Genomic DNA, 72,089 nt, shown 5'->3' with positions numbered 1-72,089 from the left:
ACACGTTGGAGCCAGATGTGTTCAAAATCTTAGACTGGGCAACGTTTGTCATATTTCCCGAAATTGTGTGTTTTTCCCATGAAAACATTACCAACTATCTCAGCTACCGTGAGGATAATAAGAGCTATTTAATGTTTGTGGACGGCATAGACATCGCCGATCTAACGGCAGGGAATAAGATATTCACTTGGGGTGATGGTTATGTGCGGATAATGAACCTCTCTAGCAAGAAGTACTGGTGCCGCGACAGCGATGATTACATCCGCGCAAACTCTGAGGATCGCGATGGCAACGACAAGAACACGCTGTTCTTGCCCTTCCAATTTCAGACCCCGAAAAACACTGTGGCGCTACTCAATTTGGGAAACAAAAAGTTCTGTAAGAAGGAGTCTGGGTATCTTAGGGCGCAGGAGCCAAGCATGACCGATGAAACGAAGCTGTTGGTTTCGGAAACAGTGGTTTCGAGGAAGATTGAAGACATAGATTTCCACACGGACGATGTTAGGGTCCTTAAACAGACCAATGTTGCGGATACGTTGTATTTAGGGGCCGAAAACCGAGGCAGTACAGACGACAGTCTTGAGATTAAGATTTCTTACGAGAAGATTACATCAGCTACTTTCTCTACAAGCAATACCTTGAAGTTTGGGGGCAGTGCAACCATCGGAGTAACATTAATTCCGGAACTCATTGCGGGAACGTTTAAATACTCTGCTGAATTAACAGGTAAACTTAAGTGGGAGGATACTGAGAAATCAGCGAGGACATTCCAAACTGGAATTCCTGTTGGTGTGCCCCCAAAGAGTAGAGTAACATGCAGTGTTCCAGTACATATGGGAACCTGTGATGTTCCCTACTCTTATACTCGGGTCGATAAGCTTTACGATGGGGAAGAAAAAAGAGTGAGGATGCATGATGGAATTTACACTGGGGTTACCACCTTCCATGTTGACGCCAATTACAAAATCGAAAAAATACCTGATGAAGAATTATAACAAATACAACGACAAACTATATATATAGATATTAATCCTTCCATATTATATTGATATATATAATTTCAAAGTGTGCTACCTGTTTCCAATCAAATAATAATAAGCTCATACTAGAGTGTGCAATTCACTAACATTAATCTCTTATATATGTATATTAATTTAATTTTACTAGTGATTATAATCATGTTCTCCAAGAAATCTGCTAACAGAGTCAATCATAGTGGCACTAATGCATCGGATCCCATTAAAACTTTGTAATTAAGTGTACTTGGAGTAGTACTGAATGACTAAAATTCTCGAAACTGTTAGTGAAGTGCCTTCTTCGTAACAAGGCCAATCTCTCATAATCAATTACTAATTTCTTTCATGACAAAATCAAAGTAATTACAGTAATCCCCAATTTAATCAATAAAATTGTTTAAGCCTAACAGAATTCAATTACAAAAATCTCACTCGATCTCTTATTAGTGTCCAAGCTTGATGAGCATGAAGTCTTTGAGCCAGCCGGGTTTCATGCGAGTCCTCTTGCTACAGATTCCTCCTTGCTATGTTTCGTCCAGCTGATTCTCTTCAAATTTCGACTTGCTGGTTTACACTACAAAAAACAATTACTTTTAGTGATAACTTTTTAATCATAATATAAATTTTTTGTGACTAAATGTGACTTTTAGTCACAGCAAAAAGTTATCTGTGATTAAAACATAATATTTAGATACAAGTTCGTTACTAATATTTAGTTTTAATCACAACAACTATTATGACTATAAATAAATTTAGTCACAACAAATTCTGATTTTTGTGACTAATATTTTTAGCCACAACATAAGAATGATTATTTATAGTTAGACACATTTTTTTTTTACTTTTAGTCAGAAGATTTCATGTGACTAAAAGTAAGTTTTTTTGTAGTGTTGATCTCTAACGACTGGTGTCTTCTCTTTCAGTTGGGATACAACTTCTTCTCATCTCTTCATTTGGTCTTGGGCCTTTGATTTGCTGAGGTTAACTGGGCCTATTATTTTCTACTAATTTTGTCATACAAATACGTTTTTTTTGTACTAGTATTTATATTACATTTTCACTCAATGATTGATCAATCAACTTTTAGTAGATAAGTCTGGGGAAGTCTCAGATGAGTTGTACGTCATTGCGAATCCCTCTAATCTAGCATGGTATTGTTATCCTCGATGTATTGTTAATTAACGGTGTTACATTTGTACTTCATGAGGATCGAGATGACAATCGTAACACTCAAAACAGTGGTATTTTGGTAACTTGAGAAGGTGGTAAAAAAAATTTTCGCGTACTCAAACAAGTGTACAAGTTGACTTAAGGATTGCAGTGTTATCATTTTTAGGTGCAAGTGGTGGGAAAAAAAATGGTAACCAGATAGAAAGTGATGATTTTTTCACTAGTGTCTGTGTCGCCCGTCAATGGTACCAAAATAAATCATTGATACTTACATCTTAAGAAAATTTTATATATTACATTCTCGACCTGAAGAATGGAGTTGATTGGAAGCTTGTTAATATTCACACCCCCTGCAATGTCTGGGATTTCTCAGATGATGATGAGACCACGATTATACAAGGCAGAAACTCTCCGGGAATCCAGTTAGTCGTATAACTTCCACAACTAAACGATATCGAATATGTCTGTGATGATATTGACCCAATTAAAGTGACCAGCAGAGACCGTGAGCAGCCTGACCATCAAGATTTAGATAATACAAATAATGTAACTGATGATGAAGACACTATTCATGATAGTGATAATACAAATAATGTAACTGATGATGATGATGATGATTAAAATGATTTGTAGACTTTAAAGTATTGTAATATTTAAACCCACCGCTAATTCAATCAAATACAAGTTCCTTTTGTTAATAGGTTGATTAATTCATTATTTCTAGCATGTATGTGTAGGATGGCTGATGCAGGTGCAAGCAACAATAAGAAAAAGGGAGTTAGGAAAAAGTACAAGGGAAAAAATATTGAAGAAGAACTTGCCAAGCATCCTACGGAACAAAAGTTGAAATTTAAATTTCAGAAGGGAACTATAGGGCCTCGGACATTGACAAACCAGCCATTCAGACTATCTAAAATAGAATAGCGGTAATCTTCAAATTTTTATTGTAATAGATTAAACAAAATTATTGCATGTACAAAACCAAAATAAAATTATATATGACTTTAATACTTATTTTTTTAGACACAGTTTAAGTTCCAACTGACAATCCTATATTTGAGGACTATGGTCTTAAATCAATGTTAAAAAGGCTACATGACTGGAGAGCGTGCACGCAAAAGGTATGGAAGGAGAATATTGAGAAATATGGAGAGGAAGAAGCGACTAGGAGATCACGTCCAGATGTGGTCACACCGGAGGTGTGGGCAAAGGTTTTCAAAAATTTCAAACGTATTTTTGACAATGTAAACTATTCAAAAATTTTACTGAGATGATATTGTAAGCATAATGAACACCGCTATGAATTTTTTTTTTTTTTTTAAAAAATATTCTAACATATGTTTTCGAGCATGAAGGTTGACTAAGACATTATAATAAGAGATTGATAGTGACACTTCTCTTAATTTTAATATGAGACTATGTGAGATAGTTGCCATTTACTGTTGGCGGTTGACAGTTAATTCTTAACTGTCTAGTGTCATAGGAGTTAGTTCGCTTTCTAATTGTTGTAACTAACTACTGCCGTGTATATAAGGCATTAGTTAATCCTAGTTTTGGTTAGCTTACTCTTATGATGAAGACACTTGTATATATATGTAAATACAAACTTGATTCATTCAATAAGATTCATTACACTTTTACAAGTTATTGTTTGGTTACTCTGTTTTGGATGATTGGTTACTGACTTGGAGTTCTGTCAAAGAACTCAGGTTGCATGAGGCAACAAATCCAAGCTGCATTCCTAACAGACTATAATAAAAAAAATATTACACATATATTTATGTAATTTTATCATTAATTTAAAAAATACTACTAAAAATAAATAAGAAACAATTTATTACAACCCAAATGTATTAACTACAGTAATACACTTGTTTATTTATTACCATTAGATTTATTATCAATTGATGTAAAAACTTCCTTATCATACGGACAAAGCTAATATTCCTATCATAAATGTCCTAGCTAGCGTTGGATTTTCCAACGAAACTAAGCATTTTTTTGTCTTTATCATTCGGAAGGCTCAATCCCATACTTTGACTTCAATGATGGGAACAACTTCCGCACTCCGGTGCTCTAATGAACAACAGCTCTCCGCCTTACTTCGGGAGTTACATTATTAATAAAAATATAATAAATGATACACTTGCAGGTGTTGTACTTTTCCTAGTATTGTTAAGAGAAATGTTAAAAGACACTAGTAGTGCCAAGCACCCTCTTACGTATCAATATCGCTATATTGGTCTAATTTAGTATCGGGTCCCATATAGTTTAATATAATATCTTTTAAGGAGTATCACTTGCCAATCACAAAGCGACACGTCTTAAGGGTGCTAAGATCACTAGTGCCCAATAGCAATTCTATTGTTAATAAGGATAAGTTATCACATTATTTTTAGTGTAATAGAAAATGAGACACATTAAATATTAATGTTGTGACATCATATCAGGGTCCATTTCTTATAGTTTATAATAAGCGAAATATTGACTTAAGACATTTTTTAGATTCAATAAAGACTTCTGTTGCCCCAAGTTGAGTCTTTTTTTTTCAGAAGAAGAAGTCATTAATTAAGGTTTTCTTTTTAAGTCATTCTATATATTAAATTTTTGTTATTTTTAAGTCTTTCTAAATTAAGTTTTCTTGTTTTTTTTTTGTATTTTTCATTTAGTTAATTTTAAATTATATGTCGAAATTATTTTTTTTTCAAATATTCGTTATAGTTAGAAGTTCTTCTTACAATTTTTTAAAATTTTTTGAATAGTTTATAGTACTGAAAATAAAGTTTTTGATATTTTAATTTATCACGAGTACAATTAAAAAAATTTAAATGTATTTTCAATATCTATTGTAAACTATTCGAAATTTTTTAAAAACTTACATATAAATAATATTCTAACAAGTATTTTTGAATACGAAAATTAATTAAAAAATTATAATAAAAATTACGGTAACACTTATCTTAATTTTAATAACTGACTCTATAATAAAAAAATAATATACATTATATTCATTTACTTTTATCATTTGTATATATAACACTTATAAAAATAATAAATATATATCAGGGTCCATTTCTTATAGTTTATAACAAGCGAAATACATTGACTAAAAGACTTTTGTTGGATTCAATAAAGACTTTTGTTGCCCAAGTTGAGTCTTTTTTTTATTTAAGAAGAAGAAGTCGTCTCTACATTAATATATGTTTATTAATTAAGGTTTTCTTTTTAAGTCATTCTATATATTAAATTTTTGTTATTTTCAAGTCTTTTTATATTAATTATTTTTGCTTTTTGTTTTTTTTTTCTTTTTAAGTCTTTCTATATTGTGTTTTTATTCTTTGTAAGTTGGAACATTGCTATTTGACAGGTCTCCAACATTAGACAGTAGTATGAGTATGTAATTAAAATATGTCAGCATCAAATATATCAAAATACACATAGCAATGGATATGTGATTAATTTTTGTGATGTTTTACATCTTATAAGATACACGCATTATTTTTGATTAACCTGTCTCATAGCATTTTTTTTTCGAGATATGGTAGAAGAGACCTTAAGTAATAGAGAAATATTAATGGACACTAATGGTATCTAACTACTTAATTTGTAATGTGTAATATAGTTATTGGTGTAATTTAATATCACATCCCACTTATTTTACTTTAATTAAGACTAGAGAACTGCACATCTCTTCATGCTACAGGGTACGTAGCAATGATAAATTTCCACTTCCATGCAACTTTACAGATGAAACTAGAAAAATCATTCACCAGCCAAAAGTTCTCAATCCAAACATTTGAGAAGCTGATGGTACCTTAAAGAAAATCACTTCAGCAAAAGCGATCCTCAACGGGCAAACAGAGAATATGCTGGCCCAAAACAAGACCCTCCAACAGATAGACGAGAAATTCTCTACGGTCACCCACAAAGTTACACAGGTCAACGAAGTATTTTAAAAAGTCGACACCGTTATGACCAGACTTGTCTTCGCAAGTACACGAAGAACTACTACAGATGGTCAAATCTAAGCAAGTTCCCCCAAGAGATTTTTCTTGCAAAGGAAGCAGAGCTAAAGGGTCTAAAAAGCCAGTACGTCTCCATGCAAACTCAATCTAAGGACAGATCACCTCTCGCTCCAAGCCTAGACTCCACACTATGGATGTTCTCAACATTACCAAAATCAGCTCAACCATTAGCATCTCCACAAAAAATGGGAGAGCGAATTCTTCGTCTAAAAAGAATGCTAGATGAAGAAGACCAGCTTAAAAGAAAAAAGAAACAAGAGAATCAAGGCCAATAAAGTACTTAACTCATGGTTGGAAAGAGAGACGACATTACCGACATCATCCATCAGCACTGTCTGAATTATCTCCCACAGATCAACCTTAACGGAGAAATAGAAAACCTAGATGACGACGAACTGTCATCATCATCCAACCAATTTGATGACTGGGAAACCGATGACCAAAGTAGCAGTGATGATGAAACAATTCTGCCTCAATTCATGACCACCAACCATACAACGACAACCTTAGGAGTTGAAAGAGAACAAAATTTTGACCCAACAAAACCAATCATAGAAGAAGAAGTATCTTTAGAAGAACAGTTTAAATCCACTAAACACCAATTTAGTGGAAAACCCAACACATTTATGCTTGATGATCTTTCCCCAAATTAATGGAGATCTCGCTTCCAAGAGTTCATAGTATGGACCCTTCTAGAAACACAAAAACCGAGGGCAGAGATACAAGATATATTGCTACAATTAGTATCAAGATTTATCAAAATCCTACAAGATTGGTGGCAAAGCCTTGGAGAATATAGGCAACTTCAATTTTTACAAGCAGATTCCATTGAAGCAGCACTAAATCACTTGTACGTTGAATTTTGTAGTAAAGATTCCCAAGTAGTCGAACGTTTCAGGGCTGGACTTTTTAAAATGAAGTGTTGTTCAATGAAAAAAGAGGATTTGGAACTGCACTTTTAAAGAATGACTAAGTGATTTGATCTAATCGGTGGTGTCGACAATCCAAACCTCAAACAAGCATTCTTGGTGTCCATTCCAAAACCACTTAGAGAGGAAATATTCAGACTCTTTTTCGCAAACAACAAGACGCTGCAAAACCCAACTTTTGGAGAATTATTCCAAATGGTGATGAGAGCCTTAGAAAAGATGTTCTCTCAAAACAAGTTCTTACAAGAGTACATGGAGCAAACAAAATAACTCGACAGAGCATGCAACCAAAAAGGTTTTACAATACCAAAGACACATGCTCAAGCTCAAAGCGGAAGGGCGAAAAGAGAAAAAGCTTCAAGTACAGTTCCTCAAAAAATAAAACTCCTTGGAAATTCCTTCGAAAAAAGAAAAATTCGGGAAATCATCAAATCAATGTTTCTTGTGTGGAAAAAAGGGCCACTTTGCAAAACAATGTCTGAGAGGAAAAACTGCCAAAATGATAACACACCTAGAAGACGCCATTAGGGTGTCTCTCTCCGCTAATGACATCGAGTCAGTATTCTCAATCGAAGATGAAATATCCCCAAATACTATGTGCTCATTACAAATGTGTTCTGGTTCCGACGATGATAGATAAGGCGGACTCTTCAACATGTATACGTTCAACGCTAGTCAACCGATCTCGATTGCAAAATGCATGTCATCCCAACAAAATACTCAAGACCAATAAAAGTAGCTGCATTTTTTGACACAAGAGCATCATACATAATTATAAACTCGAACATCCTACGCCCGAACTATGGAAGAAAAAGAAGCAGTATTTCCATGTCGAAAATAATCAAGTCCTCCGCACAAAATTAATCAGCAAGCAAATAAAGTTGTAATTCTTCCCCGAATGTTCCGTTGTCCACAGAGTCATTGGATCAAAACTTCCAAGAAAGGACCTCATAGTGGGATTCGACCTTTACACAAAAAAGAAAGGGCTTAGAATACTCCCACAATGATTGGCCTACAAGAATTTCTTCACCCAATTGAGCAAATCTGGAATTATTTTCACATGGCGCAAGACGTATTCTTAGCAATCAAAGAAAAGTTGATTCAAAAGTCATGTGCAAACTCTCACTCGAAATTCTTAGCAAAATGCAATCACCCATTATGGAAAAATGAAGAATTCTACATTTATTCTCTCCCATTCAAACAAAATGAAGATGTCAATCCGACAAAAGCAAGCCACCCTAGAATAAATCCAGAACATCAGAAAATGGCGAGCGAAGAATGCTAGCGACTTCAATCACAAGGACTGATCGAAGACACTGACTCGCCATGAGCGTGCCATGCCTTTTATGTCAACAACAGGATAGAGCAAACTAGAGGAAAACAAAGTTTGGTAATCAATTATCAACCATTGAACCAGTTTTTGGCAGATGATAAATTTCCTCTACCAAACAGAAATTACCTTTTCTCTAGCATCTCTAAAGCAAACATATTTTCAAAATTTGACCTAAGAGCGGGGTTTTGGCAATTGGGCATCAAAAAAGAAGATAAACCCAAAACGAAATTTTACATTGCAAATCATCATTTTCAATGGACAATAATATTGCCCTTTGGTCTCAAAACTACGCCATCCCTGTTCCAAAAGGCAATGACTAAGATCTACAGTCAAATCCTAAACCAAGCCCTAATCTACATAGACTATATACTTTTGTTCTCACCAAATAACAAGACCCACACAATCCTCTTGGGCCAATTTACGAATATCACTTAGAAGTATGGTATAATGCTTTCTGAAAAGAAGATGTGTATTGGACGACCAAACATTGAATTTCTTGGAATGAAACTTCACAATGGAAAATACGAGGCCCAAGCACACATAGCTCAAGAGCTGTTAAAATTCACAAATGAAGGCCTCACAAAGACCCAAACCCAACAATTCCTCAGAATTATAAATTACCTAAGGGATTTTGTACCCCACTTGTCCAAGATCACAAGTCCATTATCAAAAATGCTCAAAAAAAGATCTTCACGTTGGGGACAAGAATAGACAGATGCAATCAAAAAACTAAAGGAGGTGATGCAAGGCCTAGCCCCCCCTTCAGATTCCCTTTGACGGAAAAGGAATCTTACAGACAGACACAAGCGACAAACACTGGGGAGCAGTTCTACTGGAAGAAGATGATCGTGGAAAATGCAAAATTTGCACTTACAAAAGTGGGGCTTTCAAAGATTCCAAACTGCACTACCATTCTTCACTTAAGGAAATACTAGCAGTAAAAATGGCCATCGCAAAATTCGAGTTCCACCTCATCGGACACAATTTCTTAGTGGAAACATATTTTGCCGCATTTCAAGGGATGCTCACGTTCAAACAAAACAAAGCAGTCAATGCTCAACTGCTAAGGTTAGCCACGTGGTTCTCGCGTTACATGTTCGAAATCAAACACATAAAAGGAAAACAAATGTGATTTCTGATTTCCTCTCTTGACCAAGCAAATCTATTATAAATATGATCAACTCACACACTAACAATCCAATCCCACTGATCTACATAGCCAACTTATTTCTTATCATCCCTAAATTTCCCAGTCATGCTAAAACAATTGTCAAAAGCAAAAACTCAAGGGTTAAAGCAATTCAAAGAGCCCTAGAAGTTCATTCCACGCTTGTCAGGGGATATGGAAAGATAATATCTGAAGAATTTGGCTTCTACCTAGACTACCCATTTGCCAAACTGTTACACATGAAAAATAATATATTCATGCCAAAAAGGGTGACAGCTCTCTACTGGTATTTGGCAAGTTCATACACTATTACGTATGGTCGAAATCCACACAATAGGGTTCCGCACATCAATCTGTACCTATATCAAACGCCTTCACCTCAGGCTTGCTACAAATATCCAACGGCTATAGGCTGCAGTGGTTCAAAACATTGCCTGAATGGGACGCACTCCTTACACAAGAGTGGGAAAATGTCCGCAACAAGAGACTCGTGGGACTCAATTGCCCAGCCACTGAAAACATGGCAAACCCATTGCGCTGTTTCAAAATTTTGCTACTTAGGCTACATGTCAATCCAACTTTTTCATTTACAGCAAGTGTCAAAAGACACAAGTAAAGTGAACACCCACTTGTCGTGATAGGTAGCTCAGAAGCAAGACAGGTGGAAAAACACCTGTTTGCCATTAACATGGTGATTTTAGACGCCCTCTAGCCAAAACTCAAAGATGACGCATCATGGGAATATTATCCGCCAGAGTATCTCCAACAACTAGAAGAAGATATGAATCATTATAAAAAAAACACTACGCTGAGGAAAACGAGGTTGACTATTCCAAGATTCGCAATACCTAGATACTGTTTGTAACTGCCCATACTCACTCAATGACCTTGATGAAGAAATATGTAGGGGACTGTCTATATCTCCACTTGTCAACAACAAACCTATTGCATCAACAAGTGGCAACAAAAGAGCAAGTCCTTCATCAGCCTACCAAGATGATGATAGTGACACACAGGAGTACATGAATCTCAGTCCCTCACATGAGCCCATTAACAAAAATTGGTAAAACTCCTGAACCACTGCAAAGATTGCCATATGTGTTTATGAGGTGTTTGTCGTATATCAATAATACTAGAGGGTGTAGTCATGATGTAAGAGAATGGGCTTTCTCTATGCAAAAAATCTTACTTTTAGTCACAACAAAACTTGTTACTAAAAGTGAAAATATTGTGACCAATTATAAATTATTATTCCTAGATTGTGACTAAAGGTCCGGGGCATGAGGTATTTGTCACAAAAATTACAATTTATTGTGATTAAATATGTTTTTAGTCACAATATTTATTGTGACTAAAACTAAATTAGTGACATCTTGTGTCTAAAGACTATGTTTTAGTCACAAATAATATTTTGTTGTGAATAAAAGTTACATTTAGTCACAAACAATTTATGTTGTGACTAAAAATTTATCACTAAATCTACCAGTTTTTTGTAGTGACATATGGTTATTGATAGAATTTAATATTAGATCCAACATATTTTAATTAAATAAATAATATGAATTATGGCAGCTGAAACTTCCTCCAAAGGTGCTAGATTTCCTATGGCGAGTAAACTCTAATTGTCTTCCAACGAGATTTCAGCTTTCAACCAAACATGTGCCCATCGATACTCAGTGTCCTTTGTGTAACTTGGCTCCAGAAACCTCTCTCCATGTCCTTGTGCGATGCTCCTTTGCGCAAGGTTGTTGGAGTTTGGCTCATGTTCCTACCGTGGCTACTGCTGCCATGACATTTGCAGCCTGGTTTGAAGAGGGCATTCGGGTGTGGACGACGTCCGAGAAGCTTGAGGCTTCTATGATAGTATGGGCCATTTGGAAGCATCGAAATGAGTTAGTTTGGAATTCCAACAGACCCGGGGTTAGTGAGGTTGTGACATTAGCTAAATTGAACTTTATTGATTGGTACAATGCTCATAAGAACACCGTTCCTACTCATGATGTTAATGGTTTGGATGTTGAAGTTCTAGAGCATTGGACCGCCCCTCAATTTCCTATGATTAAAGTTAATGTTGATGGTGCAATCTTCTCTAATGAGAGGCGTTTTGGTATTGGGTTGATAGCAAGGACAGCGGCTGGGGTTGTCTTACAAGCAAAGAGTCTACTCAAAGAGGGTGTGTTGAAGGCCCACGTGGTGGAAGCAATTGGCATAAAGGAGGCTCTGAGTTGGATTAAAGAGAATAGATGGACGAATGTGGTGGTGGAGTCGGATTGTTTGAGAGTCATCAGGAATTTACAAAAGTTTAAACATATGGCTTCTCCTTATGGCCATATACTTTCTGATTGTATGACTTTGTGTTCGGGTGTTGATGATGTTTCTTTTAATTTTGTTAAGCGATCTGCTAATAAGGTTGCGCATGCTATTGCGCGATCTTCTCTTGTTGAGGCTGATTGTACTTACTCTGGGGATGCATTACCCATGGATTTTGCATCTTTACTTTTGAATGATTTGATTTAATAAAATTTCATCATTATTCAAAAAAAAAATTAAATAAATAATATGAGAAACTACTAACCACTAAGAACGTGACACATCCTTTAAGGTGCGTAAAAAAGTATATTCATTTTGTTATTCATCAATTTTTACTTACAGCATGCATGGATATATTTTTGGCATCTTTTAGTGAATGCTTATCATTGGAGTGATGTCAACGAAGAATGCCTAAAGTAACAATGACATCTTTTATATCAACTCTTTCTTTCTTTCTTTTTTATTATTGTTTCATAAAATAAAAAGATTTAACATGTATATATTAAATAATAATATAATAATATTTTAATAATTATTACTTAGCATTGTAATAATTTAGAACAAAATGCACCAAAAAATAATATGGAAGACAGATAAAATAAAGGTAATGTAGAAGTTTTGTAACAAACTTATATCACTTTTAAAAAGGTTCCAATTTAAAGATTGTCAGCATTAGAGATGTTGTTACAGTAGTGATTAAATACTTGATATCAGTTTATATTATATTCAATGAATCAAGTAGAGTATTGACTAGAAAATAAGAAGAGAGAAAGAGATTACACACGTATATATCTTAAAAATGTTGACTGTATTTCCAAGTTTCGTGCATGGTTATCAAAGGCAAATGCAGCAAGTACTTAAGAAGCGCAACTAAGGAAGAGAATAACATTAGCGATCCGACGAGGGAGAATGAAACTAATCTGTATGTTAAAGCATAAGAAATTACTAATCCTACGGTGAAAGTCGAATTGATAACGGCCAAAAAGAGTCCAGATTTTGTGCATATATAATGCTGCTACATGAACAAATACTTGAAGGTCTCGAGGGCGTAAAATATCCAGGCCATAGCTAAGAAGCCTGTAGAAGATGATGAACAGTCGTGTACCATGTTGAAAATAAACAAACTTGGTAAATATTTCAAAGTTTTCCACAAATCGAGTAATTGTGTCGCCTACTTTGGGAGATCAGACAGACTTCTTTTTGGGGCAGAATACATGATGGAGCCAGATGTGTTCAAAATCTTAGACAGACAACGTTTGTCATATTTCCCAAAATTGTGTGTTTGTCGCATGAAAACATAACCAACTATCTCAGCTACCGTGAGAATAACAATAGCTATTTAATGTTTGAAAACAACATAGACATCGCGGATAGATGAGGTAGAGAGCTTTCTTATCCCTTTTTCTTGAATCTCTTAAGGCATCTGGTTGGGGTTTGGGAAAGAGCAGCATCGTCTTGCTCTTTATTGAGAAAAGGAGAAAAAGAGTTTATTTTGTATTATAAATAATACTATGTTACAAAAAGAAAGGAGAGAGAGCCTTTAATACTCAACAAAGGGCGGTTACAAAACAGAAGGAAAGAAAGACTAAACATCATTAACTAACTAACCTACTCTAACTAACTCTGACAATGTTCCTAAAGCTTCGGAAACAAGAAGCAAAATTAGAAGAGAAAGAAGGGAAACTAAGCAAAAATACAGAGTAAATAAATATAGTGCACCCTTCTATATTCTTAATACCCCCTCCTCAAGATGGAGCGTATATGTCAAAAACGGACATCTTGGAGACATGAGAGCTGAGTATAGGGGCAGTAAGAGGCTTGGTGAAAGCATCAGCTAGTTGAAGTTTGCTTGAGATGGGAATGAGCCGTATAGAAGAGTTGTTGATCTTGTCTCTGATGAAGTGGCAGTCGAGTTCTATATGTTTAGTTCTCTCATGAAAGGTTGGGTTGTTGGCAATGTGGATGGCTGAGTTGTTATCACAGAAAATAAAAGCAGGGTGTGGTTGAGCAATTTGAAAATCTTGTAGGAGATATTGTAGCCAAGTCACTTCATTAGTAGTGGCAGCCAGGGCCCGATATTCAGCCTCGGCTGAACTCTTGGAGATAGTAGGTTGTTTCTTTGTACACCATGAAATGAGACAATCTCCTAAGAAGATGAAAAAGCCTGTGGTAGATCGTCTTGTAATGGGACAAGAGGCCCAATCAGAATCCGAGAACCCGCGGAGGTGTAGTGTGGAGTTCTTCGAGTAAAGAAGTCCTTGTCCAAGAAAGCCCTTAAGATATCGAAGAAGATGATGCACTTCCTGTAAATGTGTTGTCCGAGGATTTGCCATGAATTGGCTAAGAGAGTTCATGGCAAAAGTAATATCTGGCCGAGACAGTGTTAAGTACAAAAGTTTCCCAACAAGTTGTCGATAATGAGAGGGGTTGTCCAAGGCTTCTCCGTTTTCATTATCGAGTTTCACTTTGGGGTCCATTGGCGTTTTACTAGGTTTACTGCTCAAATAACCGGAGTCTTCAAGCAATTGGATGGTATATTTTCTTTGGGAAAGAAAGAGTCCTTCTTGTGAAAGAGCCACTTCAAAACTGAGAAAATACTTCAGTTTTCCCAATGCTTTGAGCTTGAATTTCTGGTGTAATGAGCTTTGTAGATCATGTAGAATGTTGATATTAGGTCCAGTAATCAAAATATCATCTACGTATACGAGTAGGGCGATGAAGGTCTCCTCAGTACCTCTGGTGAAAAGTGTATAGTCTGTCTGAGATTGTTTATATCCCTCTTGTATAAGAGCCTCGGATAACTTCTTGTACCATTGCCTAGAAGATTGTTTGAGTCCGTGTATCGACTTGTGTAATTTTCATACCAAGTTATTTTCTCCATTTAGAGTAGAGGGGAGAGTTAGTCCTTATGGTATACACATGTAGACCTCTTCATTGAGATCTCCATTAAGGAAGGCGTTGTTAATATCTATTTGTAAAATATGCCGATTTTTGATAGTAGAGACAACTAAAAGCAATTTAAGGGTAACCAATTTAGCGACAGGAGAAAAAGTATCAAAAAAATCTAGCCCTTCTTGTTGCGTGTACCCTTGAGCAACAAGCCGAGCTTTTAACCTTTCAACACTGCCATCACTATTATATTTAATCTTGTATACCCATCGACATCCTATGGCTCTTTTGTTTGGTGGTAATGGAACTATAGTCCATGTTTTGTTGTCGGTAAGAGCCTTAAGTTCACATTGCATAGCTTTCAGCCAGCCCACAATTTGAATAGCTTCAAAGTATGATCTCGGTTCTTTGAGAGAAGACACTGCAAGGACAAAAGCAATTTGTATGTGTCAGATAAATTCGAATATGATAGAAATTTATTGATAGGATGTGGGGTTGAAGAAGTGTCCTAAATGAGTGAATAACACTCAAAATCTCTTAGGTGAGATGGTGGCCTTATTTGTCTTTGAGATCTTCTAGGTGCCTCCTGAGAAGAACTTTGTGTTGCTGCATTATTTTGGGCAGCAATGTTTCGATTTTCTGTAGATGGATCTTGAGTTGCAGCGGTCTGATTTTCTGCAGGTGTAGCAGTTGTGGGACTTGGTTGTTCCTCCAAGTTCCTTTCATTCATATCATGCATATGTGGGGTAGCTGGTATATGCTCAGTAGAATCTGTGGGATACTCACAAATAGATGTGTCATTAATTATAGAATGTGGCAGAACAATTTGAGTAAAAGGATCAAAATTGTTGTCATTAGTGTTGAGTTTATGAAATGGAAAAATATTCTCATGAAACACAACATTTCTTGAAATAAAACATTGGTTGGTATTTAAATCAAAAAGCTTATACCCTTTGACACCTTGAGGGTATCCTATAAAGACACATACTCGGGCTCTAGGAGAAAATTTGGTCCTATGAGCCATTAAAGTAGAAGCAAAAGCAAGACAACCAAAGGATCTAAGATGATGATAATCTGGTTGTTTTCCAAATAAAATTTCATATGGAGTTTTGTTTCCCAATAGATCTAGGTGTTGGTGTCCTATTTATCAAATATGCTGAACTAAGGATGCATTCGGACAAAAATTTAATTGGCATCTTTTGCTTGAAAAAAACAAAGCTCGGGCAACATTCAATAAGTGCTAATGTTTTCTCTCAGCGATGGCATTTTTTTCGGGAGTTTCAACACAAGTGAAATCATGCAAGATGCCATGCTTACAGAAAAGATCTTTGAAAACCAACTCCGGAGCATTATCAGATCTGAAAGTTTTAAAAACAACATTAAATTGAGTTTGAACATATGACAAAAATTGAGGAATGATAAAAGATACATCAGATTTATGTTGCATTAAAAAAATCCAAGTAAACCTAGATTTATCATCAACCAAAGTAAGAAAATATTTGAAATTAGTGTGTGATGTAATGTGATATGGTCCCCAAATGTCACAATGAATTAGATCAAAAATTTTGGCAGCAAACTTGACATTATTATTGAATGGGAGCTTCTTTTGTTTAGTAATAGGACATATGTAACAAGGTTCTTTTTCATGTAAAGCAGAAATATTACAATCCAAAACATTTCGAAGCAAATCTAATCTTTTAAGAGATATATGCCCAAGTCTAGAGTGCCAGGTTTCAGCAGAAACCGAGAGGACTTGAGGGACTTCAGATGCAGTGTCAAGAACATACAGGTCATTAATTGCATTCCCTCTTCCAAGCATCTTGTTGCTGGTATTGTCCTGCATAGTGAACTTGTGAGATGTGAATTTTATAGAGATGGGAGTGTTCTTGGTAAGAAAACTGACAGAATTAATATTATACTTGAATGTAGGAGCATATAATACATTGTCAAGTGTCATGTTATTACCAAGATTTACAGTCCCACTTTGATTAACCATAAGGAAATTATTGTAGGGAAGTATGAGTTTAGTTGGGGAAATCTTACATATACATTGGAAAAGTTTGATATTAGAGCAAATATGTCTTGTTGCTCCGATATCAATGATCCAAGAGTTGTGTAATGGAAGTATAGAATTATGTGATAAGATAATACCTAAATTTCCAGAGGAAGTACCAGGTTCATTGATGTTGTTACCAGTTTGATGTGAAGCGAGTAAGTTCAATAATTGCTGGTATTGAACATTGGTTAGCTGCGGAAGCATAGCATGATTTTCTGAGGCAGTAGAGTCTTCTTCTTTTCCAGATTGTACCTGATTTGCACCAGCTTCTTTGGATTTATTTTGCTTGTTGAAACCAGGGGGATAACCATGAATTTTGTAGCACTTTTTGATTGTGTGTCCAAGAATGTTACAATGGGTGCAAAAGGGATGATTTCTTTTAGAGGGATGTGACCGAGAGGCTTGAGTGTCATCCTTTTGATTCCCTTTCTTGTCATTTTGAAAGGAAAAAGCCATAGCATGGCTGGAATTGTTGGAATTAGGTGCTTAATAAGTACCTCTTTGATGCTCTTCTTAAGTAACCAGATGAAATACTCTATTGACTTTGGGTAGATGATTTATAAACAAGATGCTCCCTCTAACTTGAGAAAAAGAGTCTGAAAATCCCATTAGCAAAGACATGATGTACTCCATGTGATAATGGTCTTGAAGCTTCTTGACTCCACCACATGTACATCCATTACAAGTGCATGATGGCCTGTAATTTGTTAGTTCTTCTCAAATTGTTTTCAGTTTAGTAAAATACATGCTATTGGTTTGATTTTCTTGCTTAAGGTTCATAAGATCTTTCCTTAGATTGTATATATGTGGCCCATTTTTCTGATGAAACCTAACCTTTAAATCATTCCATATAGCAGAAGCCCATTCATCATATAGAATACTAGAAGAAATTTCCTTTGACACAGAGTTTAAAATCCAAGAAATGACAATATTATTATTCCTATACCAAGCAATATAAAGATTTTAATCAGAAGTAGAGGGTTTAGAAATAGAACCGTCAAGAAAACCGCTCTTGTTTTTCACAGAAATGGCGAGCTGCATTGCTCTGCACCAGGAGACATAATTGTCTTGCTCTGTGAGAGGTTGAGATACAAGGGAGTTTCCTGGATTATCTCCATGGTGATGAAAATATGGAATTGCTGGATCCTCGAGAGGATTCTTGACAGGAGCAACTTGAAGACCTCGATTAGACTGTCCAGGATTAATTCCAACATCAGAAATGGTGGTCTGGACTTCGGTTTGATCGCCATGGCCAGAAAGAAAAGAACAAGGAGAACGAAGAATCGAAGAAGAAGATGAAGACACAGCTTGGCCGGAGAAGAAGACGCAGCAAGCTGGAAGAGAACGGATCGGACGGGAAAACCTAAGTTTCCCTCTCTGATACTATATTGAGAAAAGGAGAAAAAGAGTTTATTTTGTATTAGAAATAATACTATGTTACAAAAAGAAAGGAGAGAGAGCCTTTAAATACTCAGCAAAGGGCGGTTACAAAACATAAGGAAAGAAAGACTAAACATCATTAACTAACTAACCTACTCTAACTAACTCTGACAATGTTCTTAAAGCTTCGGAAACAAGAAGCGGAATTAGAAGAGAAAGAAGGGAAACAGAACAAAAATACAGAGTAAATAAATATAGTGCACCCTTCTATATTCTTAATACTCTTTATGACCTTTCTCAACAATTAATAGTCGTAATTGCTCTTGGTGAGCATTGGAACTTGGAAGGAGATCATTCCCCTACTTGGATCTAATATTATATATTGGGAAATAAAAAGAGTATTGGAGAGAATGATATGGAAGAGGCTATATTTTATAACTCAACTTGTGTAATTTTTTACTTGATACAAAATGGTGGGATTACATCTCTATAAATATTTATAGGACACTATGGACTATTCTAGAAACATGATTAAATGACCACCTTCTATATTTTTCTACATAATTCTCAATACTAACACAAGTGAAAGAGAATTATAGAAAAATCAAGAGTACTCAAACAAATTAGCAAATACAAGAATGTTCTAGAAATTTTAGTAAATTAGGAATACTCTATAAACTCTAGCAACAACAAGAAAATTCTAAAAATTAACTATACTAAATCAAGTTTAATATTTTAACTTCCAATACATACTAGAACGTGTGATGTTCCGTACTCTTATACTCGATAGGGTCGATAAGCTTTACGATGGGGAAGAAAAAATAGTGAGGATGCATGATGGAATTTACACTGGGTTAGCACCTTCCATGTTGACGCCAATTACAAACTCGAAAAAATACCTAATCAACAAATCAACAGAGTATATATATATTAATCCTTCCATGTAATATTGATATATAATTTCAAAGTGTTCTACCTGTTTTCAATCAAATAATAATAAGCTCATACTAGAGTGTGCAATTCACTAACATTAATCTCTTACATATTTTAATTTATTTTTATTAGTGATTAATCACGTTGTGCATAGGCATGTCAAAAAGATTCATTTAGTTGGAGGGGGTTAGAGCCCTGATCTGACAGATCACTTTTAATTTGAAACATTCAGAAACTTATTGGATCTCGAATCAGATCACTTCTGATATGTCCCACCTAATTTAAGACTCGGACCCCGTACCCAGATCAGACCCGAACCGAGGACTAGATCAGACTTAGCACTTGAACCCAAACCTAAACTCGGAGCTAAGACCCGGACCTAGACTCGGGATCCAAACTCGAGAGCCGGACCTAGACTCGAGATATTCGGACCCACACTTGGACCTGGACCCAAGACTTGAACCTAGACCTAGGACCCAGACCCAAATGCAGACCTAGACTCAGGACTCGGACTCCGACCCGAACTCGAACGCAGACCCGAGACCCACAACCCGGACTCGGACCTAGACTCGGACCCAGACTCAGACCCAGACCCAAACTCAGACCTGGATCCAAGACTCGAGACCCGAATCTAGGCCCGGGACCTGGACCCGAGATCTGAGATCCAAACCTGAGACCAGACTTGGGACACAGATGCGAGACCCGAGCCCGAAACTAAACCCAGGACCCGGACTCGAGGCCTAAATCCGGGATTGAACCCAAACCCGAGACCTAGATCCGAACCCGAACTAGGACTTGGACCCAAACCCAAACCCAAACTCAAACCTGGTTTCGAACTCGGATCCAAAACCAGACCCGAACCCATATACCCAGACCTAGACCCAGATCTGGACCCGAACACGACCCATAGTTGATGTTGGGGTTAAGTTTATTGAAAATATATTATCTTTGCACAATCTATTAATACAAGTCCATACCAAACATAGTATAGTATTAAATAATACAAATACAAAATAAAAATAGACATAAAATTATAAGTTTAGATATAAAATTAAAATTTTAAAAAATAAAGCCATGTCGAATATGATCCGATCTGAGTATCTAATCTAGCGAGCCATGGCGGGGTGGATCCTTACATGATCTTGATCAGGTCGGATCATAGTTGGATTAGATCTGACCCGACGCATTTATACTCCTAGTTGTGCAAGCAATCTAACAAAGTGCAATTATAGTGCCACTAATGTATCAGCTCCCATTAAAACTTTATAGTGAACTGTGCTTGGGCAAGTGTAGTACTTAAATGGCTAAAATTCTTTAAAGTCCTCATCTTGCACCCTAAAAAACTCAAAAAAAAAACATTATTTAGCATCACACAAGAGTACCAGTTACACTAGATGAAAGTGAACTTAAGAACAAGTCAAGAAACTGTTAGTGAAGTGCCTTCTTCAAGACAAGACTAATCTCCCACAACAAATCAATTGCTTATTTCATTATTCATGAAAAAAATCAAAGCCATTATCCCCAATTTAATCAATAAAATTTTTCAACCCTAACAAAATTAAGTTACAAAAATCTCACTCTCTTATCATGTCCAAGCTTGAGCATGAAGTTTGAGCTAGTCGGCTTTCATGCAAGTCCTCTTGCTACACATTCCTTCTTCCTATGTTTCGTCCAACTATTTCTCTTTAAATCTCGGCTTGCTGGTTTGGCCTCCAATGGCTAGTGTCTTTTCTTTTAGTTGGGATACAACTTCTTCACATCTCTTCATTTAGTCTTGAGCCTTTGATTTGTTAAGGTTAAGTGGGCCTATCATTTAGGCCTACATAACACTACCCCCACCCCCATGAAAACGACCTTGTCCTCAAGGTTGTGCAATTCATACATTCGAATAAAGGCATCTAAATTCTCCTAAGTTACAGCTTCAAGGTTGCTCAATGATCACTGGACAAGAACTTGCTTTGTTTGTTGATAGCTTACCATTTGAATTCGAGCAAGAAGTATGGCCAAGGAAAGCAAGACGGGTTTTTTGGTGATGCTCAACTCCAAAAGAGGGAAGAAAGTTTGTGGTGGAGTACCTTGGTATGGTTTTAGCTGTGAAACATGAAAGGTCGGGCAGATAAGGATACCTGGAGGAAGTTTCAATGTCTAGGTGATTGGTCCCACTCGAGCTATAACTTTAAAAGGGTTGAAGTAACGACAACAAAGCTTGGAATTAAGCCAATGAGCCACTATGGTCTACCTATATGGCTGAAGTGTTACGAAAACCAGATCACCAAGTAATGTTGAAGTACTCGATGTCTTTTTGTTTCTTGTTTGCTTGCTAGCTCATACGTTGTTGTGCTCGCAGTAAGTTTTATTTTAATTGATGTAGAATTTCGTCTTGTGCATGTAATTCATCTTCCACTACTTGGATTGTGGTAGCCTCTCAAGCGTAGAAAGGAATAGTTGGAGGAGTGCAGCAATAAACTGCTTGGAAGGGGGTCATGTCGATGGTGTAATGGTGGCTAGTATTATAGTGATACTCGACCCAAGTTTGAAACTTGTTCCATTATTTTCGGTATTCCACGATATAAGCTCACAAATACTACTCCAAGTATCGATTAGTGACTTCGGTTTGACCACCCGTTTGAGGGTGGTAAGCGAGCTCATCTTCAATTTAGTTCCCATCAGTTCAAAAAGTTTCTGCCAAAAAGCGCTTGTATAAACTTCATATTGCGAGGGGTGGTAAGAATTGAATGTTGCAAGTACCAACGTACTCCGAGAAGAACATGTATGGACTTCATGCTGCGAGGAGGCTATTTACACATCAACTGTATAATTAACTGAGTTAATTTATTCATTTCATTCTGCATGTGTCATGCAACGAAACCTATTATTTACTACTTGAAATATGGATATATAACATATTTTTTTATATAATTTTGAGTTTAAATTTTGGTTAAGGATATGAAAATTAGTGGTTAATTAGAATGTATGAAAAGTTTGCTTTATAAGAAATTTAGAATGTATATTGAGTGTTTTATAAACTTTTAGTTTGTAATCTTAATTTAATGTTTGTTTAATTTTGAATAGAAAAGCTTGGTTAGGGATATGTAAAATAATGGTTAGAATGTTATTTTGCTTCAATTAAAAGTTTGGTTGAGATATGTATTATTTTGAAATAATTTGAATTCAAAATTTTTATTTTGGGATATGTTAATTTAGGAGAAAAGAGAATTAAGGATCGAAAATTGCATCATTTAGCAGATTCTCCGCTTTGGAAGAAAATTGACATGTATTCCAAATTAGATTCGAATCCTAGAAATTTTCGTCAATGATCAATATCTAATCAGCACAAGTATAGATATCTTTAGTTTTCGCTTTAGATTGAATTGGATTAGATTGTGCAGATTAAATATTTTATAAACACCCCTATCGGTTAGTGTAAGTTAACCATTAATTTTTTAATAAATAAAAAATAATTGACCTGTGAGAATTATATTGGTTTAATACACCAGTTTTTAATAGTGGATTTTGATTCAATTCAATGTTTCATTAAATAATATGGCATTTTTTGATTGGGTAGACAGAGTAGTAATGGAGAGGACACAGTGTTTTGATTAAAACAAAAACAGAACTAATTGAGTATATATCATTTACCCCAATTCATTGAATACACACAAAAGAAGTTCTATATATTAAAGAGGGAAAACAACATAATAGTACATATATAGGTTGAACTTATTTGATCAAGAGCCATTATAAAAAATAAATTATAGCAATTAAGCCTTATTAATTAATAGGTAACTTTTCATGGGTGACACGATAGTGGGCGCTGAACATATTAACGCCAGTGTACATCCCATCATGCATTTGCTTCACAGTGGTTTTCCCATCGTAGTAAGTGTCCCGTTTAAAGTAAGAGAAAGGAACATCACACTTTCCATTGTTCACATCAAGAAACACTTTTAATATCGTCTTACCAGGAACTTTGGCTTTGTAAGTAGTCTCCACTGTAATCTCTTTTGACGATTCATCCTTACTCTCTCTTTCGTATGTATACTGACCAGACAATTGAATCGTCCCACTAAGGATTTCCGGAATCACGGTAAGTGTCAAGGTCTGCTCGAACCCGAAGCTGAGGGAAAGGTTGGTTTGGACAGATTGAGATTTTGTTTTCTTGTAAGAAACCATGATGTCCATACTGGTTTCCTTACTTTCGTTGTTTTGACGTTTCGCTGCTAAACTGTCGTCGATTGGAATGTGAACGTTGTACACTCTACCATCCGGTATGTGGAAATCGAAGCCGTACATAGTACTTAAGATGACACTTTCCATCACCCACAACTTAGTTTCATTCATCATGGTGTCCATTTCGGCTTTGAAATACACCCCACTACCCTTTTCCTTGTTGCAGAACTTTCGGTTTCCCATATTTTTGAGGGCAACCGTCTGTTTTTCCCCGAGTTTTATCGGTAGAAAGATGGTGTTGTTGTCATCCCAGGTGACGTCGCTAGAGTTGGCCAAGATGTAGTTATCTTCGTCGCGCTTCCAAAACTTTCCAGTGGAAGCGTTCTTTATGCGGATATAACCATCACGTTTCGTGAAGATCTCATTTACTACCCTTAGATCGCCGACGCTCTGTCCCTCCACAAACTCTAGGTAAGAATCGCTATTGCGACAGCTGAGAATAGATTTGGTAGTTTCCTTCTCCTTTTTGGAGAAGGAAACTTTTTCGGGAAATATGGCAAATCTATCCCAATCCAAAACAGTGAACACAGAGCTTGTGTCACGTTTATCGATTGGGAAGGTGTTATCGGTGTAGAAAGCTTTGTCGTAAGGCGTCGTAGGATCAACCTTCAAAATAGCGTAACGACGAGTGGTGGGGTGGTGAATTCGGATATTGTGTTTATCCGATCCAGCATCAACATCAGCTGCCTCATACTTGAACATTGTACTTGATAGTCCATCATTTTCTATAGGCTTCTCAGCACTTGCTTGGATATACAAATCCTCAGTTAAGCACAAGTATTTGTTGTTGTTGCAACAACGTAAGTGCACATAACTTTTATTCTTCTTGGCTCTTTCCATTTCGAATTTCACCAAAGGACTCGTAATATCGTCTTCTTTGAAATACAGGAATGTTTGTGAAAGATTATTTTCGATACTTTCTTCCTTGCTTATCCTTCTCAAGTACTTTAAATTGGCGTATGATTTTAGAACCAAAAACCGTGGCAACGGACGCGCCTCTGAAGCCATTGATCGATCAAAAATTCCAACCGATTCTTAATTTGAATGAATATATTGCTTTGTTGGGTGAATTAAGAAGTGATATAAGGGATCAAGTATTTAAAGAAGATACACAAAAATATTATAATGAAGAACTCTGATAAAAAAAAATATATGAAAGAAAAAGAAAAAAAAAAGGTGATCAAAGCTGATGACGTTAGTCGGAACACAAAAGATGATGACTAATTATATTTTGTATATTTTAAAAGTTGTCTAAGTAAATACTAAATAACATTTCAAATTAGACCAAAACTTCTTATTTAATTATCAACAACTTTAATTAAATCATAAAATATATTTGTACAAAAATAAATTAGTTGTTACATTTAAATAATAATAAATAATTTAAAAAATAATTATTTTTAACAAAATAATAACTAAACATCATCTCCCTCGGTAGGGTACCCAAGTTGTCTAGGCACCCACATTCTTCTCCTTTGTCTTTTTTTCTCTCTCTCCCTTTCTCTTTTTATTCTCTCTCCTTGGGGCCAAGGAAGTGTTGGCGCCCCCTCCTTTCTTCTTATTTTCTCTCTCTTTGACGCCAAGGAGATGTGAGTGCCCCCTCTTCTTCTCTTCCTTTCTCTTTCTCTCTTTTTCTCTCTCATTGGCGCCCACAATGCCCAGGAGGTGTCGGCGTCACCTCCTCTCTTCTTCATTTCTCTTTCTTTTTCTCTCTTCCTCTTTCTCTTTCTTTCTCTCTCCTTGGCACCAAGGAGGTGTTGGTGCCCTCTCATCTTCTTAATTTGCTTTCTCTTCCTCTTTCTTTTTCTTTCTCTCTCTTTTGTGCTGAGGTTGTCTTGGTGCCCTTTCCTCCCATCATCTCTTCTCGTTTCTATTTTCTCATTCCATGGGACAACGAAATGTGAATCTCATGTCTTGGAGGGAACAGGCTATAGTAACTAAGGTAATTGTTATCCGTATTTCCAAATAAAGGATGCGTGGTAAAAGATGGAAGGCGATGATCCAAGTAATTACCGATTAGGTCCCCTTAATTAGAAAAGGTCGCAAAAAGACTATCTTAGCCCGAGAAAGGTCCAATTCGAGAAAGACCCAAAGATTTACCACAAGCTAAATAACCTTCTAAGACCTGGAAGCCTCATCCTCTCTCCGGGACTCGGAAGAGACCAAAGCAACCAAGCACGCAGGCGAATATCAGGTGCCATATGAAGAGTCTAAGAAGGATACCCTTCGCACCAGGAAAATTGAAAGTTTATCACAAGGTGAGAGCCAGACAACTCTTGTGACAGTTACACTTTTCTGACACAAGATCATATATCTTGTCCCTTGTGTCAGTTGCATGCTCGACACGTGCCCTGCACCAACAATGGTCCCCGCTATACGGACCCTTTGCCCTATGAGAAAGAGCCTTCTTGGGGGCCCAATAGTCAGTATTTCCTATATATTTTACCCCAGTGGGTGTGCTTTTTACAGAAAACCCTAGGCAGGTCATGGGTATGCACATACCTGCACTTTAGTCTATATAAACCCCTTTATTTCTTCACAAAGGGGGTGGAAAAAAACTACATGGCCGAAGCTCTGTCAAAATCTCTCTAAGCTTTCTTCATCATCAAGAGAAACCTAGAGAACCAGTGTTAGGGTTTTATTGTAAATACCATTTGTAATATATTTTGCAAGCCTTCAAGGCCAATATACTGACTCGTGGACTAGGGATAATTTACGCTTGAACCACGTAAAATCCTATGCCTATTTTACTTTCTGTTTTTATTATTTTTTAAAGCTTGGATTTATTTACTTTTTAAAAATCTCGATAAATATTTTGGTGCTTTTATTAAGAAATGAGGAAAGATCTAAGCTATTGTGTTACTGCAATTATGGTGGCTACGTGAAAAATAGTGATAGAGAAGACTCATCTGCTGAACCCAACGTTGTCATGGAAGATGCACCCCTACCACCTTCAATGCACGCTCCGTCGAGCAATGTGAGGGAAGGGGATATATCTGAAGCTCACGAAGAAGGGATGACCCAGATCGACGTCGCAAGCAAGTCAAAGGCGAAGACCATGACACTAAGAGGAGGAGGAGGATGGCTACATCAAAGACGGGTACTATAAAGACAAGTATCATTATGACCAAAACCAAGATCTTGTCTGAGTTTCTAACAAGCTACTTGAAACCCAATAGAAGTTTTCCTGTTAAGAAGAGTTCACTACTACAATTTACACAATTTAGTGACCCACACAAAAGTGTGGGTCACTAAATGTTTTAGTCAATTGTTAGTGACACACATTACTAGACAGTAAAAATTTCAAATATATGTTCCATAATGTGTGTTACTATATATCTGAAGGGTCACTAAAAACTTATTTATTTTAAAAAATATATAAATATATAGTGACACACAAGAAAACCCACAAGGTGGGTCACAAAAGATTCAATAAAAATAAAGAAAAAAATTAAAAAGCAAAAAAAAGTTGAAGGACATGTGCAACGGTTCCTTCTTTCTCTCTTAATATATTTATTAAAAGCAACAAAAGAAAAAGATAAAAAAAATAAAAAATAAAATAAATGGGGGTACAAAAGGGATATGTTGAAACCCTAATTAATTAATCTCATTCTTTTTGTTTGAAACAAACCCTAAATCTCATCATCTTCCCACATCCTCCCGTATCTATCTATCTTTCCCTTTGTTTACTGCGTCTGGTCTGGAGTGACCACGGCTGGACAGTCGTGCTCCGGCCATGGCTTCCTCAACCCAAGAAAATCCAAAGCCCCAATATCTCTCTCATCTATCTTTCCTATTTCCCTTGCGCGGTGATGCTGCCAGGCCTTTCTCCGAACTACGGTTGTCCAAATTGACCACATGATGCTCGCAACACCTGGAATCTCAAACGGCAGTGGTTTCCTCTTTCGTTCGCACGCCATCAACGAGGATGAGCTAATCAGAGGTGACAACTTTTCTCTCCCTCTGGTTTTGTCATGTGGCCTGAGCTCCGATCTTCTTCCTAAACGACGAACGTCCAGCATCACCGACGAGCCAAACGGAGGTCACCGCTGCTTGGGTTTTTATGGGATTTGATATTAGGCATATAAAAAATTTTGTATTTTATTGTTTAAAGATTTAAGAATCTTAATTTTATTTTAAATGTATGTTTATGCTCATTTATTTTACTGTTATGAGATTTGTTTTACTGTTCAATTGAGTTATAAATTTTGATTAAGTTTTACTAATTTTGTTTCATGATTTGTATATATTTTGTGGTATTTTGATGTATTGGTTTACATTAATTCATAATTGATATATAATTAATTAAATTATATCATTAAGTATATTCTTATCAAAATATTGTTAATTAAATTATTATAATAAATTTTACAATATATAATCTGAATAAAAAATAATATTTATTTTTTTTTAAAAAAAAAACATACAATGACACTCTGTAAGAGTATCTAATACTTTACAATCTAACAAAGTCTGACTCTAAAAACTTATAGTGACACGCGATGAGTGACTTTGAAAGAGTTTAGTGACCCACCTTGAAGTGTCACGAAATACTATCTTTCCAGTCACTCACATTAGTGACACGCAGTGAAGTGTCACTAAAACTCATTTTGGTAGTAGTGGTTTTAAAAAGAATGGAAAAGATGATGGCCCACTTTCAAGCGAGACTCGATGACCTAGAAAAAGATTCTGAAGAGGACACTTCAATACTATTAGTTGACGAAGATGATAGAGCGAGCCCTGTTGACGTTGGACCCTCTACTCCTACAAAGGACAAGGGGAAGGGGAAGGTGGGTGAGCTTCAGAACAAAATTTCTCCCTCACCTCCTAGAAAAGGCATGAATCTAACCAACCAGCCCTTGCAGATGCAGAAGGCCACCGATGACTCTGGGCTTGGACACCCTTTTGCTCCAAAAGGCCAAGTTGCGCCAAAGAGGCCTGGTACAAAAGTACCTAAGCCTAAGGGAAGAAAAAACTGCCCTAGCGATTCTGTTAATCAGGATGTTAGGATAGAAGAACAGTTCTCCAAAGATAGCTGGTCTACTGTGAACCTTCGAAGGCATCTTGACGCCAAGTATAAAAAGGCTAAAGGAGAGAAGGTGATGCCACGTGGAAACGACCTAAGGAATCACTTAAATGATAAGGTTTGCAGACGCGACCTTCCAGATAGTGACACAAAAAGATTAGAAGAGCAAATTGCTACTTTAACTAAGCATGTCCAGAACAAAGTGGGACCCTCTCAGAGTCGGAAGATGAGGACCCAAAACTTTTTGTTAGGCAGATCACAGAAGCCCCACTAGCTGAGAATTTCTAAATGCCACAAATAGAGTTGTATGATGGTCGTACGAATCCTAGGACACATCTGTCCAAATACAATAAGATGATGCAAGTGGCGAGAGGAAAAATAAATTCACGTTGTTTTAAATACCCTATATCTTAAGGACAACAAGGGTATTCGGGAAGGCCGCCCCTAAAATTTCTTGGAGAGGTGCCTTCTTGATCCATCACTCAGAAGCGTCTTCCTCACAGGACATTGCCTTTGAATATCAGGTCGAGAACCCACAAAAAATCACAGAGTAGCGAGAAACTAAGAAATAATCCAATTCAAATCCTAGGTGACTCCAAATGGATAAACTGAGATTGACCTAAACTTCACAAAAATTACCCCTACAAGGTTCCAGCTTTCGAACCAATTTATTCAAAAAATGCAACCACACTTATGGCAAGATAATCTCATTCCTAATCAGCTCTACAACTGCTAATCTCCCATACACTCTTCCTAACAGTCACATGCATAGTCAATTTAGAACACAACTTGAACATAAAATTTATACCCTAGTGCGAAAACAAAAAAGTTAAAAAGGGTTTGAAAACTTACTTGTATCATGGTTCAAAGAAGGGAGATGGGTTGTTGTGACAATCAATTATCCCGTGATCTGTAAGGAGAAATACCGAGTTAGCTGAGCAATCCCACATTGCCTGGGGAAGGTCAAGTGTGATGATTCTGAGACTGTGTAGGTATGGGACTATAGTTGAATATGACTTAAAAGGAAGGATTGGTACTACCTATATCAACAAGGTGCATCTTGTTGTCTGGTAGCCCATCACGAAAGAACTCCATAGTTAAGCGTGCTTGACTTGGAGTAATTTTAGGATGGTTGACCTCCTGGGATGTTTTCCCAGGAAGCGTGCGAGTGAGGACACGTGTAGGTTTATAGGGTATGTCGTCACTCCATGAAGCAACCAATGTGACTCATGTATAAGAGCCATAAGTTTGTCGGGGAAGGCCCAATGGAGGCTTAAAGCGGGGGCATTACAAATGGTATCAAATTCTTGACCCATCCATGTGGTCGACAAGGATGTTGGACACCCAAAGGGGGGGTGATTGTGATAGTCAGTAGTCTTGTGATCCATAAGGGGAAATACCAGGTAAGCTGTGCAATCCCACATCGCTTGAGGAAGGTCAAGTTTGATGATTCTGAGATAGTGTAGGTATGGGACTACAGTTGAAGAGGAATTAAATGGATTGATTGGTACTACCTATATCAATAAGATGCATCCTGTAATCTGGTCGCCCATCATGAAAGAACTCCACAGTTAAGCGTGCTTGATTAAGGGTAATTTAGAATGGGTGACCTCTTGGGAAGTTTTCCCAGGAAGCGTGTGAATGAGGATAAAGTACAGTGGAACACTCTTGTTGGTTTGTAGGGTCTGTCGTTACTCCATGAAACAGACAATGTGACGTACCCATGTATAAGAGCCATAAATCCGTGAGGAAAGGTCCAATGGAGGCTTAAAGTGGGGGCGTTATAAGAAGATGGTGGTGGTGATGATGGACTATTCACTCCAGCAATATGGCAAAAACTCCCAAGTCCATCTGATTCATGGTTGACGAATATTTGAGCGTAAAGGGAAAACATGGTACAACCAAACTTTCGGTAGAACGTGGATTTATAACGCCTCATACACACATCACAATAACTGGGGAAGATGTACAACAAGTTATGTTATGTGAATTTATCAGAAACCAAGGAATTCTTTTCGGATTGAGGTATATTTTCTTTAACCTAACTAACTTGAAATTCTCCAAGAGAAATTATACTGGCTATTATAACATTGAATATCTACAGGTTGGGTAATCCTATTTATCGGAGAATTTTTGCTGAAATTTAAAAAAAAACATTAACACTTAATTAATGTAGGTGCATTTGGGAAGGCTTATCTGACATGAAACATGCTTTCAAGTTTTATGACTCGGAGCTTCTCACAATATATACGGTGATAAAGTTATAGACTGACAGTTTCAGAATGCGGCTACCAGATTGGCTAGTTAGTTAGGAATGATGAAAAGCCAATACCAAATATTCTTTATTCCCTGAAATATCAAGTAAAGCCTACTATTAAGAGATATAATTTAAAATTATTTTCTTTATTATTCATTGAATTATTTTTACACTATCTTATATATATATTAGTACACATTAGATGCTCGAGGTCGATACGTGAAGAAAGATTATACATTTGGGCCCTAATTGGCCACAAACCTATCAAACAATTTGATGATATATGTTAAGGAGGTAAAAATTTAATTACTCTCTATATAAGAAATTTTTTAACTAATTTATGTTAATAGATTGACATAGTAATAAAATTTTCAAAATAAGGCATACAAGAAGAGCGGGAGGATGAATGCGTTCTTTGGACCGTATCTAGAAATAACAGAAGCAGTTTACCTAAAGTAGCCTAAAAATTAAGAATGTAGTTTTTATATCTTGAGATACACCAGTGAGATCGTCAAATCTAGAAATTCTAGTAGATTCATAAACATAAAAAAAGTAAGTTTTAATTATTAATTATTAATTATTTTATTTATTATCTTAACAAACAATCTAATATATACACTAATAAAAATATTTACTTGCTCTTTTGAAAGCTTGGACAATAGTCTCTATATGATGCAAAAAAAGACTTTACCGTTACAACGAGAGAGGCTAACAAAATTGTTTGCAGTGGTTCACAATGAGTAGAACACTTGTACAAGAATGTTTTTTCTCTTTTTCTATATTTAGATAACTCTTAAACACTTATGTGGCGTTTGGTTGGAGGTAATGAAATGGAATGAAAAGGAAAGGAAACAATCTCCATTCCATTCCTTTGTTTGGTTGCATATTAAAGTGTTAGAATGTCATTCCAATGGAATGGTCTTTCTAACATTTTGGTGGAATGACAATTCCATTTTAAAATGGAAGGAAAGACCATTCCAATGCATGATGACAAAAAATTTAATAAATTTTTTTATCAATTTTTTTATGCATTTTAAATTTTATTCCATTCCATTCCTATATATTCCTATTCCCATTCTTATGTTTTCATTCCTTCCAACCAAACGCCACCTTAGATTAATTTTAGAATATTTGTGTAATATATTTATTTAGAGTAATGTAAATATGTACATTTATTTTGATTGTCAATTTAATTTTTAGTTATACGAAATTAATATTTAATTTAAATATATTAATAAAAATAAAAATATATATGAAAAAAAAAATTATATCAAAATCATATTATTAATTAGAATTATTTTTTAAAAAAACAAAACGAAATGGGGGTGATTATTTATTAAATATCCGATGCTATAGAGATTTATAACGTCGATTTATTTAACAATAATCGTCGCTATAAGGGCGATCTAGCGCTTTGGAGAGTCTCTATGGCGTCGGTTGTATTTCATATAATAACTGATGTCATAGGGACTCCCTATGCCTTTGATTTTCTTGCGTTCTTTTAGTGAACCCTAGAACAGCGACAATCGCAAAATTCTTCAAAATCACCTTTAAAGGGCCGAAAAGATTGCCGCTAAATTTTTTTTTTATAGTAGTGAAACTAAATAAGTCATTTAAATAATGAATAATCATTTATTAAATAATGATATATTCTTATTCCATATCATTTAAGTATTTACTAATAATAGTGAGTTTATTGGTTTGTTAACAAGAGTAACATTTTTATTTACCCCGAACACTCACAATTTCGAGATTAGTTTAGCGACCTCATGCATAGGCGATCTTCTCCGTCGGCCACAGGGCACAACAATAAAGATTAACCTTGACATGTTTTGGAATGATTATGAACGATGCTAGTAATTAGCTTTTGTATTTTTGTTAAATTAAGACAATTTAATTATTAACTTGGAGAATATTTGTATTAGCTAGTTTGTGTAATGACTATTATAATTATATATTAAACTTAATTTTACTTCACATTTATATTAATTAATTTGCTTAAATTTTATTATTTAATATTTTTTTTTTTTTGCTAAATCAGCAAATTTTATTACAACAAATATCTTACAACTTAACAGCACCAATTAATAATAGCCTAAAACTTTGATCTATACTATTTAATATTTAATATTTTTATTTAAAAATATATTGATTATTAATTTATATTAAAAATTTTAAAAAAATATATATTACAAGCGGACTGGCCCGCCACTAATAATAAGGGAAATTTACATAGTATACTAACTTTTGCCATTTTTTTATAAAAATACTGTCAGGCGGTATTTTTTACTTTTTTACTATGTTTTTTTATAAGTTTCATACTGCAATATATTGTGTTAAATTTTCACTGGTGTTCTACTAGTGTTTTTTAGTTGTTCTACTGTTGTTTTGAGTTGTTCTGTTTTGTGTTCTACTGGTGTTTTAAAAAAACACAGTATTTTTGAAAACTTTTTCTTGTGACAGTATTTTTGTAAAACTTAACCCAAATTTCAGTATTTTTGTAAGTTTCCCAATAATAATTTATGAATAATCTGATACTATAATTAGCAATGGGTTATCAGTTTACTAATACATGTTATTTGCGATCAAGTATTACAGACGAATTCTTAATAGCGAGTTCCGCCGATATTAACCTTTAGCTGTGGATTTTTTTATCATTAGTGGCGGAAGGTACGCCACTAATGAGGATAAATGTTGTAGTTAATTTCCTACCTATTTATACACTAATTATTGCACCCAATTTGTATATTAATTTAATCTATTATCATATCTATATATTTATATATTTAAAGACTATAAAGACTATATATAATATTACACACCAACCAAACCAATTATAATACATTATTACTTCATATATAAAGACTATCTATCTCTAGTTAGTCTTTCTTTTTATTTTTAATTTCCTCACCAAGTGTGTATCCATCATTTGTTAATCATAAAACACATAGGAATATTTCTAGCTATAGTTAATTATAATATATATAACTATGGTGTCGTTTGGTAACACTTTTGTTTTCTAATTTCAAAAATAAAAATACGTTCTGTAACTACTCACTACAAAAAAACTACTATTTTTAGTGACAACTTTTTAGTCACAACATAATTTTTTTGTGACTAAATGTGACTTTTAGTCACAACAAAATATTACTTGTGACTAAAACATAGTATTTGGTTACAAGTTGTCACTAATAATTTAGTTTTAGTCGCAACAAGTATTGTGACTAAAAATACATTTAGTCACAACAAATTATAATTTTTGTGACTAATACTTTTAGTCACGGACTTTTTAGTCACAACATAGTAATAATAATTTATAATTAGTCACAATTTTTTCACTTTTAGTCACAAGTTTTGTTGTGACTAAAAGTAAGATCTTTTGTAAAGACTTTTGTTTTTCAATTTTAAAAACAGAAAATAAAAATGTGTTCTGTAAAGTTCATTTTTATATTCATTTTTTTATTTTATTTACGTCGAGTCTAGGTCTGGGGTCAGATTCGGGTTCAGGTCAGAGGCCGGGTTTAGTGCCAGGGTCGTGGGGGGATTTGGGTCCGAGTCTAATCGAAGTCCAAAATATTGATTAAGAAAAAAAAACTTTTTAAAAAAATATTGAAAGTGCTTTTTTTTGTTTTTAAAATTTTGATTCTCAATTAAAAAATTGAAAAGTAAAAACAGTTTTATAGAACATGTTTTTGAAAAATATTTCACTTTTTCACTTTTAAAAACAGAAAACTGATTAAAAAAGTCTTACCAAATGCCACCTATATAAATATATTTGCCAATAAATAATCTATATACATAAAGGAGAAGGGTGAGACGGTGACGTGGCGGTCTAAAATCTCTCTAAAGTTATTTTTCTTTTTTCTCCTTAATTCTCTTAATTTTTTAATATTTTATTTGAACATAAATTTACAACACATTTTATTATTATTTTAATAAATTTTCTATCAAAGTATCTATCTTAAATTAATTATTTTTTAAAAAACACATAATTATAAATATAAACTAAATTAATAATATTAAAATTAAATAATTATTCAATTATATATATGTATTCATAACTATCTATATATATGTGTGAATTCTTTTTTTTTTAATTTGCAGAATATAGGAATGGTATTTTTTTATAAAAAAATTTATTATGAATCAAACATTATGAATTGAACAAAAAAAAAGTAGGTGTGAGATTATATAGAAGAAGAAACAGGTGTGAGATTATGAATCAAATTTTTTCATAATGCATTAATATTTTTATATTCCAATCATATAAAGTTGATGTCATCATTGTAGTTCCTATTGATATCCTCAAATTTCTAAACTTAACACTCAATTTATCGTTCTGTTAATTGATCAATAAAGTGCCACATGTAAATATAGTATTGGCCAAACTAATAATTCTTTTAGAAAAAATAATTTTAAAAAATAAAAATAAATTAAAATAAATTCTTATTATTCAAAAAAGAAAAAACATTATATACATATTAAATGAAATAATAATCAATTTTTCTATCTTCTTCCAGCCATATTATCTTTACAGATTAACAATAAACTTTGATTCTCAATTCGAATGCTATTTTTCAATTCTATTTTCATATATTAAAATTCTCATTCCATAAACTTTCTACTATATTTTTCAATCAATGCAATGAAAAAGTAAACTTTAATTCCTGTATGAAAAATCAAACTCTCAATCCCAATAATTAATAGAAACAACATCAAATTTCAAGTTCTCAAAATCTATAAAAATAAATAAATAAAAAAAACAAATCTCATAAACACAAAGTCAAATATTAGAACCCCAGTAAAACACTAAACTCAAACATTAAAAACATACACAAAAAATTCGAACCCAGAACTTAACACACACATCGGAATAAAAATTAAACCATAAATGAAGATTTATGCTACTATTTTTCGAATTCCAATATTTATTAGCAACAAATTTAATATCTTAAATATTTATGTTATAAATTTTTGAATAATAAAGTTAAAATTTTAATATAATTTAACTAAGTAATTATTATTAATTAAAATACATAATTTATTTTTTTATACATAATTTAAAATATTTTATATATCAGCCGCGAAGCACAGAATGTTTACTAGTTAAATATAACTACGTACGCTAATAGCAAGTTTTTTTTTCTTTTATTAGTTTTACAATATTTTTCCATCAAATCATGGCCAACCATCAAGTTTTTTAGTGTCAATAATAAAATTCAAATATTTTTCTTATAATTGGGATGATTGTGATTATTTGTTGTATACGTGTACTTGACTAAGTTGACTTCATTTGTTTAAAGGATTTTATGTGCTATGAAAACACTACTAAAAGTTGTGCTATCTCCGCAGTACTCCAGATCTCGTTAAGATTGATTGATTTTGTTAGGTATAAATTTAAAGGATAAGTTGAGAAATACTTTTTTTATTTTATCTATTAATCAAAAATACTCTTATATTATATTTTATTAAAATATATCTATTTTTGTGAGTGGGCTACCCAATATACTCTCCCTATCCAATTAAGTCTAGCACATAATTTACATTAACCTAAGGGGTATAACGGGGGCATTATAAATGTGGGTATATCTTAAAGAATATATAAGAATAAAAGTAAAAATTAAAATGTATAAAGTAAAGTAGATTTAATGCAATTTCTTCTAAATTTATGTACCAAGATCGTGGGCCAAGTCCGGAAAGATTAGTGAGTAATTAATTAGGGAAACTTATAAAAATATTGGATTTTGACCCAATTTTTACAGAAATACTGTCACACAGCAAAAATAACTTTTATACTGCCTTGAGACTTTTTTTTTCTTTTATACTGTAAACACCGAAAATAAAAAACGAGGTCTCCATCTTCTACACCCACAGACAGAACCACCACAATAACACCAGAACAACCAAAAAAAACTATTAAATCTGGTGAGATGAAGCAGAAACATTAAAACCATTAATATTAGGGCTGTCATGATTTTTCTAATGTTATTTTTGGGTTGTTCCACTATTGTTTCGTATGTTTAACAAATGTTGGTTTTAAATTACACATGTTAAACCAACCACTAAATATTTATATGAGGTAACCAGAATGAAAGAATCATAGACAGTAATAGACTTACCTACCATTAAAGTGGTGGAATCTAGAAGACCAAAAAAAAAAAGAGGATGGAAGCTGGCTGGAAAAAAAAACAACATAACAAATGCAGTAAATGTAGGAAACTGACACAACAATAGAACATACAGGAGGAGACATCAAAAATAAAAAGAAGGAGAACAACTAAAAAACAACAGTAAAACAACAAAAGAAAACTGAACATATATTGAAGTATATGATACTGAAGAAATAACTTACATGTAATTTTCATTATTTCCCTATTGCTATTAAAGATAGAGCAGTACAATAATATTTAAAAAAATAAGATAAAAAATTGAAAGAAAACAGCAGTAAAACAACATTAAAACAATAATAAAACAATAACAAAATAAACCATAAAAGCCATCAAACGATACAAACCACTCACAAACACTACAAAATTTTTTACTTTTAGTCACAACAAAATTTGTGACTAAAGATAAAAAAGTTATGGTTTATTATAAATTATCATTATTGTGTTGTGACTAAAAGGTCCGTGGCTAAAAGTATTAGTCACAAAAATTACAATTTGTTGTGACTAAATGAATTTTTAGTCACAATATTTGTTGTGACTAAAACTAAATATTAGTGACAACTTGTAACTAAATACTATGATTTAGTCACAAGTAACTTTTTGTTGTGACTAAAAGTCACATTTAGTCAAAAAAAATTTCTGTTGTGACTAAAAAGTTGTCACTAAAAGTAGCAGTTTTTTGTAGTGAAAACCAGAGCTAACTATAACCCCAAAAAAGAAAACCAGAGATTTTTTTTACTTAGAAAGTTTGAGTTGTCTATTGTTCTTCTTCTTCCTTTGTATTGTGCTTCTTGAAGATATTCTCACGGGATAGGCTCTCTGTCTACTGGTCTCTCTCTCTCTGTCTCGCTCTCTCTCATCAAGCACATCTTGAGAACTAAAGTTTAAAGTTCAAACAATTGTATGAATTTGTAAACAAAAAAAATAAATAAATAAAGAAGAACATGAAGAAGAAGATGAACATGAGAGAGAGATGAATAACTTAAGATGATATAAAAAAAATTGAAATGATGAAATGTGAGGTAACGTGTGATTATAAAACAAATATAATATATAATTTTTTTTATTTGTCAGTGAGCTGCCATGATTTGACATGAGCATCACATCAACAACTTTTTTAAAAAATTAATTAATAAATAAAATAATGAAAGGCATGCAAAATGATGATCGAGTGGCAGTATGGACAGTATAAAAGATAGTATAAATGTAATTTCTTATCTGTTCCTCTCTCTCTCTCTATTCACCCCCTAAATGATCAGTTTCAGAGCTTATCTCTCCTCTCCTCTCCTCTCTCTCTCTTGCAATTGCAAATTTGATTGAATGATTGATTATCTTCGTGTTTGTTTGGTACACCTCCCTTCTTTAATTTTACACTCAGTTATTTGGGTTTCATTCATTTTTGGAATTTTATCTATTTTTCTATGGAATTTTCTGTTAATATACATGTATGGGAATTAATAAATCTGTAAAGATACTTTCTTTTTTGTTTTCCTTTCAGGGTGTTGGTTTGTTAGTTTTATTTGATTAATTTCTAATTTCAGTGTCTCTCTCAAATGTGCAGTATAAAAGTAATAAAATGCCAAATACAATATACCATGTAAAAATCCTATTAATTATGGGGAGCCTAGCTTGCTAAGATTAGTCTTTTTATAGTAGTGATTTTAGATACTTTTAGGTACCAATCTCGACAGGCTTAGTCACTGGAATAGATTAAAATAGGATTAGAAAAAAAATATATAAATTGTCCTTTTTTTTTTGAGGGAAATATATAAATTATCCTTAATTTTATTTATTCCGTAGCTATTATATTTATCTAAGAATATAAATATAAATATAATAGTGTAGAATCAAATTGGTGAAGACTTGGTTTGATGGAGTAGACAAAAAGACAAAAAGAAAAATAAATTCATAAATGTGGTGGGACCCACATTTTATTTAATAAACCCAATTTCCTACCAAATAATCTCTCTCTCAATTCCCACTTCTCTCTCTTTCTCTTTCTCTCTTCAAAGCTTCAAAGAAGCCATAACCACTACCACCACTTTCTGGTGACCACTCTCTGGTGACCGTCCGACCATTCTGTTGGAAATTATTTTACTAGAATCTTAGATCTACTCACAAGTATGTTGATTAACACCCTAAATATGAACTTCTAAAACGATTATGAAATAAACACATATAAAGTATTAGAAACCTTACATTGGGTGCAGCGGAATAATATGACTCCTTCCGTTCAGATATCTAGCCCTTGATTCCTTTCTGTAGCAGAGCATTATCAATATTTGAACCTGGATCTCTTTCTCTCCTTCTTTAGTGCTGAAACTCCTTCTTGTTGAATGTCTTTCTTCACGATCTTCCTCACTATGATTGAGGTATCACTTGCTGTGTGTGGGCATTACACTAACACTAAGTGATTTCGAAATTGAAGAGGAAGAAGAAGAGTATGAAGTGGCGGCTAGGGTTAGAGAGAGAAGGCTCAGGTTTTTCTCTGAAGGAAAAAGTAGAAAGTTAAGTGTAAATTTCCTGAAGCCTTCACTATCTATTTATAGCATTCCACTAGGGTTAGGTTTGAATTATTTGGCATTAAAATAATGAAAATATCAGAGGATAATTCCTATAAAAGTGGCCGGCCATGAAATGTGGATTTGGGCCTCACTTTTTGCAATTTTTGCAGTTTTATCTTTTCTGCATCTGATTTTCTCAAAAACGCCAATTTTCTAATTCAACCATTTAAATGCCAATTCTAACTATTTAATAACTATAAATAATTATTAAATAATATTGTCATTTATCATATTTATTAATTGAACCATACAAAGTATCATAATTAACAAATATGCCCCTAAAACTCTTTCTTTACAATTTCGCCCTTACTTAGTGAAAAATTCACAAATAGACATAATCTAAATTGAGAATTATAATTGATTAATCAAAACCAATTATATGAGTCTTACAAGCAATATTATCTCAACTAGTGGGGGGACCATGGGTCTATATAACCGAGCTTCCAATAAGCAGATCAAGAATTTATAACCTAAATTCACTGACTTATTAATTCTTCGTTGAATCCACGCATAGAACTTAGAATTGCACTCTCAGTATATAGAATGCTCTATATGTTCCACCATATAGACACATCATTAGTTATCCATTGTTATAATCCTAATTTGATCAATGATCCTCTATATGAATGATCTACACTGTAAAGGGATTAGATTACCGTTACACCCTACTATGTATTTTATCCTTAAAACACTTGACCCCGTATAAATGATATTTCAGCTTATGTGAAATGAGTACTCCACCATTTATTTTTTGTTTGGTCAAGCTCGAAGGAGATCATCCTTTGCTTACTATTCGCCAGATAGAAGCTATAGATTCCATGTTTATGTTAGCGCTCCCACTCAATTGCACTACCGTGTTCCCAAAATGTACGTATCACCCTGACCTAAAAGTAGGCTTAACTAACAAATCAAAGAACACGAATAGCCTCCTGAGATTGAGCCTAATCATAACAGGATTAAGATCATTTGATCTAGGATCAACTAGGCGATATTGACTTGAATAGATTTTACGGTAAGTTTAATAAATCTAAGTCAAAGTTCAATATCGGTCCCTTCCGATGCATACTCCATGCATCCAACCTGAGCTTTACTTTAACCAATGCTCTGGAAAGAACATAGCATTTCTCCAAATGCAAGTAAACTCTGTTGTAGATTATCATATCAGTAAAACCCTGTGTCTGATAAATCTAGGAAACTTTATTCACATAGTCATGTTTACTTTCCAATGTGTTGACAGCACAATAAACAGGATCAAGTATGTGAAAAGGGTTTCAGATGAATTCATACATTATGTACATATAATCATGAAATAAATCATGTGAACCATGCAACATTAAATGTTATTTCTAATCTATATTAATAAGTAAATCTGATTGTATTGAAATGAGTTTTATTTAGGGCATAAAACCCAACAAACTCCCACTTGCACTAATATAAAACAAAAATTGCATTTTAAATAATCTCAACACCTTGATATACAAATCTAGTGTAGTAGTAGTAAACTCCTCGTAATAGGATCTGAAAAGTTGAATTAAACACAACCTTTTCTCCACCATTACTCTTCCTTAATCACAAAATCATTGATAATGTGAAATTCCTCTCTATATGTCTACTCTTTTTGGGATACTGGATTCTATATCTTTGGAAACTACTTTTGGTTAATCAGGAAATAACACTAGTAGTTAAGGCAATTTGGAATGGTGCCAAAGATGTATAGAACTTTCCTTAGACTGAATAAGTACCTTTCCTGCAACTTTAACATTCAGTCCCTTTCTGGTAGACCTAGAGACTTCAGATAGGTTTTTACACTTTTCCAAAATCACTATTCCACCCCCAGAGTAATCACCATCTTATCAGCAGACTTTCTAGCACAAAGGCAAGTTTCGAAATCTGATGTGGTGTAGTCTAAGAGTTTTAAACACACTCTTATTGACTAACATATAGTTCCTCTTCTTAATCTTAAGATTTACTTGATTGTCTTCCAATGTTCTTCTCCTGGATTAATCTGATACTTACTCATTACTCCCACTCAACAGCAGGTGTCTGGTCTAAGGCATACTAAAGCATATCTGAGATCTCTCACTGTTGATATAAGAAATTCTTTCATGGCTTTATCTTTTCTGGAATAGTTGAGACTTTTCCTTAGATAAATAAAATCTATGCCTAGAAGTCGAGAAGCTTCTATAGATTTCCATTAGAAAGAAAATGCTTCAGCATCTTACTAAAGTAAGTTGCTTGCATTAGAGTAAGTAATTACCAGGTATACCATAAGCCATTGGTTTAGATAAACTCAAACCTATAATACTAGGAACAGGAAGTCTTGTTAAGTCCATTGAATAGACTTATACACGAAATTTCCTTTTATGTCCTTGTAATAGAAAACTTTAGGTTACTCCATGTGAATGGATCAAACTATAGTTCTCTTGGCTTTCTTCTTAGTTTCTTATCTTGACAATCCATTACTTGTTTAAACTCACAATGGATTTTAATCACTAGTGTCTTCCAAGTCATAAGAAGGTGAGTTCCTAGAAACTCTCCCACTACGACAAGGTACCGTGAATTATGTCTAAGAAAACTAAATGGTATTGATCTCTTCGGTTGTGACAAGACAACAGAGGCAGTGGGATCATCATATGTCATATAAGATGATAGAACACTTTTGGAATCAAGAAAAATATCTCCTTTATTTTCTACTTTATTTTGAGACTTAGTCATTTTCTTAGAAAATTAGTATTTGTTTAAACAAACACTTTCTTATCTATTGACTATGGGATGGTCCACCCCTAATCACTTAGAATAGCTAACAAACCATGGTTAACAGTTCTAGCTTTTCTTAAGATTTTGATTAGGTCATCCATGAATCTAGTAATGATTTACATTAAGCATACAACCATTACATCATTCTGAAATTGTATTACCATAGAAGGATTTAGGCAACGACTAGTAACTAATCATCAATATGCAAATCAAAATTTCTGGGGAGGTAAGTTTGGATATAATTCAAAAATCAAATTAATGATCTTTGAACTGATATCTACTAACTATTTCTCCACCCCTATCAGTTCGCAAGATCTTTAACCACTTACCTTAATGGTTTTAACCATTGCTAGAAATCAAAAAATTTTCAAACATTTCAAATTTCTTTGCATAAGGTATAATCTAGAGTTATCGTTTTAAGAATACAACGAAAAACTCATATCCACCCCTGAATGTACATCCATCTACGAATGAGATGAACAACTTTCAGTGAATATAGGGATATTAACTCTTTGCAGAGATTGATCTTGTCAAAACCACTATGAACAAGATACAAATGCCATAGATTAATAAAAATGTGGTTGTGTCTTTTTGATGACTTAGGTTTAGTTACTTCATTGAGTTCATAGAATAGTGCAAGTGGATCCTGGTCACAGAATATTAAACTCATATTCCATACAGTTTGAAACCAATGATAGAAGATGGTTATTAAACACTTGTGAAAGTGTAACTGTATTGTATCCCGGAAATAGAAATATAAGAAAATTTCTGTTTGGAATCTAAAATTAAAGTCAAAGACTTAAATTTATACCAAATATAATGAGTAATTCTTTCTTGGACCACCACTACTAATTTAAACTCTAAGTCAGATTTGCCATACAAGTAGGAGATTTCTAAGATTGAGGACTTATATCATTGTGGAATAGAATTTCGGGTTATAATCATATGTCATTTAATTTCTTAAGAGAAAATAGAATGACATGAAATGATTTATAGACCATTCATCCAATGATATGTTATTGAGCTAATTCGAAATGAATAAGCTAGGAGGAATTAGGATAATTTCGTTGTTTAAATAAGAATCCAACGATGCTTCGATTAGCGAAAGTCAAAGTAATCTTATTCAATCTTCTTGTTTCATATCGTAAAAATACTAGTTTAAGGTGTCATCAATTGATGAACAGCTAGATGTTGCATATACAATATTTATCTTTCGAGATCTAACACTATTATGTATGTCTAATGGTGAAAATCCACTAGGGATTTATCTCATTAGATAAACAAACCAAGTTAGACCAACAATGAAGATTCGAAATTAAACTACAATTTAATAATAGAAAATAACATGGTTCAATATAAATTCATACACAATTCAGAAATTATTAAACATATAGCAAGTAGGAATACAAGTGAAAATACTAAAACATACAATCCTAAATAATTTCTAAGGTTTCCAACAAACTGATACAATGTCCCGGTAGGCGAGAGTCAAAGTATCATTCATTGAATAGAGTTGTCAGCTCATCTAAAATGCAAACCATTCTAGCAACCTTTTATTCGATCAAAATAAGAATCCAACGTTGTCTCGGTAGGCGAGAGTCAAGGTTATTCTCATTTTATGAGCTTCCACCATTGTTTCATGTTTTATAAGTTTATCTCTAAGTAGTCACCGTAGGGGAGAGTCTAATAGAGACGAAAACTTACAAAATACTTATCAAATGAGATCTTACGGTGTTAAAAGTGTTCAACGAATAACCATCCATAGGGGGACGAAGTCTAGCGTCTCGAGGTTATATTGAAAAAATTTAACTTTTGTAAGACCACTACTAGAAAAACAGGTTTTAGTGACCCACATTGAGTAACTCTAAATCTATATAGTGACACTTCAACGCGCGTCACTAATGAGGGTGACTGGAAAGATAATTTTTAGTGACACTTCACACGTGTCACTGAACACTTTTACATTCACTTTTTGCGCGTCACTATAGGCGTATAGAGTCAAGTTTTGTCAGGCTGAAAAGGTAACAGAAACACAAATAAAGTGTCACTATATCTTTTTTTTTATTCTTTATTAATACTTTTGGAGATATAGTGACACACAAAAAGTGCCACTACATTAAATAATTTTCTAAAAGAAATAATATTTAATTATTTGAATTATATTTTTTTATAAATAATTATTTTTTTAAAAAAAAATTCAATTTGTTAATTTTGGCAGAATAAATAATTATTTTTTTAATTTATTAAAAAATTTATTTTTTTGGTGCTCAAAGTTAAAATGGAAACAAAATGAGAAATCTACACAATTTTATTACCCTAAAATTTAGAAAAATTACAAAATTATTATAACGAAAAAAAAAATCTTCATATATGTACAATATCAAGAACAAACATAAATGAATACAAATGTAAGAAAATCTAGATCTATATACACAACGTGGCAACAAATGCTAACTGCTGCGGCCACAAACCCAATCCACTATCCTTATCCTTGGCAACAAACCCTAAATCGCCCAAGTCCACCTGCACAGAGAGAAAGAAACAGTGAGATAAAAAAAATAAAACCCTAACTAGGGCGGCTGGCTAACTAAAATATAATAACACATTACACATTCAAGTAATTTTTTTTGCTCTAAAACCGCAAGTCCAGGCTGTAAAATCTGCCTAGGAAAGAGCTATATTATATGTATGCAAATAAATTCCCACAGTGGGTATGAACAATCAATGGGATTCAGTTCAAAGAACTGAACAGATTAGTAGATATTGTAATCGTGCTAGTCTTTTTTTAATGTTTTTAGAAGAGATTATGAAATTTACTATGAAAAGAAATAATATTAGCAAAACTAATCTAGCTATTATCTCCTAATCCCACACAATACTTTATTAATTTATTAGGCTAAACATATTCAGATTCATTTACAAATTGAATGAAAGAACAATATCACAAAATTCTTCCAATGTTGATCAAACCAAATACAATCTAGATAAAATTAAAACACACTAATGCATATTCAGTATAGAAGCTATTACATTTCATCCAAAAGTCATCTCTTTGAATTGCAAGGGGGCACGATCATGAGATCAAAGTTAATCCACAAAAAAATCAGGTTGGGGTGGCCTAAATGTCTTGACAACCTACTTGGAACACTTAAACCATTCGTGGAACAAACAAATGATTGAGAAAACCAATATGCCTAAGCTATTTTCAAGCAAATTAATAAAGCCCAAATTCACATTATGTTCATTGCAATTTCAAGACTAATAAAGATACCATTATATACAATATATATGTATATATACACATATATGAAAGAGTAAGTATCAATAACTTAAAACACAATCATAGAACTAATATCCTAATATGCACTGCTCCAAGTTCAGCATCAAACACATCGCTAACAACAACTATATCCTAGCTGCCATCAACAATTAAATCTCAGAAAGTGAGACAAAAAACACAGATGATATTTTCAAAAAAAAAAAATACACACACATAGAGGGTACCTAAGATTTTTGAGAGCGGGGATTCCAAATCTTTGGTGGATTTGGGTGGCCGGTCACCGAAGCAGGGCCATCTGGCCTGAGTAGAAGCTCCACGGACGGAAAAAAAAGGGGGGAAGAGAAGTGTGGTGCGGCGCTGAGAAGAGGACAGATCGGGCCTTCGTCCTAGGCAGCAAAAAGTCGATCTGAGAGGAGAGATTGGGGCTTTGAGGACTGAGGAGGGAGAGAAGTGTGGTGTTGCTGGTCATCGGAGCAGAGAAACTGCTTCGATTGAGAAAAAGAAAGAGAAAGAGAGGCGAGAATGAGAGAGAAGCGAGAATGAGAGAGAAACAATGTTAATGATGTTAGGGTTTTTTTAATTAAAAAGAGAACCAGCTGCCTTTTTTATTTTTTTTATTTCCTTTTATTATTTATGATTTATTTTTTATTTACATATTAATAATATTTGTATTTTTAATTAAAAAAAATAAGACTATGATATAGTGACACACTAGGTGCGTTGGGAAATATTTACCCAGTCATGTTTGGCATGTCACTATAGAGTAATATTTTTTAAAGTAATAAAAATTAAATAATTTTGGGTTTTACTCTATAGTGACACTCCATATTTTTAGTGACTCACATTACAAGAGACTAACCCTAAATATTTAGAGTCTAATTGTGCATGTCACTAAAAATTACTCTTAACTCTTTAGTGACTCACCCTTTTGTGCGTGTCACTAAATAGTGTCACTAAAAGGCTATATTGTAGTAGGACCAACAATGGAGATCGAATATCTTTAATCTATTTATTTTAAATATATATTTATTTAATTAAAATTTCCAATTTAGAATGAAAAATTCTAAATATAAATTTTAATTTAATATTTATAAATTTTACTTAGATGGATATGAAAATAACATGAATTATTTCCATCTTAGTAATAATTTCCAATAAATATTTAGAAAAATATTCAATTTAAGTTGTTACAAAATTAATTTAAATTAATTTACAACTCAAATTTAATTTTCTATAAATATATATTGCATTTCGAAAAATTAAAGTATTTAAGAATACAATTTTCGAAATTGCATGTTAAAATAAAATAAAAATAAATCTTGAAAAAATTATTCTAATTTAATGTTGGCCCAAAATTAATAAATAAAATTAATTTACAACAAAAAATATAATTTTCTTATTTAATTAAATATATAAGAAAAATTTCAAATATTTAAGTATGATGATGTAAATCAACTTAAATATTAATTTTCTATTTAATTAAATACACTAGAAAAATACTTCAAGCAAAAATATCACCTATCTAGATTTTCCTTTGATTAATTAATTCAATTTCTAATAATATACTTTCATTCATTTATCAATAAATGAAAAAATTACTGATTTAAGTTGGTCCAAAATTAAAATAAATAATTTACAACTTTAATCTATTTTTCAAGATAAATTCAAAATCATCTTGCATTATGAAATGCAATTTTGAAAATTGATTAATAAAATAAAGAAAAAATATATTTTGAAAATTATTTAAATTTAGTTGAAAAAATAAATTTCAACTAAAAATAATTTTCTATTTAATTAAGTGTCATGAAAAAGAAATATTTAAGTATATATCATGAAGAAAATCAACTTAGATATTTAATTTTCAATTTAATTAAATGTATTAAATTCAAGAAATAAATAATTAAGTGTAGAGAAGGCTTAATTATTAATCTCTAGTTTAATACTAGGAAAAAATATAATTAAAATAAATTGTACCAAAATTAATTATTTAAATAATTAATTTCACAATGTATAATATTTTCCTATTTAATATTAGAAATAATAAGTAGTCTAGAACTATCTAGAAAATATCTTATTTGACTAAGTATCTTTTCCACAAAATTTGAAAAAATATCTAATTTAAGTTGTATTAGAAAAAATCTAGAACTTAAATATTTTCAAATTTAAATTTAATTAAATATCAAAAATTAAGTTGTAACCACTTAATTTGAAAATATTCCATTTTAAGTTTAATATTTGAAAAAATATCAACTTAAAAAATATCTTAAGAATCTTAATAACCAATTCCTAAAATTCCTCAACTTAATTTTGAAATTTTAAATCCAAAAGATATTCAGATTTAAGTTGATTAGTTAGAGATAACTAAATATCAACTTAAATAGGAATATTTAATGAAAAATTTAAATTAAGCTTCAGAAAGAATTTAGATGATTATAATTCTATATTTAATTAAATACAAGAAAATACATATAGTTTAGCTTAGAATAAAATTCTTTAAACTATGGTTTTCTTAAATTAATTTGAAAATAAATGAAATTAATTATGTTGCTAATCAATTTTATTAGGTTAAACTAATTTAATTAACCTAGTACAGTTATTCAAATCAGGCAAATGGGCCTTCACAATTGGGGTGGTTCATGTGAGGGGGTGCTGGGTTCAGTATGTCGTACCCACTACTATGGCTCCCAACTCTCACATAAGGCCCGAAAGAGATGAATTTAACCTTAAAATGAACAACTGTTATTAATTGAATAGGCCCAAAAACTAAATGGGCCTAAATAAAATCTATCAAAAACTATGATATTTTATTTAGCAACAATGACCTATATGCATCTATAACAAAATTAAACATATAGGCTCACACAGGCACACAATTTGGATGGATCCTATCATGTTGCTAGGTCATACACAGATGAAAGAAGATTGTAAATATACCTGTTACAGATTATTTACTTGACCAAGGGAGCCATGAGTTAAAATCAGATCATTGGATCTGTCAACAAGTTAACCATGGCTATTTGCAATCAAGCAATAATATGTTTTAAAAGCTTACAAACAAGCTAAAACACATACACCTGCAACAAGGTTAGCTGGATAGTTGGATGTAGGATTTATTTAATTTAAATAATTAAGTTTTGAAAAATAATTAAATAAAAAAAAATTATTTTCGAAAAATAATAATATAATAATATATATATTTTTGAAATTAATAAAATAATATTTAAAATTAAACCTACAATTTTGAAAAATTAGGTTTCAACTAACCTAAATATCATTTCAAAATTTGCTAACTACCTTTTAAAAATTAAATGTTATTTTATAAATAAAAATTAAAAAAAATTAAAAAAAGATAAATAAATATCTTTTTCAGATTTTATAATTTAATTTAAATAAATAAAATAACAAAATTTAAAAGTTAGCAAAATATCTTACATCTATTTAAAATATCATGATTATAGTTATCTTATTTTAAATTTAAATAAGGTCAAATTATTTTAAAAAAATTTAATTTAAAAAAAAATTAATATCTGACCTTAAATTTAAAAATAAGATAAGATATAATCAAATTTAAAAATAAGATAGATAATTAAGCAAAAAAGATAGATATTTACTATTTTAAAATTCAAATTACACTAATATCATGAATTAAATTAAAAAAATTAAATAATTTAATTATGATAATTAGAATCGAAATAGGAATAGTAAATGTCTAAATACAAAACTACACAAAAAAATCGGAAGTTAAATCCATGAAAAAGCATGAAAAATCGAAGAAAAACGAAAAAAATGCGAGCTGTACGGACAGTATGGTGAGCATACATGTCCGCGCGCGCATTGAGGGTTGCCTGCCGAGAAAACTCGGCGCAAGGGAAAGATAGCAGCATTTACGCGCGCGGAGGAGGTGTGTTCAGACACCCTGTGCGTGTTGCTCGGACAAAATCCTGTCCGAACACGCGTATGACCGAGGTGCACTCGATTCCGCGCGCGCGTGGGTGAGGCATCATCCCGATATTTTTTGAAACTTCAAAAAATCATAACTAATTCAAATTAAATCGAAATTGAGTTCTGTAAAAAAATAAATTGCTTAATTTTTTCCATACTATCCAATAAAAATAATTCCAGAAATAGATATTCAATTATTTTTTACGAAAATTCACAAACATCAATCAATCATCAAATAACACTCAATACAACATGATACCATCCAAAACATCAAACAATCATTTTAAGTCCAAATTTCTTGCAAGCAAATCAATTATCATGGCTCTGAGGCCAGTTGTAAGAAATTATTTTACCAGGATCTTAGATCTACTCACAAGTATGTTAATTAACACCCTAAATATGAACTAATAAAACGATTATGAAATAAACACATATAAAGTATTAGAAACCTTACATTGGGTGCAGCGGAATAATATGACTCCTTCCGTTCAGATATCTAGCCCTTGATTCCTTTCTGTAGCAGAGCATTATCAATATCTGAACCTGGATCTCTTTCTCTCCTTCTTTAGTGCTAAAACTCCTTCTTGTTGAATGTCTTTCTTCACGATCTTCCTCACTATGATTGAGGTATCACTTGCTGTGTGTGGGCACTACTCTAACACTAAGTGATTTCAAAATTGAAGAGGAAGAAGAAGAGTATGAAGTGGCGACTAGGGTTAGAGAGAGAAGGCTCAGGTTTTTCTCTGAAGGAAAAAGTAGAAAGTTAAGTGTAAATTTCCTGAAGCCTTCACTATCTATTTATAGCATTCCACTAGGGTTAGGTTTGAATTATTTGGCATTAAAATAATGAAAATATCAGAGGATAATTCCTATAAAAGTGGCCGGCCATGAAATGTGGATTTGGGCCTCACTTTTTGCAATTTTTGCAGTTTTATCTTTTCTGCATCTGATTTTCTCAAAAACGCCAATTTTCTAATTCAACCATTTAAATGCCAATTCTAACTATTTAATAACTATAAATAATTATTAAATAATATTGTCATTTATCATATTTATTAATTGAACCATACAAAGTATCATAATTAACAAATATGCCCCTAAAACTCTTTCTTTACAATTTCGCCCTTACTTAGTGAAAAATTCACAAATAGACATAATCTAAATTGAGAATTATAATTGATTAATCAAAACCAATTATATGAGTCTTACAAGCAATATTATCTCAACTAGTGGGGGGACCATGGGTCTATATAATCGAGCTTCCAATAAGTAGATCAAGAATTTATAACCTAAATTCACTGACTTATTAATTCTTCGTTGAATCCACGCATAGAACTTAGAATTGCACTCTCAGTATATAGAATGCTCTATATGTTCCACCATATAGACACATCATTAGTTATCCATTGTTATAATCCTAATTTGATCAATGATCCTCTATATGAATGATCTACACTGTAAAGGGATTAGATTACCGTTACACCCTACTATGTATTTTATCCTTAAAACACTTGACCCCGTATAAATGATATTTCAGCTTATGTGAAATGAGTACTCCACCATTTATTTTCGTTTGGTCAAGCTCAAAGGAGATCATCCTTTGCTTACTATTCGTCAGATAGAAGCTATAGATTCCATGTTTATGTTAGCGCTCCCACTCAATTGCACTACCGTGTTCCCAAAATGTACGTATCACCCTGACCTAAAAGTAGGCTTAACTAACAAATCAAAGAACACGAATAGCCTCCTGAGATTGAGCTTAATCATAACAGGATTAAGATCTTTTGATCTAGGATCAACTAGGCGATATTGACTTGAATAGATTTTACGGTAAGTTTAATAAATCTAAGTCAAAGTTCAATATCGGTCCCTTCCGATGCATACCCCATGCATCCAACCTGAGCTTTACTTTAACCAATGCTCTGGAAAGAACATAGCGTTTCTCCAAATGCAAGTAAACTCTGTTGTAGAAACTTTATTCACATAGTCATGTTTACTTTCCAATGTGTTGACAACACAATAAACAGGATCAAGTATGTGAAAAGGGTTTCAGATGAATTCATACATTATGTACATATAATCGTGAAATAAATCATGTGAACCATGCAACATTAAATGTTATTTCTGATCTATATTAATAAGTAAATCTGATTATATTGAAATGAGTTTTATTTAGGGCATAAAAGCCAACACACTCTCCAGGCATCGACAACTTAAACCCCCAAGCGGCACTGCCCCTTTTACTACTATTAGCCTGGGATCGTAAGTCAAAGTTTGGAAGTTCAAACTTTGAACAGGTTTTTTGGCCACCTCCGGTGTTCGTTTGACGAGTCGTCTTCACCACTAGACTCAAATTGTCGAGGAGAACAACTTACACTAAGCCATTTTTCCCAGTCCACTACCTTTTTCGAGAATGTTTTTGTAGCTTTGCCCCGGAACAAAGTTTTACTGTCATTATATTACGTGTTACTAGGGTTTTATTTCGGTAAAATTTTTAATATTATCACAGTCTTCAAAAATTAATTAATCTATTATTTTTCAACCAGTTTATAAAATCACATACATGACGTCCTTATAGATTAGAGCGTTACAATGATTGTAAGTATTAGTCGCTGATAATGTAATAATGAGTTAATATATATAAATCATACACTAATTGCTTGATGATGTGCACTAACTTGAACTTGCGGAGAAACTTAGCTAGGGAAAAGTTAAAGTCCATGGCCAAAATGACATATTGACATAGACGTTAGGGACACCAGAGCATTCTGGACGTGTCAGGGCTGCTCGGTATGCTAATTAATTATCAATGCTTAAAAGAGTTTGAATCTCTTAATAAATATTCATTCGTAGTAAAATATGTTCTGCGAATAAATTAACACGAATACGGGGATTCATTTAGGTTGAGGTGGACAGGAGCTTAGTGCACTTCTGCCCAAGAAATATATAAATAAAAATATATTATTTCCTCAAGTAAGAAAAAGAATATTTCTAAATAAAAAAATTAGAATTTTAGATAAGATGAATGAGGTTAATTCTATCTTCAAATCAATTGGTAATGGGAGGAGTAGTCTATTCATCTTATATATGACAATTTATTTCCACACATTAGCAATGTATGACTAACGTACTCTAATACACCCTCCTCAAGCTTTGGCCTAGAAAGTGTGAGTATAACGAACGACCTTTAAGATACCACAGGACCGAATATGACATTTGAAAGAATCCTACAAGGCCAAATATCGAGAAATTTGTGGGTGTACATGTTGAGAAATTTATGGATTTTGAAATAGGTCAAAGACTCCAAAACTAGAAACTGGCAAACATTGGCTGGAAGGTCTGAAATAGAAGTTAAAAGGGAGACGAGGGAAATTTTTAAGTTTGGCTCATCTTTTTGGATCGCCAGCACTTTGAGCTCACAACAAATCAAAAGAACGGCTCTTTTAGGGCTTGCCTTTTTAGACTGGTAGCACTTTAGACTCACAATAGATCACAAGCGGCTTTGATACCATTTTAAAATTTTTGATAAGATAAATGAGATTCCATCGATCTCAAAACCAATTGGTAATCGAAGGAGTAGCCCATTCATCTTATATATGACAATTTAATTCCACACATTAACAATGTGGGACTAACTCTAATAAAAAATAATTTTTCTTAAAGTAAATAGGTAGTAAAACAAACGAGAAGTTATAATAAATAGATGATACCTGTAATAAAAAAAGCCAAAGCTTAAAACTGATGAGTAAAAGATCAAGAGACACTAAAGAAGAGAGAGAAAGATCATGAGCTAGATTTTTTGTGAACAAGGTGAATTTCGCACATTTTTTTGACTCAACATACTTCTAAAAAATAACATAACATTTTTCATTCGAATACCAAATGAGTGGATTCAACATGATTTAGAATGTTGAGAAAAATATATATAAATTGTCTTTTTTCTTAAATGAAAAATCATTAAAAAATTTAAGTTTGATCATGAAATTTTACATTTTCTTAGAACTCAACCCGAGCAATCAATATACTCGTGCAAAAATTATTATTTATTTTTCTTTTCTAGTATACGATCACATGACATTTAATAATTAAGGGATTACAAGTGGTAGCTATATAATTATATTTATATATATATGTATTATATTGTGTGTGACAGTTAATTTATATTATTTAATTAACAAAATATATAACATGATCAAGATTAAAGTATATATAACAATACAAACAATATATAATTAATAAATAATTAAGCCCTGATGATGATCAGTACGTAGCTAGCTAGGTACGTAGTCTCATCATATGCATGATGAGCTTAATTATTTATTACAATAAAGAGGAGAACTCATGATCAAGAACAAGTACATGGAAATGGAAAGACATACAAATATATGAATATGGATCAATATTAATTAATTAATTAACTAATTATCTGTTGCAACAATTTAAGTGTTGCATACACATAGACAGATATTAGTTATTAATTAATATAGCTAGGGGAGACCCTTATTTTGCCAAATAATTAAACCAGAATACGTACGTGTGTATATATATATATTTATATAGAAGAGACCCCTTAAATGTCGATGACATCCAACTTAGCAGCCTCGCCCACTGTGGAGGATTTGGCATTGAGACAGTCCTGTGCTGGGCTTAGGGTAAAAGAGTCACAGTACTTGTCATTTCCCACACAATATAATGCCTTTTGGTTCGTCTGTGCATCATGCCTAATCATGAACAAAGAGTCATCTGTCTCACCTAGCGCATCGTCTACCATAATAAAGTTATGGTTATTACGATCGAGCCTCGCGAATACATTTTTCTCTACGTTTTTTATGCGTACATTATTCTCGTGGCCAACAACATCCATGAGATAAAAATATGCAAGATTTTTATTCTCAGGGAGTTTATCGAATTTCAAATACGCCTTATTATTCTCAGGATTAACGTGTACGCTGAGATAACTATTATCTACAACTTGAATGATTTTCACTAATCTTTTGGCTCCTGACATTGTTTTGATTGTTTAATTTTTCAAAAGACTAAAGGGAATTATATATAAATATATTTATAATTCAATTTACTCGATGAATATTAATGAGTTCTCATGTTTACTTTCCTACCTATTTATACACTAATTATTGCACCTAGCTAATTTATTTTAATATACATATATACAAAGACTATAAAGACCTATATATAAAAATACACACCAACCAACCTTGCTATTAATACATTATTAATTCATATATAAAGACTATATATGTATCTATCTCAAGCTAGTCTTTCTTTTTATTTTTTCCAGATCACCAATGTGTGTATGCATCATTTGTTAATCATAAAGCAAATACGATTAATATTTCTAGCTTAGATATACATACCAATAAATAATTATAATATAACTACCTAAATAGCATCTTACTATTCCATTCAAATACATATATAGCTAGTCTTTTATTATTATTATTATTAATTTATTTATTTTATTAGTTTTACAATATTTTGCCATCAAATATCATGGCCAACACCATCAAGTTTTTTAATATATATAATAAAATTCAACCATTTTACTTTAATTGGGATGATTGTGATTATTTGTTCTATGTGCTTGAATTTGGTTAGTTTAATTTTAAATAAATTGTGTTTACTTTCTATAGATGATGTTTGAATTAAATTCTTATTAATACAAAATAAATTTATTTTAGTCATTCTTTATTACATTTTAAATAAATATACACATGGCAATAAATTTACACTTTTATTAATATATTATTGATAAGTTCAGTCTTTCTTTGTTTCATAAATAACAAAAAAAGTCTACACTTTTCCTTTAGATAAATTAAATAATTGTGTATTTTGTATTTTGTATTTTCAGTGTAAAAATTTCTAAAGATTTTGTGTTTATACTTGATCATGTTTTCATTAAATTCTTATTAATATAAATAAATTTATTATAGTCTTTCTTCTTTACATAAAAAAAGTCTAATCTTTCTTTATATATATATATGTATGAATATATATTAAATAACTTGTATTTTTTTTATTTGAATTAAACAACTTTGTGTTTAGTGTAAATCATGTTTTAATTAAATTCTTATTTGTATAAAATAAATGTTGTAGGCCATGATTCGATGAGCAGTGCTATATAATTAAAATATTTGTGATTATTTGTTTTATGGGACTTTTTCAGTTTTAACTAAAAAAAAATAATAATATTACAAAAATATTTCCAGCTGGCCAAATAAATAAATATAAAGCCCAAATAAAAAAAAATTACACAAATATCTCTTACACACATTCAACTCATGATCCATGCTTCCTGGGATTGAAACTTTCGTCTGATGAAACTTTCGGGCAACCACCCAGTAACCCAACACAACCGAAAAGAAATTCAACCAGAAAGAGACCGTTATTAATTTCGACGACTTCACCTGAAAAGACGAGCGAAATCAATAAAAATAGGGATTGTTTTGAATTCATAAAAAAAAGTGCAGAAAACTACTATGAATTTAAATAGAAATCCAATTTAATTCACATAAAACTAATGTCCTAACTTTAATTTTTCAGATCCATGAAATGGAGATCTCAAAAAGTTGAACTAGAGTTCCCAAACAATCTAACTCAAGTATAATCCAAAAAAAATTACATTAATACTATAGTAAAATATTTATCCTGATGTATTTTCGTGTTTTCCAAATTTCTAATGGTAAATTTGTTCATATTAAATCACAAAAAGACATGTAGATAGAGTTACGTACGTGGAAACACTGTTCTGATTTTTAATATTGTTTCATAATAGTTGCATTACCACTACAAAAAAACTTATTTTCGCCGACTAGTTTTTTGGTCATTAATTAGTCACCCAAAATTTTTTACGACCAATTATTTTTAGTCGCCATTTAGTCACTGAAAGTCGGTCGTAGAAAAAATTTAGTGACTAAAATATTTTGTGGCAAATAGTGTTATTTTGTATGACTAAAATTTAGTCACAAAATATTACATTTAGTCACAATAAATTTGATATATTAATCTTTTGAATTCCATTAATGTAAACTCTTAACCAAATATTTTAGTCGACAATAATAAATAAATAATTATATAAATTAATTATTTAGTGACAAATGTTTAGTTTTAAAAACGAATTTATAAAATTATTTTTAATTTTTAAATTTGGAGTTTACATTCATTTAAATTATAAGCAAAAACAAATAATTCAAAAGACAAAATACTAGACAACAACTAGACCAAATATAAGATCAACAAAGGCAAACATAGTCAGCTACTACAATTTATTTATTGAAATTCCACTCTGCTTTGTCTTGTGCTAAAACTATATCATCAATCTTCAAGAGACCCAAGCTCCTAGCAACAATCTTGACACTTTTTGCAGTAATCTCGTGTCATGTTCTTTATTAAAAATTACTGCACAAAACATGAACAATTAGTCACTATTAATTTCATTCAATCGGTCACTATATATGTATGCTTATCTTTCACTGGTCATCCATAACCCAAACAAAGCAGATACAAAAGAGACCCTTTTCTCTACAATCAAAATTCAAAACTTGTTGTAACTAGTCCTTATGTTAATATGCCCTGCTATGCATAATACTCTCTTAAATAAAGCAACTAAATCACACAAAACCATATAGATATAGTTACTACTTTCAGTACTTTATTATAAATTTTTTAGAAGCAATTCATCCTTTAATGAACAATAAATAAATAATATACAGTTGTATAAATTTTTTGCTAACAGTTATTTCTCCACATATTACTATTAAGGTACACACAGGACATGTGCTTTGCACAAGAACATCTTTAATATGCAGTTGAGTTAAGGTTAGCAAACAATGAGATAAGGCTCTCCAAAGCAAGTTGAGAACCTTTGGGGGTACTTTTAGTTAACTTACTCTACAAACTATCACGATCATGTGGATGCCAAACTCCTTTTTGAGATTGTAGGATTTTATAAGCACTTTGAACCCTATATAGACTAGAAGTTTCCTTACTCCAAAACACTCTATCTTGTAACTCGTGATTACTCAATGTAATATAAAGGATACAACTCTGATCTCTAGCATTCAACATCAAAAATAACTTCCAAATCCCAAGCATGCATTAACTTTCATCAGAGACGATACCTTATTACCGAACAAGGTAGGTGAAACAGAACTAACAAAAGGATTTGAATCATCAAGAAGCCAAGGTTGGCCCAGGATCTAAAATTGAACCAGAGGAGAAATACTGAGCTTTATATAGTTTGCTGCTTACCAAACTGTTTCGCTGAGTTAAAAATCTCCATCGATCGTTGCTTTCCTAACATAGCATGATTAAAATCATGGGACCAAACCATGCACCTTAAGCTTCATGCATAGCCATCCTATCCTAACGGATCCAGTGAACACCTTTACCTTGACAGCTATTAGTATGCCACCAGAACTTGGTAATGGATCTTTCTGAATCCTTAGTCACATCCAAAGAAAGTAGGAAAATACTCATGGAAAAATTAGCAAGAGCTTTCACAAACATTTTAATGAGAATTTCTTCCCCAACTCTAGAGAGTAATTTCCCATCCCAATGTTGAATTCTCTTTCTAATTTTATCCTTAATAAGAAAACCCAGGATAGTTGTTTTGTTACGACACAAAGTTTTGGGAAAACCAAGGTAAATACTATGCTTATTAGCTTCCACCATTTGAAGAGTGTGACAAAGAGAAACATGTGATGGTGATCTCACATTAGTACTGAGAAAAATTAAAGATTTAGAAAGATTAACTTTCTACATTAAGCATTCCCATATTTTTAAAGCAATTCCAACACCTTCAAAGCCTCAGATATTGTAGCTTTACAGTAAAGATAACTATCATCAACGAAAAACATGTGAGAGGTAACTGGTGTCCACCGACAAACTTTAATACCATGAATGCACTTCTTAGTCTTGTACTTATGAATAAGCGTAGAGAGCCCTTTCACACACATAATAAACAAATACGCACTACTACAAAAATGAGTTTTAGTGACACGCATTGAGAGATTCTGAATCTTTTTAGTGACACATCACTGCGTGTCACTAATGTGGGTGACTGGAAAAGCAGTATTTAGTGACCCTTCAGATTGGGTCACTAAACCATTTTAGTGTCACCCACTGCGCGTCACTGTAGCCTTTCAGAGTCTCACATTTGTCAGACTGCAAAAATAATGGTGTCCTTCGCAGAGCGTCACTATATATACATTATATCTTTTCTTTATTTTTTTTTAATTTTTTAATTTTAGCTGAATATATAATATTTTAATAAATTATTTAATAATTTATTTAGTTGGTGCTAAAATTAAAATGGAAACAAAAAAAAAAACACAAAATTTACAATTTATTTTTACACTGATTTTATACCAAAAAAAAGGGGAATTACCTAATATACTATTTTTTTAACTTTTTTTTTTTTCAAATTTACAGTTTGGGTTTCTAATTAAAGTGGTTGCAGCGCTAGTTGCAATAGGAGTTTCTGTATGATTTTTGTTGCAATTTAGGTTGCAGCGTTAGTTGCAATAGGAGTTTCTAGGTAGAATTCCGTAAAAATGCAAGAAAAATTATTTTGAAGTGTAAAAATAAAAAAGCCCCAAAAAAATTAGAAGAATAGTTTTTTATAATCTCACTAAGCAATAAAAAGGAAAATAAAAATCTCCAGATGTGGAAATTATAGAAACTTCACGAACAATTAAAAAGATACAAATACAAAAAATGTACACAATAAATCTGTATACTCGAGTACAACTGAGGCCACCATTGTTCCTGCAAACAAGAACAATTTTTCATGAACAAAAAGACTAAAACTTAAGTATCTCCACAAATAATTTCTGGCTGTAACAAGTTTTTAGGCATGTAAAAACCTAAAAGATATACAAAAAAAAAGAGAAAATGGATCTGGTTGTTGGTGTAGCTCAGATCTCCATGAATAGCGACTCGTCTAGTGATCCACGACAGAGCGAGACGGAGATGGGAGGAAGAAGAGCACGATTTGGGTCTCGAATTTTCTGGGATAATAACGACGCCAATACAGTGGGGGGTCTTTGTTCGAGTCTTCAGGCTACTGTCTTGGGCGTTTCTGTGGGGCGACGACCGACAGTGGAGCTGAGTTCGCACAAAGAATTGAGAGGAAGAGAACATATTGGTGGGTTGTCGTCGACGGTTTAAAGAGAGAGAGGTTGTTCGCTCATCTGGACTGAGAGAGATGAACGCAGAAAATCAAGAGGCGGCTGAGAGAAATATCTAGCTGTTAGGGTTTCTTTTCATTTGAGAGTTAAAATAGTTTACTTAAAAAAAAAATTAAAGGTAAAGTGTTGGTGTGTTATTAATAATTAGTGTATACGTGTGTATCACTATTTTTTTAAACAGACATTCATTTTTAAATAAAAATAATATATTAATTATAAATGTTTTTTTATTAAGTAGTGTATACTTAGCCACTTAAGATTTTCTTAATACATGATATATATAGTGACGAGTCAAGTGTGTTGGGGTATGTTTATCCAATCGCGTTTGGCGTGTTACTGTAAGCCAATATTTTTTTTTTAAAAAAAATAATATAAATTATTGGAGTTACTCTTTAGTGACACCTCATATCTTTGGTGACATGCATTACGGGACACTAACACTGAATTTGTAGTCATTTTGTGCGTGTCACTAAAACTCACCCTTAAATTTTTAGTGACCCACACTTTTGTGCGTGTCACTTAAAGTGTCAGTAAAACTCACTTTTGTAGTAGTGACGAAAGGGTCCCCTTGCCGAATGCCACCACATTGTATAATTGGATCCATCTCATGCCCATCATGAATGACATGATAAGACAAAGTAGAAACACAAACCATAACTAAGTGAATCCACCACTCAAGAAATCACATTTTCCTCAAAATAGCCTCAAGATAAGCCCACTCAATTCTATCATAAGCCTGACTCATATTGATCTTAAGGGCCATATTTCCACCATTTCCTCAACGCTTCCTTTTCAAATAATGCATAACTTCATAAAGGACCATGACATTATCTTAGATAAGGTGCCCTGGTATAAATGCACTCTGAGTATCAGCCACCACAGTTTCCAAAAAACCTTTCATCCTATTTACTAAAACCTTTGTAGCTATTTTCATCAAAACATTACAAAGAGAGATAGGACGTAAGTCTCTAAGAGAAACATGACTCTTCTTCTTCGGAATATGGACTATATTTGTGTTGTTCAAGCCATCTTTTAAAACACCACGAGCAAAAAACTGTCGAACCAAACTCACTACATCACTACCAACAACCGCCCAATTTTTCTGATAGAATGGTGGTGCCATACCATCTAGGCTCGGAGACTTATTTGGATGCATCTAAAACAAAGCATCCTTGACCTCTTTCTCCAAGACTCGGTTTAAGAAGTTCCATATTTTGGACAATCGTGATAGAACAAGGGATACAATTGATCACTTCGCCCAATTGGAATGAGAAGACCTAAATAACTCTTGGAAATAAATAGTAATAAGATCTAATAAACAACTTTCCCAATCAACCCACGTACTCACCCCTCTAATTTTGAAGTTTATGAATATGGTTTGTACGATTTTGAGACCCAGTACTAGTAGCGTGAAAAAACTTATTGTTTTCATCACCCACATTAAGCCAAAGTTGCTTCAAACGCTGCCTCAAAAAGATTTCTCGTTGATCAAAAATTTAAAACAATAACTTCTTCACCTCCTGAAATCTTGCCACTGAAGTGTTATCTCACTTATTCCTATTTGTAGGAGTACCAAATAAATGCTATCCTAATTTACTCACTATTGATGATTTAATGCAATTTTCATGTTCAATTCCTTACCTATTGTTATACTCGATTTTGAAAAAAAGAATATTCAAATATATTTATGAAGAAAAGGTTGTAAGGCACTCTTTCAATGAGTGACCATCGAGTATACCTTGATCATGAGCGAAAAATTTAATTAAATTGTTTAATTAGATAGCTAAATTTAATTAAGTTATTAATTTAATATATAGCTTATGGGACCAACTCATTACAGTACACACATATACGTAGATGCCTGACTAACATGACAATTATGACCAATATGACCAACCTTCGGAGGTGGCATGACCAACCTGGTATTGCCAATCTTTGGAAGTGGCATGACCAACCTTCAAAGGTGGCACAACCAACCTAGCATGGCCAACCTTTAGAGGTGGCATGACCAACCTTCAGAGGTGGCATGACCTGTAACGCCCCGATTTCCCGAGACGTTACAGTAGCTAGTCCGTTTAAAACCATTTAAGATAAAGACAATAAAAACTTCTTTAATGAAAAATAACTAAGCATGAGATCTCATTATTTTTAAAACAAAATATTTATTTATTCATAACCTTAAAATATAAAGCTTTACAAAAATTATTTGAATCATAATCTTTAATGAAATATTTTTAAACCAAAACATCGTGACAATCCCCTAACATGTAATCCATGCCTCAAGCTCGCCATCCTCACTGTTTAGTTTTGTCATTACCGGCACACAGAATGCCCGTGAGCTAACGCCCAGTAAGAAGATAAAAGTTGCCTTGGGCAACCGTGGGCAAGTTGCTTTGCTTGCTTCTCACCAAAGTATTGATGCCTTTCACGTCATGGACCCTATTAAAGACTCCATTCATAGTGACTCTCGAGATCTCAAAGAGGTTATTGTGGAGATTGTTGCTATGAAGCACGAAAAGCCATCAAAAAGGGCCAAATTTAGCTAGCAGACTGGGCCAACCTTTATCCAGAGCCCTTGAGATAAGAGGCAGAGCTTGAGATCCATTTTAAGGAAGTTGTTCCGAATGGACGTACTCTATGAGTGAGTACATTCGGAATAGGTAATTCTCCGTTCCATTTAATTTTTGCTCCAAGTTTGGCAAGCTTGAATTGGGATTAGGGGGGCTTTGACCCATATTTCTTATAGTTAGATCATCATAGATATCCCGTGAATCGATATATCGATAGGGTAGATGAGATAGTTAGAAGCCCAAATCATTTCCTTCCGCATGCGTAGAATGTTAGAGTAGATCCATTCCTTATAATGGAGTATTTTTGGTTCTTCCAATATGGTAATTTTTCTTAAAGTAAATAGGTAATAACACGAACGAGAAGTTATCATAATAGATGATGCTTGTATTAATAAAAAAAGCCAAAGCTTAAAACCGATGAGTAAAAGATGGAGAGACACTAAAGAAGAGAGAGAAAGACCATGAGGTAGATTTTTTGTGAACAAGGTGAATTCTAGACATTTTTTTGACTCAAAATACTTCTCGAAAATGACAACTTTTTTCATTCGAATACCAAATGAGTTGATTCAACATGATTTAGAAAGTTGGGAAAAATATATATATTTTTTACGTCTTTTTCCTTAAATGAAAAATCATGAAAAAATTTAAGTTTGATCATAAAATTTTACATTTTCTTAGAACTGGAGCCACCAATATACTCATACAAAAATTGTTATTTATTTTTCTTTTTTTGAAAATAAAATAGCAACTTCTTTAAAGATATTAGCATTCACAATACAAAAGAACTTGTAAATTAGCTCAAACATTATGCCCAAAGATGCTACGACTAGAGAGAAATCGAAAATGTCTAGCCACAACATTGCTACTAAATTTGCTGATCGCATAATAAAATATAAACTCACATTATGTAAAGAGAAAAACAAAAGTTGACAATCAAAAAGGCATTGAATAGTGAGCATATACTATATCTCTACAACCTGCAATCTTTTTGCTCTTTTCCCAACTAAGAGCCTCTTTAATCTCTCTATACATCATCAGAAAAATTATTAATTTTTCAAAGTTGTATCTTTCTCAAGTTTTTGTCATACAATTGCTATATATTATTAAATATTAACTATAGTATTAAGGAAAATAAATACTTATAGATGATCGTAATAAGTATACGATCACATGACATTTAATAATTAAAGGATTACAAGTGGTAGCTATATAATTATATTTATATATATATGTATTATATTGTGTGTGACAGTTAATTTATATTATTTAATTAACAAAATATATAATGTAAAGTCCTTTTTTGGCAAGTTAGGTGACAAAATAATTTTTCCTTTTTATGGTAAGATTGCTATGCATTCATTTTCGAAATCTTACCTCTTTTATTCGGTTATTAGCTGCCATTTTCCTTGTTTGGAAAGTTGCACTTTCAGCTGAACTTTCCTTTGTTGAAAACTTCTCAAAAGAGAAGGAATTCTCTTTTGGAAAGTTGTCTTTTTTAGGGAAACCTTGTTTATTGCCTTTTCCTTATTGATTTCGATTGTATCTTGATACAATCAGAATATCTAATCTGTTTTTGGCAGGAATCAAGCATTTAAAGAAGATCGGACCCGATTTTAGTAAGTTTCCCGTTTCTGGGCAGATCTGCTTCGTCAGCAACCGAATCTGATGTAGCAGATCGTGTTTCTTTTGGAAAGTTTTTGTACAGCTGCTAATTCGAACTTGTGGTTGCCTCTTTGGTTTCTATGATCTATAAATAGAGCCTAGAGAGCAACCATTCGAATTACATCTTCCATTATTCATTTTCTACATTTATCTTTTGAGAGAAGAGAGTCTTTCTTTGTTTTGTGAGAGCCTAGTTGTTCACCTAGGTTCTAGTTGTTCTATTTCTGTTCTTACTCTATCCTAGAGGTTGTGAAAAACTACTTGACTGAACAAGAGATTGGTCTTCGGGAGAAGACTTGATAAAGCCTTACTTCGGGAGGAAGTAAGCACTTGGTCTTCGGGAGAAGACTTGTTGAAGCCTTACTTCGGGAGGAAGTAAGCACTCACACTTCAAAGACGAAGGGAGTTCGGGCTTGAATGTGTTTCAAGAAGTCAGATTCATAAAGTGGATTACAAAGGATTGCGGCAATACTTTAGAGGGAGTCTAAACTTGTTTAAGTCAATTGTCTTTGTAATTTTGATACTTTATTAATTGATTTCATTCTCTGGGCGTGGCCCCGTGGACTAGGAGTGTTCGGGAGAACACTGATACCACGTACAAATCTCTTGTGTCAAGTTATTTATTTTTCTGCAAATATTTTATATTCTGCCTGTTCAGTTTTGCTGTAGCAGAATTACTTTCTGCTGCTGCAAACGCTTACAGTTTTTATATTTTCGTATATACAACTGACATTTGCAAAAACTCGGTTTTTCAATTGGTATCAGAGCGGGACACTAAACTCTTAGTGTGGTCCTATAACGTTTTTGTTAGAATGTCATTTTTTGCAGAAGGAAGTTCTATTTCTAGACCACCATTGCTTAATGACTCTAACTATCCTTACTGGAAAGTTAGAATGAGAGCCTTCATCAAATCTCAAGATGAGAAGGCGTGGAGAATGGTTCTATCAGGTTGGTCTCCTCCAGCTGAGACAGATTCTTCAGGTAATACTATTATAAAATCTGAACTGGAATGGTCTATTGAAGATGATAAACTATCTGCCTACAATAGCAAAGCCTTGCATGCTATCTTTAATGGTGTAGGTGAGGGTTACATTAAACTTATATCATCTTGTGTTTCTGCTAAGGAAGCTTGGGAGATTCTTCAAACTCAGTTTGAAGGAACTTCTGATGTGAAAAGATCTAGATTTATCATGCTTCAAACTAAATTTGATGAGCTTAGAATGTCTGATAATGAAACTTTAACTGAATTCTATGAAAAATTATCTGACATTGCTAATGAATATTTTACTCTTGGAGAAAAGCTTGATGACTCTGTTCTTGTGAGAAAAATTGTTAGAGTTCTTCCAGAAAGGTTTGATACGAAACTTTTGGCAATGGAGGAAGCTAAAGATTTTAGCACTATGAAAGTGGAAGAATTGATGGGTTCCTTACGTACTTTTGAATTAAATCAACAGATTAAACAAAAGGACAAACCCAAATCCATTGCTGATAAAGGTAAAAGTATTGCTTTGAAAGTTGCTGATAATGAAAATTCTGATAGTGAATGTGATGATGAGATTGCTTTATTAACTAAGAATTTTCAGAAATATATGAAAAAGATGGGAAATAAAAAGAATATTTCGAAAGGTTCAAAAGGTAATACTTTCATTAAACCTTCTGTCTCTAACAAAAAGGGAATTCAAAGGCAGGAATGTGAAGGTTTTGGGCATATTCAATCCGAGTGTGCAAACACGTTGACAAAGAATAAGAAAAGTTTCAATGTCACTTGGAGTGATGATGAAACCGAAAGTGATGAAGATATTATCGAAAATGTTGCCCTAACCTCTCGTTATGACTAATGTGTTGTGTGATTCACAGTGTGAAAGATAGATTGGTATGTCCGAATAATACCACCAAACAAGAGGAATCGATTCGGATGAGTCTGAAATCTGTGAAGAATCTCTTGCTGAATCATACAAAGTCATGTATGAAAAATGGATTCAGGTTGCTTCTGAAAATAGAGAGTTGAATAAATTGAATAAAAAATTGTCTCATCAGATTGAAATATGTGAGTTGAAAATAAAAGAATATGAGACAAGTGTTTGTGATAAAGATGAAAAAATCTCTCTATTGAAGAAGGAACTTGAAAACTTTAAGAAAAATGTTCAAATGCTTAATCCTGGATCTTCTATTTTTGAAAAAGCTCAGAATGCAGGTCAGAGAGGTTTTGCAGGCCTTGGTTCTAATGGAATGGAAAGTTCTGGAGTCACGAAGTTTGTAAAATCTAGTGTTCCAACGAATCACCGTGAGGCTACAAACTCGCCGTAACAGCTTTCATGTACTTATGGCAAAGAAGAACAAACTTCGATGCTGCAAAATCTCCAGGATTTTCGAAAAAGGTAAAATCTCAGGTAAAAAGATTTGTTCCCATTTGTCATTTTTGTGGTAGAAAAGGACATATCAGACCTAAATGTTTCACATTGAACAACCTGTTTAAAACAAATTATTTTGATAATTTGAAAAAATCTCAAAAGAATCATAAAGGTTTGAAACAAATATGGGTGAAAAAGAAATGTCTAGCTGGTTTTTCTGATAAAACTGCTGCATCTCAAATGTGGTATTTTGACAGTGGTTGCTCTAGACATATGACAGGTGACAAGGATTTTTTGTCTAACATTCGACCTATGCAATGTGGAGAAGTCACTTTTGGTAATGGCTTATCAGGAAAAGTTGTTGGTATGGGAACTCTAAATTTTGAAGGGTTACCTAGACTGAAAAATGTAATGTTAGTTGAAGGACTGAGAGCTAATTTACTTAGCATCAGTCAAATCTGTGATCAAGGGTTTACTGTTTCTTTTGATAGTGATCATTGTTATGTTCTGAATGATGACAATGAATGTATCTTGCAAGGATTTCGATCCAATGATAACTGTTACACTCTAACCCCTGTGTTTACTTGTCATTCAGCTATCAAGAACACCACAGATCTGTGGCATGCCAAGCTTGGGCATATTAATTTTAAAAACCTGAAAAAACTGTCAAATGCAGGTATTGTTCGAGGTCTTCCCAAGCTTGGTAAGGAAAGTGAAGGTAAGTGTGAACCGTGTCAACTTGGGAAGCAATTAAAAATCACTCACAAGCTCAGAAACCGATATCAATACCTCAAAGGTATTGGAATTGCTTCACATGGATCTTATGGGCCCAATCCAAGTTGAAAGTTTGAATGGTAAACGATATATCTTTGTGTGTGTTGATGATTTCTCTCGTTTTACTTGGGTAGATTTCTTAAGAGAAAAATCTGACACTTTTGATGCCTTTAAAACTCTTTGTCTGAGATTAAGAGTTGAGAAAGGTTGTAATATTGGGAAAATTGTTCGAATTCGAAGTGATCATGGTAAGGAGTTTGAAAATTCTGTGTATGATGATTTTTGCAAGTCTACAGGTATAACTCATGAATTTTCAGCTCCCAAAACTCCTCAACAAAATGGAGTTGTTGAGAGGAAGAATCGAACTTTGCAGGAAATGGCAAGAGTGATGTTAAATAGCAAGAAGTTGACAAAGCGATTATGGGCTGAAGCTATTAACACAGCTTGCTACATAATAAACAGAGTGTTTATTCGTCCAGGTACCTCAAAAACATCTTATGAAATCTGGAAAGGTAAGCGCCCCAATGTAAGTCATTTTCATGTTTTTGGATGTGTGTGTTATGTCTATAGAGATCGTGAGCATATTGGTAAATTTGATGCTAAAAGTGATGTTGGTGTATTTATTGGATACTCCTTAAACAGTAGAGCTTATCGTGTTTATAACATGAGGACTCAAACTGTTTTGGAATCAGCTAATGTGGTTGTTGATGATTTTAGAGATTTTTCAGAATTTTCCACAGAAGCCAAGATAGATAGTCTCATGGATACTCCTCCAAAAGCTGTAACAGCAGATCCTGATGCAGCAGAACCCATTGCTGATGCTGCAAATGACGAATCTGCCGCCGCAACCGAAACTCGGAGAACCGTAACCGTCTATCTTGACTCATCCAAACATCATCATCCGACTCTACTCGAAAAGAACCAAGCACCATAGTCAAACTGAATCATCCAAAAGATCTCATCCTTGGAAATCCTGAAGAAAGCATGGTAACTCGCAGAAGGTATATTAATTTAATCAGCTTTCTTTGCTTTGTTTCTCAATATGAACCGAAAAATGTGAAGGAAGCCATGACCTTTGAGGAATGGCTCAATGCAATGCAAGAGGAACTCAACCAATTTGTTCGCAACAAGGTATGGATTTTGGTCCGAAGACCAAAAGGTATAAATGTTATTGGAACAAAGTGGTTGTTTAAAAATAAAAGTGATGAGTTCGGTACAATTGTAAGAAACAAGGCTCGTTTGGTGGCACAAGGGTACACTCAGGTAGAAGGTATTGATTTTGATGAAACTTTTCCTCCTGTTGCAAGATTAGAATCAATACGTTTACTTTTATGTATTGCTTGTATTCTCAATATTAAATTGTTTCAAATGGATGTGAAATCTGCCTTCCTCAATGGTATTTTGAATGAGGAAGTTTATGTTGAGCAACCAAAAGGATTCGAAGATCCTCAATTTCCAGACCATGTATACAAACTTGAAAAAGCTTTGTATGGTCTGAAACAAGCTCCTCGAGCTTGGTATGAAAGGTTGACTCAATTTTTACTTTCTCATGGCTATCACAGAGGTAGTGTGGATAAAACTCTTTTCATCAAACATATAAAATCTGATTTTATCATTGCTCAAATTTATGTTGATGATATAGTTTTTGGTTCTACATCTAACCATGAAGTGCAGGTATTTATTGATCAAATGAAAAGTGAATTTGAAATGAGCATGGTTGGTGAGCTTAATTTCTTTCTGGGTCTTCAAGTGAGACAAATGGAAGGAGGTACATTTGTATCCCAAAGCAAGTATGCTAAGAACCTTGTCAAGAAATTCGGCCTTGAATCGGCTAAGCAGGTAAGTACTCCTATGAGCACCACACTGAAATTAACAAAAGATGAGAATGGAGTAAAGGTAGACACTACACTCTATCGTAGCATGATTGGAAGTCTTTTGTATTTAACTGCTAGTCGTCCTGATATATGTTACAGTGTGGGAGTGTGTGCTAGATATCAAAGTAATCCTATGGAATCTCATGTATCAGCTGTAAAAAGGATTATTAGATATGTTAATAGCACTCCTGATTATGGAATTTGGTACTCGAAAGATACCAATTCAAATCTTGCTTGTTTTAGTGATGCAGATTGGGCAGGAAATGCTGATGATTGAAAGAGCACAAGTGGAGGGTGCTTCTTTCTTGGGAATAATCTAGTATCTTGGCATAGCAAGAAACAGAATTCCATCTCCTTATCCACTGCCGAAGCTGAGTACATAGCTGCTGGCAGTTGTTGCACTCAACTATTGTGGTTGAAGCAAATGTTGATTGATTATGTGTTTGATTTGGGTGTTTTGACTATTTTTTGTGACAATACTAGTGCCATAAATATCTCCAAAAATCATGTTCAACACTCTAGAACAAAGCACATTGATATAAGACACCACTTTATTAGGGAACTTGTTGAAAATAAATCATTGCAATTAGAATATGTTGATACTGAAAAACAATTAGCTGATATTTTCACAAAGGCCCTAGATGCAAGTCGCTTTGACTCCCTCAGAAAGTCTTTGGGAGTTTGCATTGTTTAATTTTATCTGTTCATCATTCGTGTACAATAGTGTTGTGTGATTCTTCTCTAGCTCTTAATCTTCTATCATTGTTTTTGACAAATCATGTTTATGCTTTTGGAATATAATTAGTTAGGATCTCAGTCTGATCATACTTTGTGATGTTGTGTTAAAAGATTCATGTTACTCTTTATTTGTGTCTGGGATTAAAAAATGTTCTTATACAGAGTTGAGCAATTTTTGTTTCATGCTTGTCAGGCCCCTTGCTGGAATAGAGCTACCCATACTGAAGTGTGAAAGCCATCTGATGAGTAAGCTGGAACATTGTAATTAGCAACTATGATGAGGATGCACTACCATAGAAAAGGGCTACCTTCAGTATGGTGTGAAAGCATCCAGTTGCGGGATCAATATGAAAAAGGCGAAAATGAAAAATCTTGCCAAGGACAATGATCCTATCTACACTGCACACACTTATGTCTGGCAAGTGTGTTCAACTCTGTAAGTCTCCTCTATTAAAATTAAATTAATAATCCTGGTTCACAATTCTCAGTAACATGCATATCTCTTTCCTCAACATCAATTAAGTATGATCATTTCATGAGATTCTGATTAGTTATTTCCCTTGAAAGCATAACATGTAATCTACTTTGTCAATTGTCAATGATATTTGATTTCTCTGCTTGATTCGAATCACATATACTCACTGTACACATTATTTTTTATTTTCGGTTTTAGTTTAAAATTAAAAAAAAAAAGGGAGGCGTGTGACTTGCTTCATGGGTCAAGGAAAATCTTGTGCATAAATGGAAAGTATCAACATTCATTCTCTCTTTGATTTATTATGATATTTTTCCAAGTAAAGATTACTCTTTATATGATAATGTGCCTTTATTCTTGAAAGATTGATTTATTTTTGGAAAAATTTGTTGGCTTTTCTAGTTTCCTTTTATTTTTTTTAAAAGGGGAAAGGAGTTGAGAAGTGGGCGGTTTCCTCTTTTGGTTCATGGGCTAGCGGTTACCATTTGAATTTTCAAAATTGGTTTCCTCTTTCTTGTTTTGATTCCAAGGTTATATAAACCAAATTTTGTCACTTATTTCACCACCTACCCGAACCCTCTTTCTTGTTTCTCTGTCAGACTCTATTCATCTTCTCTTTCAGTTTCAAAATGGTGCAAACCAAGAATCTAGGGCACTCTAAAAAATTAGTAGAAACCGTTCCAACTCCTTCTAGTGCTCCCCCTGCTGCCTCAGTTCCTCCTCCTGCTGTTGCAAAGCCTGGAGATTCATCGCTTCCCCAGCGTGAATCTCAAGCCGTGAAGCCAAAACGTCCACCCAAGCAAGTAGCTCGCAAATCGGTAAGGCCCTATCGCACCTGGACTTCCTCTTCTGAATCCTCGAAGGAATCTCCTCCTCCATTGGCTGTTCCTCCTCCTGCTGCATCAATGGCTGGCACCACTCCAACAGGCCCTTCCACTCGAACTCGAGCCAAGCAAGCCTCGGCTGAGAAAGAACTTCAAGCCTCTCAATCTCGAGAGAAGACTGCTCCTCCAGCCAAGAAGAAACTCAAGACTAATCCTCCCTCGGCTTCCTCGAGTTCCAGTTCAGAAGAAGAGGATCCAATGGAAGTCTCTTCAGACAAATCAGTATCTCTGCATACTGAGAAGGACGGTGAGGACACTGAACTTGAGCCAGAGCCTCCTCTCTCGAAAACTGCTTCTGCAGCAAAGGCCTCTGCTGCTGCCAAAGGCAAGCAGCCCATGGAAGATCCTTCCTCTGGTAATATCCCTTCCTCTATCTCTGGCTGTCCAACTTTTTACTATCGAGACAATGAGCGTGACTGGAATCTCTATGCAACTCGTAAGTTTGAAAGTGAGAGGAATTATGATTTGCATGCACATCGAGTTTATGGTATTGTAAAGTTCATTCAATTTCATCAATGGGAAAACACTCTTACTGGTTTCATTGGTTTCATTGCTAACATTATTAAAGAGTTTTATGCTAATCTTACTGATGATTTCCTTGATGAGAACTCTAGACTGTATAGGAGAGTTTATGTTAGGGGTCACTGGTTCTCATTTTTTGAAAAGGACATTGCTCAGGCTTTGCAATTGCCTAAGAATGTTTCCAATGCTGTGATGTCCATGGATCGTGACTTGATGCACTCTGAACTCACTGGTGCTCGTTCAGAATTGAAACCAGGGGAGAGTCTTCGAATTACTCACCTCACTTTTGCTCATGCTTCCCTTATGCGGTTTGCACTAAGCAATTGGGTTCCAAATTCAAACAAGACCGTGGTGTCTCAAGAAGTGGCTACACTCCTATACCGCATCACCTCTGGAACTTCCATTGATCTAGCCTCTCATATTCTCAACCAGATTGTCTCCTTTCGAAGAGGTAAAAAGCCAACCTTCAAACTAGTATTTCCAAATCTAATCTATAAGGTTTTATCCTCTCAGAAGAATGTGGCCCAAGCACATGAAACACTTGAGCCTCCCATCACTGGCCCTACTTTCCAACCTTCTGAATATTTTGATGGTGTGTT

General features: G+C 33.4%; 2 protein-coding genes across 2 annotated transcripts in view; one reads left to right on the top strand and one right to left on the bottom strand.

Annotated features, from left to right (window-relative positions):
- The window catches only part of LOC115719774 (uncharacterized), a 1,407-nt gene extending 412 nt beyond the window's left edge, over window positions 1-995 (top strand). The window contains exon 1 of the mRNA XM_030648962.1: window positions 1-995. This exon is cut by the window's left edge and continues 412 nt beyond it. Within this exon, the coding sequence (XP_030504822.1) occupies window positions 1-995 (995 nt within the window).
- A 16,864-nt stretch (window positions 996-17,859) lies between these two features.
- On the bottom strand, window positions 17,860-24,447 carry LOC115719773 (uncharacterized). Its single transcript, XM_030648961.2, has 2 exons — window positions 23,038-24,447; window positions 17,860-18,279 (listed from the first exon to the last, which is right to left on the bottom strand). The coding sequence occupies exons 1-2, from the start codon at window positions 24,445-24,447 to the stop codon at window positions 17,860-17,862; spliced, it is 1,830 nt and encodes a 609-aa protein (XP_030504821.2).
- Between the last annotated feature and the right edge of the window lie 47,642 nt (window positions 24,448-72,089).

This window comes from Cannabis sativa, chromosome 2 (genome assembly GCF_029168945.1).
Source record: "Cannabis sativa cultivar Pink pepper isolate KNU-18-1 chromosome 2, ASM2916894v1, whole genome shotgun sequence".
NCBI classification, from domain to species: Eukaryota; Viridiplantae; Streptophyta; class Magnoliopsida; order Rosales; family Cannabaceae; genus Cannabis; species Cannabis sativa.
This window is presented reverse-complemented; position numbering and strand designations above follow the sequence as displayed.

Coding starts and splice junctions, on each gene's coding strand:
- LOC115719773 (XM_030648961.2), bottom strand. CDS start 24,447: ATGGCTTCAGAGGCGCGTCCGTTGCCACGGTTTTTGGTTCTAAAATCA. Junction 18,280..23,037: donor ATGATGGGATGTACACTGGC/GTTAATATGTTC, acceptor TTCTCAATATAG/TATCAGAGAGGGAAACTTAG.